Here is a 72089-nt window from a genome sequence, read left to right on the forward strand (position 1 = left end):
AAATAGAGTTATTATTTAATCAAGCTGTTATTGTTTTCAAGTATTTATATTTTACACATAATTTCTCTAAACGCGTTATTGAAAATGAAAATATGTACAACTATTTATATTTTATACATAATTTTCCTAAACGCGATATTGAAAATAAAAATATGAATATTGAAAAATCTTAAAAAAAATTTGGAGATACCCGATATAAGACTAAAAAAATATTTAAATTGGTAAATCAGAAAAAATATTTAAATTGTTAAAATAAATTAAAGGATTGACTTTTTATATTTAAATTATTAAAAGTCATTATATAAAAAAATGTGATAGTTTAGCTGGTTGGAGTTTGTAGTATGAGCAATTGGGTTTTCGATCGATGAAAACTAATTTTAAGAGTTATTTTTGTGAAGGAAAATTTAGATCTCGATTGATGGTATTTAGTATAATTGTAATGACATGTAAATATATGTTTGTTTAAAATTAGGAGTGACTCTCTGGGAGAGCAGTGAGAAGTGGTATGGAAACTCTTAAGAATAGTGATGAGAAGTGTCATCATATATATACTTCGTCGGAAAAACTTTCAAGGAAAATGATGGAAAGTGACATGTGTACTTTGTCAAGGAATACCTAAAGGAAAGTGATGGGAAGTGAAATTTGTGTACTTTAACGGGGAAGCTTTTGAGGAGAGTGATGGGAGGTGATACCTGTGTACATCGTCAGGGAAGCAATCAAGAAGACAAGAAGAGTGATGTGAGGTGGCACCTGTGTACTTCATCGGGAAATCTCTCGAGGAGAGTGATGGGATGTGATATTTGTGCATGTCGTTAGGGAAGCTCTCGAGGAGAGTGTTGAAAAATGGCACTTGTGTACTTCACCGCTAAGAGTCTTGGGGAGCAGCAGAAGTGGACCTTATCTGTACGACTTATGAGAAGCAAGATGGGTGGTTGGTGAGTGGTTCTTGGTAAGCTGCGTGTGAGAGTTATTGTGGAAACTTGGTTTGTAATGTTGTGTATTATTAATTGTGATTATATGTTTTGAATTGTTATGTGAAACAATAAACTTTGTGAATGGTTATGTGAGACAACCAATAAAATTGAATGATGTTGTGAGACACAGGAGATATGAAAGGTTTAGGTGAACTTTTATATCATTATTGATGTCTATTATTGTTTATGATGTTTTTGTTAGTCCACCCTAGCATGTGTACTTTTGACTATTATGATCGTATAAGTGTTGTCGATATACGAGATTAGATGTTGATATGGATGCACAACGGTGAAAAGCATAGTGTTTGTTTTGGCAAAGAACTTGTTTTGTATTTGAGCTTGTTTTAGATAAGGGTTATTTCAAAGTAATTTACACTTTGACTTAATTCTAGATTTTTTTTATCTTACTCTTGAATTATTTGGACGAATAAATGAAAGTTTCGATTTTCCATTTTGAATGGTGATATTAGGGTTTATATATATATATATATATATATATATATATATATATATATATATATTATGTTGAAATCAATTTATGTAATTTTAATTAATGAATTATGGTGTATGAATGATGAATTGTGAAAAACAAATGAATATGATTTATGGTTGATGATAATGTAGACATGTTTACCAAGAAAATACCATTATGTGTTGTGTACTACAATGTATTGAATTTGAGGATGATTATAAAGGGACTATTTGACTTTATTTATAACCGAACTCACATAAAAAAGTATCATCAAGTGGAAAGAGTCATTGGAAGTTTGTATGACTTAAATTGCGGTTTTAAATAGAGTATGATATTGTAAGTCAAAGAAATTTATCTTGTCAAAAGTGTGGGTAATGTTCAATTTCTTTATCTTTTGTTTGGTGTTAAAGAAGATGTTAGTGTAATAAGTGAAAAAAATTTTGTATCTAAATTCAATGCATTTGGATGTTTTCATAAATGCACGTGGATGAGATGACTGTATATTTCTGACAGGAGATTGTCAAGAAGTGGATTTTAATCCTAATTCAACCCTCACAAAATTAATTTGTAAGGTGAGGTTTGCATACACACTTATATATTATAAAATTGTGTTAACTTTAATTGAAGTGGGACTTCCAACACACTCCCCTCACATCGGGGCATATACTTCTCCAGCCTGAGACTCGATATTAATGTTGATCAAATAGACCTGATAGCGAGTGGAACAATTGATTAAAAAAAAAGTCAAAAGGATATGTTCTATCTCATGGCTTTGATACCATGTTAAGAAGTGAGCTTTAAGCCTAACTCAACTTCACAAAATTGATTTGTAAGGTGAAATTTACACCCACTTATATAATAAATTGGCTTTGTCTCTAGTTGATATATGACTTCCAAAAAAGATGATGTGATTGTGTGTGGAATGTGACAAAAAATATCTATAAATTTTGATGTGAGAGATGTAAACATTTGAGTTAGTTTGTATGAATAAATATATGTAGGGGTGACAAAACGGGTTGGACCCGACGGGCTAGCTTGTCAACTCGTGTTAAAAGAACGGGTCAAGTTAAAGATTTCAACCTGTCAGCTCATTTTGACCCGATCCTTTCAATTCGTCAATATGACGGGCCAAAATACAGGCTGATCCGGCTCAACCCATTGCCCCATTTTTTGTTTTTAAAAATTAAAATAGAAATAATTAAAAAGATTAATTTTTTTATATTATATTTTTTAAATGTGTAAATATATAATATTATTATAATTTAAATCATTAACACTTACAAATTAAATTTCAATTATTAGTTATAATAAAATAATTTAACATATATAAATGTAATGATTATTTTAACTTATCTAATTAAAAACATTAAATAATCAATTAAAAGTTTAGAAAATATTTTATATGATTAAATACTCTTTTAATATTCATTTATATATATATATATATATATATATATATATATATATATATATATATATAAATTTTAAAAATTAAAAATTAAAAAACAAATTAATTTTTTTTAATTAAGAAAAATTGAGTTCATCCTTTACGAGATAAGTTATCATTATTGACCCGTTTCTGTTTGATGGATTGAACCAACTTGTTTTTAGCGGACCATTGATGGACCAGATCAAAATAGGTCGAACTGATCCGTTTTGTCACTCCTATACATTTGTTTGTGAATTTGAAATATGTTTTATTATTAAATTTTCTTATCATTTTGTTACTAACTTACCTATATACGATTTATGTTGTTATGTGACTCTCATAAGAATATTTTTATACGATAACAAATGAATTTACAGTTAAAAAAAGTTAAACCAAAAAGAAATATACGAGGAGCATAGAAGAGAAAAAGTGCAATATATAGTTTATAGAATACAACTTACACTTGTTTTATTTGATTTTATTTGATGATGTATATATGAATTCCTATGAAAAAAAAGAAACTGAATGTTTTAATAAGACTATATAAATGTTTTGGCTGTGACAACTAAATTAATTTGGATCTACATTTTGATCAAGTAATTATTCATTATATATTACAATCTAAAACCAAAGAGAAGTACTTATACAGTATACTATTTAATGTTTAATAGGAAATTTTCAGGCATTTGCAATAGGGGCGAACTTATAAATACGGAATCTTTTAAGTATTTATTATATATAAGATCGTGATTTTACCCATAAATGCAGGTTAGGTTAATGATTTATGTTACATATATGAGTTATATCTTGAAATCAATACTTAACATTCTTACCAAAATAAATCTTCTTAAAAAATCAATTAAAGGATAAAAAATTATATTAAATAAAAAATAATTAATTATTACTTTTGAATTGAAGAATTGATTCAAACACATTTACGTATTTATGGTCAGCATAATAGTTTAAAAATAAGAGTTTAATACTAATATAATATTGGTCTAATAAATTATATAATTAATTACATAGGATTATTGTTAATCAAAATTTTAAGATGACTATTTAAAAATTGCCAAATTTATGAGATATGCTAATTGATCACAATCTAAAATCTACTTTATATTTATAATTGCATATAGTATTTTCTCTTTAAAAATTGGTCTAGTAATTAGTATCATCGAGTAATAAGTATGTATCTGTGCTTTATATTATAATGGAATAATTTAAAATACGGTTTAATTAAATATTTATTTGATAAATTTTAGTAGATATTTTATTATAAGTTAAATTATAATTAATATAAATTATTAAATTAAAAAATGTTTATAGAAGATGACGTGGCTGCAATTAATTAATACTACAGTAGTATTAACTGAGCTATGATTTTACCACCTCTCTTTGTGTAAAGTCATCTGTTTCTGCCTTTTCATGGATATTTTAAAATCTTCTAATGGCTGTACATTTCTTACACCGCAAACAGCATGAGAATAATGACCATGAATCTTATTTTCCCCATTTTACAAGGAATGGTTTTATACAGTAAATTTATAGTTTTTTCGAGTCAAATAAAGCCTTTTCACATTAGTAAAAAATAAAGCAAAATTTCATTTTAACTTGTTTAAAACATCTATCATTTTTAAATATATATGAAGATGGTTCTGAATAAGTTTACACAATACTATATATACATCAAACAATTGATGAAGCTATAATGAAAATATATTAATTTATTTATATTAGTAATATATAGTGTGTATTGTCAAACATTCTTTTAATAGACTTTGATGAATCAATCCAAACAGGTTTTCATTTTCCATCTATATATATATTTTATATTTTCATAAATTTATACCTGAAAATTATTTTATCGAATAAATGAAAACCAATATGCAACGAAAACACGAAATTAGAATACGTCATAAAAAATAAATTCAATTAAATTATTTTTTTCCTAAATATAATTAATTAAATAAATCTACTTAAATGTGAAAAATCTTTGAGCGTACAGCTTGAAAAATTCAAACAAACCAAACTAGCACATTTTCATAATCAAATAAATAAAAAAATGTTAAGTTCTTGATCATTATAGAAAAATAATTTTAATATTTTCAACAACATTTATAGTAAAAAATTGTGAAGTTGTGATTATTAATTTTAAATAAAAAATTTAGGCACCGATCATTAAAGTTAAAAAAATTATTCACCAAATCAATAATATGAAACACGTAAACTTCAGATATAAACTTATTTATTTAATTAGAAAATAGAAATAAATATTTGGGAAATTGAACTAGAAAGGCTATGAATACTACTCTACTGTTGCATGTAGTGGAGGAGTTACTATTTTTATGCAACAAATAAAATTGCAGTCTCCACGCGAGAAACAGTATGAGAAAGGAAAGTTAACATGACATAAGGTGATTACTCCTGTACTTCAGCTTGAGTAGAAGAGTTTGTTAAAAGAGTGTAGCAATCTATTTTATCGCTCAATTGCACATGCGCTTCCTTCCCCCAAACCTAAAATGAAACCCAAATGCACACTACATAAATATCAAATCCAAATCCAACCAATTCATTACCCTTATCTTTCTCACACATACCACTCCTAGACACACTAAAAATACACTTCACTCTCACACCCAAACAACCCGTGAATGGAATGACAGAGTACCGCTCGCCGCCGACGATGAATCTCTGGACCGACGATAACTCTTCCGTCATGGAGGCCTTCATGAGCTCCTCCGACTTCTCATCCCTCTGGCTGCCCACGCCTCAATCCGCTGCCTCTACCACCACTCCGGGAGCCGACGCCGCCAGAGCCCCGCCGCCACCTCCGCCGTCCCAGTCTCAGTCCCTGCTTAACCAGGAGACCTTACAGCAACGGCTGCAAACTCTGATCGAAGGTGCCAGAGAGAGCTGGACCTACGCCATTTTCTGGCAATCTTCTTATGACTACTCCTCCGGCGCTTCCCTTCTCGGTTGGGGCGACGGATACTACAAGGGGGAGGAGGACAAAGGAAAAGGAAAAGCCCCCAAGGAGACGTCGTCCGCGGAGCAGGACCACCGTAAGAAGGTTCTCCGCGAGCTCAATTCCTTGATTTCCGGCCCTTCCGCTTCCGCTGATGACGTCGACGAAGAGGTATCTGACACCGAGTGGTTCTTTCTAGTGTCCATGACTCAGTCCTTTGTCAACGGCAGCGGCCTACCGGGCCAGGCTTTTTTTAATTCCAGCCCCGTTTGGGTCGCGGGGGGCGACCGGTTATCCGAATCGGCGTGCGAGCGGGCCCGCCAGGGGCAGGTCTTTGGGCTTCAGACTCTGGTCTGCATACCGTCCGCAAACGGCGTCGTTGAGCTGGCGTCTACGGAGGTGATTTTCCAGAACCCTGATCTCATGAACAAAGTGCGGGATTTGTTCAACTTCAGCAACCCCGACGCGGGTTCCTGGCCGTTGAATTGCGTTGCCACCGATCAGGGCGAAAACGACCCTTCCTCACTCTGGCTCAACCCTTCTTCCTCTATCGAAATCAAGGACACCTCTAACGCCGTTGCACCCGCTTCAGCAAATGCAACAGCGAAAACGATGCCGTTCGAAACCCCTGGTTCCAGCACTCTAACAGAAACCCCTAGTGCCGCAGCCGTCGCAGCAGCTCACGTCCCAAATCCCAAGAACCAGGGTTTCTTCCCGAGGGAATTGAACTTCTCCAACTCCTTAAAACCCGAATCCGGTGAAATTCTGAGCTTCGGAGAGAGCAAGAAGAGCTCTTACAATGGGAGTTACTTCCCCGCTGTTGCAGCTGAGGAGACCAACAAGAAGCGAAGGTCTCCTGTTTCTCGCAGCAGCATTGACGATGGAATGCTGTCCTTCACCTCCGGCGTCATTCTTCCGGCTTCGAATGTAAAATCGGGTGCTGGTGGTGGTGGTGGTGCCGGGGGCGGTGATTCCGAAAACTCGGATCTGGAGGCTTCCGTGGTGAAAGAGGCGGACAGCAGGGTGGTGGAACCGGAGAAAAGGCCCCGGAAGAGGGGTCGAAAGCCGGCGAACGGCAGAGAGGAGCCGCTGAATCACGTGGAAGCGGAGAGGCAGAGGAGGGAAAAGCTGAATCAAAGGTTCTATGCGCTTCGTGCGGTGGTTCCCAACGTGTCGAAGATGGACAAGGCGTCGCTCTTGGGCGATGCCATATCCTACATAAACGAGCTGAAGTCAAAGCTGAGTGAGCTTGAATCGGAGAAAGGGGAATTGGAGAAGCAATTGGATTCGGTGAAGAAGGAGCTTGAGCTGTCAACTAAAAACCCTTCTCCTCCTTCTCCCCCGCGTGGACCATCTCCATCTAACAAAGAAGCGAAGGAAACGACGACCAAGCTGATTGATTTGGAGGTAGAGGTGAAGATCATAGGGTGGGACGCTATGATAAGAATCCAATGCAGCAAGAAGAACCACCCTGCAGCAAGGTTGATGGCAGCGTTGAAGGACCTCGACCTGGACGTGCATCACGCCAGCGTCTCCGTGGTCAATGATTTGATGATCCAACAGGCCACCGTCAACATGGGAAACCGGTTTTACACGCAGGAACAGCTCCTGTCGGCGCTATCCTCCAAAATTGGCCATGCACTATAGTCTGCACTACCATTTCTGGCTGTAGCTGTAGCTGTCCATGTAAAATACTGTTCTTTTTTTTGGGTAGCTTAGACTAAATTAAATTCTTGAGGTAATTGGATTTGGGAAGGGAAACGGAGCTCTGATGAAGTAGAGGTGAACTATTTTTGTGTTAATATTATCTGTTTATTTAGATTGTATATATGTTTATGAATTATCATAAATGTGAACCGAACTTGTTAAATTTATGGGTATTTTTCCTAAATCCGTGATGCCTTGCAAGTTCTGTGAGATCATGTTATTATTTGTTGGTGTGTATAGTTTGTTTAGTATATTTGTGGTACTGGTGGCATATCTGCTGCTACAGAATGGGCGTTTTGAAGTGTGAATGTTGTGATTGAGTTCTTCTAGATCTGTATTGGTTGTCTGATCTATGATGGGAAGAGTTTGATTTTTGTGTGGTGAAATGGAGCCAACGCAAAACGACATTGGAAACGTGCTGGGAAACAGTGCAGCATTTTATCTTCTGTCCTTGCTTGCAACGGAATCATGTATGTACCTGGTGAATTAGGTGTGGCCCATTTTCAGCCATGTGAAAAATGCGCACCTTTACCAAATTCTTGGCCCTCATACCTCCTTTTTGGTGGTTGACACACTGTTTAGTTATTATTTAATACCAATAATTATTCTTATTTTATTAATATCTCTACTGTTGAACCATGAACAAATTCAAGAGCAATGTTTTTTTTACCATTTTGGTGTTGTTAAAAACGTTGTTTGAATGTCTGCTTTCTTGTCACGTTGAAGTGTTTGACTTCATTGTTTTTGGCCAAGTTTTTTACTCATTCACACGAACAAACCTCTGGTTTAATTTTCGCAGCAGCTAAAGGCAGATCCTGCTATCGCATAATAATAAAGTTTTGACCTTTTTAACCTACCGACTTTAACACTGAAAATACGGTGGACATGCATGGAGAAATTTAAGGTAAAAGAGAGATGTTGAATTCTCCTCTGTTCCAAAGAGGGGTATGTACTAGGGTCTTGGCATGTGCGTGTTGTGCAATAAGAATCACTTCAAATGTACCAACATGAATAACTGTGGCAAACATGTCCACCGTTAGAAAAGGAACTAAAAGCGATCTGCTTTCTCTTTTAAGCTGTATTGGAAAAGGAACACGGGACCCCGAGCTGGTTTTGAGCTCCAACAACTTTTGCCATCTATCCTGTGAGCGTTTTTAAATTGATATCAAGTTGTTGAATCACTTTTACTATTTGAATTTCCAAATTCAATCATTTTTTCATCATTTGAAAACATATAAATTAGTCATTATTTACATTTAAATCTAATATCTACCGACCGTTTTTTTTTACCTCAATAATGTCCTAATTAAATTTTTTTAAAAGTTTGAAACTAATTTATTAATTTCAAAAATAAAAAACCAAACCTATGTTTGTCTAAGAATAGTGTATTAAAAACACATTTCTTCCTAAAATTAATTTTGAACTAAACTGATTTTGGCTAATTAATTTTAAATAAGGAAATTATGCTGGGTTACTATATTATGATTAAGTTAATGATGAACAATATATTTGATCTGCTGCAAAATGACTTAAATTTTCTTTAACCTCAATTAATTTTGGACTCAATTAAATTCTCACACATATTAATATTTATCTAACATCACTTTAGTCGTTTTTAATGAGATCTTAAATGATCCAAAATAATATAAACGTGTATATTTAATGTTATAACTTTGTGTTTTGATAGATGTTTGTACACTTCATTTCAAATAAAAATTATTATATATATATATATATATATATATATATATATATATATATATATATATATATATATATATATATATATATATATATATATATATATATATATATATAAATTGTTGAAGAAATTTTTGGAGTGAACTTAAGTACATCATACCAAGTGACAACTTATGTACTTGATTATTTTAGTGGCATAATTAGTTAAACAATTATGGACACATGCACCTTGTTAGTCGAAGAATGATATGACACATAAGATAAATCTCTACTTGAAATGATTTTACCACAATATTAATTTAGGCTCATTAGTAATATCTAGACTATCGATATAAATATTTACTTAAAATCACATTTCTAATATTTCATTGTGTTTTTAAATAACCTTACGTTAATCAATTTCACGAATTATTATATATCTAATGACTTCAAAGTTGCATTCATTGATACATATGAATCTAAACTTATACTACTAAATTAACTTTGAAAATTAAATAAGATAAAATTAATTACGCCATACCTTCATCACACAAGGCTGAAGATAAAATCTTCAAAGAAAGGCCTAAGCACTATACTACCTGTCTTCACTGATCGACCTCTTACAGAACAAATAAGCTGGTTATATTTTTGATTAATTAAAATATAACAAAAAAAAATATATCGACTATAATAATACATCAATTCAGAGATTTCAAATAAAAAAAATTCATAATCGAGAAAAATATTTTAGTGAAATAATATCTTATTTATTATAATTAATTATGTTATCTATGATGGGAAGGTTATAGATATATATTTTTTTTTATCTTTACAAGGTCTAGAATTTGTATTTTGTTTATGCTTAGTTAATTTTATATTTTTTTTATTAACTTAAGCATCAAAATTGTCCTACTTGTTATTTAAGAAAGAAACTTAATATTTTATTTTAAGGTTAAATATATTTTTGTTTTCAAAATATAGACGTGAAATTTCAAGTGAAAAACGGAGATGGAAATTAAACGATGTTACTTAGTGTTCAACCAAATATAAATTAAAAAAAAAAATCTTTACAAAATAACTTTTACATATAAGTTAGTTTTAACGGATGAATAATTTCATTTCATTTATTTTCCTCCTCTTGTAATTCTTATAGAAAAAAATGATAAACAGTTAATTCAGTACAATAAATATTACAAATTTTGATTTTAGTATAATAAGATAAAAAGTTATAGAATTAGTATAATAATTTTAATTTTATTTGTAGTATCCCAAAAATAATAGCCTAAAATTACCTGATAATGATTAATGTCCAAAAAGCATACATAAAGTATATAAATAATTTTATTTACGGTCATCCATATAACTGGCACCGTAACAAAAATAAATTTAAATTTAGTCCAAGAACATAGGCTAAAAAAGTGATAACTATATAGTTTTTTAAAGGATAATAAGTACCAAAAAGTTAACTATAATCTAAACAATTACATTGTCATCACCATTGTCAGGGGAGTCAACACCTAAATTCTCATATACTAACACCAAATATTAGGGGTCATTGTAAAAGAAAAACAACATCACAGTAAACACAGTCACACAAGAAAGAGTAAGCTAATATAAAAAATAATATTCAATTAATCATAAATTAAATCATATTAGGAACCTGAGTAATTCACAGCTTCATACATAATTATATTCCAAAAGTTCATATCACTCATACATTTTAATAATCACCAAGTATATTACACAATAACTTCAACACATATACAAATTGGTTGGGGGTTTTAAAAATAAAACTTCAACTTGTAAAAGCTCCAAAAATTATGTTCTTACATTCAAACTAAACATAATTGAATCAAACTTAATGCAAAACGAATGAACCAAATTTGATACCTATAGAAAAAAGTTAGGCTTTTCTGTAATCGGGGGTCCATTGTAATTCAAATTTGTAAAAAAGGGTCCCTCGTTTTTTTTTTTTTTTTTGCAAAACATGGTCAAGTCGTCATGGGGAGGACGACATTAAAGGTGAAGTCGTCCTCCCCCCAGCCAGTTTCATTTTTTTTTTTGAAAAAATGATGTTGTCAGAGACAAGTCTGGTTTCTGGTGATGTCCATAGTGAAGTCGTTTTCATGGTTGACGACTTCACTTTTAGGTTTTTGTTTTTGTTTTAATTTTTTTTGGAACAATAAATGGTAAAAAATAATAATAAATTGGAATAAAAATAAAAAAATAGATTAATATATTTTAACTGATTAAAATAAATGCGTCAGTGATTTAGGGAAGGCGAAACACTCAATTGATGTAGCTAGGCCACCTGACGGTTTCAATTAATTGAAACCAACTGATGTCGTTAGGCTACCTGACAGTTTCATTTAATTGCCAACTGACATGCACCGATTTCAGTTAATTGAAGTCGCTTGCATTAAATACGACTTCATTGAAGATTTTATGACAAAGCCGTTGGCATTAATAAAAAATAAAAATAAAACTGCAACGTTACAAAAAAAAAAAAACTAAAAGTGAAATCGACTTCCACCCAGATGACATTGCTTTTTCAAAAAAAAATGAAACCCGCTAGGGGGAAGACAACTTCACCTTTAATGTCGCCCTTCCCATGACGACTTGACCCTGTTTTGCAAAAAAAAAAAATCAACATACCCTATTTTACAAATTGATGGTCAAAAGGACCAGAAATACAAAAAAGCCAAAATGGGCTATGCACTAAACAAGTGATGTAGAAGCTGAAAATCTGCAGTTTTGCCATTACCAAACATACTAGAACAATCAAACTCAATTATACCAAGTTAGAACAATCCCAAACTAGTTACAACCTCTAAATAATGCAAATGCATCTCAATTAACATGCACTCAACAAAATTCCCAAATTTTCATAACACATAAAACATCAAGACATGCAAAAATTAGGGATTTCTCCCCTAAGGAATAAAATCAACAACTCTTGGATCAAAACACACATTATACATCATAACAACAGTACCCATAACACAGATTCAACACACAAACAACAAATTTGGCAAAAACATCATCATGCAATTTGTGAAAACCTAGCTTCCTTCACCTCCAAAAATAGACTCAAATTCTAAGAACTCCCAAAGAACTTTCGAACTCGCGAAAGTTCAACTGTGACCTGAGACAATAAAAAATAATCGATCATGCACACACATCCACCGATTAAAAGAGATACAGGGTAAAAACTAAAAAAGAAAATGTAAGCAGGATGTATGGTAGAAAAATAGCAAATACTCTCTTAAAAATATTGTATATTAATGTAATTTTTTTATTACACGACATTTTCTTTGAACAAATTAAACAAAATTATTGAAATTAATTTATTTTACTAAAGTTGTAATTTTTTATTGTATTGAAAATAAAATATATCAATAATTATTATAATAAAAACTTAACAAAATTTACCTGAACATGTGGAATATAATGTGACCAACACAATCAATCTAAACCAGTGATGTCTTAACTAAATTTTTAATGGGTTTAACTAACATTTTATATATCTAGTAATATTTAAAACAGTAGACTATGCATTTGTCAACTTTCAAGATTTTAGTACTTTTCTCTTAATCATCTATGAGATATGTTGGATTGTCTAATTCAACATATAGCATTAAATTTTACCACGTGAATGATTTGAATTACATTTAAGATCAATAGTACTGATCTGTTGTAGTAAGATTTTCGAGTTTCTTTTAACAGGAGTAGAGATGCTAATGAGGTAGAGTGGATGCCCATTTTATTATCCCATTTTTATCTTGCAATAAAAAATTATTTATTTTTCTTATTTTTAAATTAGCGGGTATATAATTTGTTTCTCATCCAAAATTGACAAATAACAAGTATATCGGTCCAGTCATACTTGTAATTAGAGATCTTAAAATGAGTTTCAACTCTTGGGTCACTTTGGTTCATGATGAGTTCGAGCCGGGTTTGCTCATGATGAGTTTGAGCCGAGTTGAGTTGAGAAAAATTTAATTTATTCAAAAGTAGGTTGAATTGAACCCAACCTACTTAATCCACCAATATTTTTTTACATCTTTTTTTAATAATTATTTACTACCTAATTATATAGGTTCACAATTTTATATTTTTAAATGCTAATATTTGAATAGTTTGAATGTTTAATTAATTTGATTGTCAAGTTATATACGTTGATACTTTACTTTTTGACTATAATCTTTATAATAAATTACTCAAGCAACTGTCTTATAAGCAATTTTTTCTAAATTAGCATGACAACAAAAAATGTGTAGTTTTTTTATTATTTATATTTTGTTGAATAGCAGGACAGAAAATGTGTAATACTAGTCATGTTTTTTTGGACTATGTGGATGCTTTTTTGAAAACAATTCATCATATATTGGTGGTGAGCATGATGAAGACATTGGTTCTAAATTTTCATCTGATTTCCATGTCATGGGTTACTTAAAAAATTATTTAAATATTCAAATACTTAAAAATAAATACATAAATAATTTTTTTATGTGGGTTGGTGAGTCAACCCACTTAACCCACCAACCCGTGGTGGATCGAACCAGGTTGCAAAATTTCTGGCTTACCATAAAGTGATCTGGGTTGGGTTCACTCATTTTCAACCTCGCTCATAGTGAACCAACCCGTGTGAGCCAGATTGACTCACTTTGACATGTCTACTTGTAATCATATTTTTATTATTCCAATTATCAATTAAATAATTTTTATAAAGAAATAAAATTACAGAAGAAACAACAATATTTTCAAAATGTTCAATATTAATAGAACATATATTCTTTTATTTCGGATATAAAGTATTACGAAACATATTTTAATTACATAAATATCAAATTAGGATATCAATAAAAGCTAAAAAGAATTCAAAGAATTATATAAATATAAAAAAAATATACAAAACTAAAATTTCATAATGGTAAAAAACATTTATGAATTTTGCAAACGATCAAGAATTTCACTTGCATTCAATCACTTACACATAGAACAAAAGTAGAAAAGTTTGAAATGATACTATAAATGAACTTGAATATTTTAGTTTCTTGAATATAATATATTTTCAATGTCACATATTTTAACAAGTTATGGATATTTTAGATTATTAATAAATTATGGATATTTTAGTAATTTAAATAAATATGAGAATAAGATTTCATTTTTAAAAAGTATCAATTGCGTTCTAATTTTTGAAAAGTGTCTCAATTAGGTATTTTTTAGAAAAAAAAAATTATTAACGATGAGCCAAGTGCGGGTACCAAATTGACACACCTCTATCAAAGTGGGTACCATCCGAGTAATTAAACCATTAATTAAATTGATTATTATAAAAACCTTAAATTAAACAATTAAATGAGAGTAAAAATTTAATTAATCCTTTATTTAAAAAGAGAGCCGAGATTAAGCTAGATATATTAGTGTTTTGATAGGTAATTAGATGCCGGATTAGTAAGTTAACAAGTTTTAATTTTTGGATTTGGGCTTGCATAAACCGCAAGACTGTGGATTTCCTGGGCTTGGATCCATTTGATCAATTTTTCTTTCTTAATATAAGTATAGCTATTGTTAAACGCATCTCAAAATTATTAACTACTTTCACAACATTAGAAAAAGATTTAAATACCCTTTATCACACCACATTACCACTGTCACAGTTCACACCATCATCACTGCCACACCGTTGCGGCAAAAGAAGAAGATAGAGAGAGGACGTTGCAAAGGATGAAAAGAGAAAATCTAGAAGAAAAATCGTTTCAGAAAGTTTTTTGTGTGACATATTTTATGTATTTTCGAAAGCATTTTCCAAAACAAATTTCACTTACAGATATTCCAAAAAAACGCATATCAGAAAGCAGTTTATGAGTTTTATTTAGGAAAGTTTTTGCAATAACATATTCCATACATTCTGAAAATTCTATTCCGAAAATCATACTTTTGAAAATTTTATTTCGAAAACTTTGTTTCATTAATATTATTTCAGAAATTTCGAAAAGTTTGTTTCAGAAAGATTTCGAAATATGTAATCCGGGAGTTGCTTTCCCAGAAGATAAAATAGTAATTTAAAAAATATGAGGGGTGTGTAAAGAAATTGCGGGGTGCAGGAAGTAAGGCTAGAATTATACATTGATGTATCTGTGATCTATCATAATTGGGAGCCCAAATTTTGATAAATTGCAATACCATCCATGAATGCATTTCTAAATAATAATAATAATAATAATAATGTGTGGTATTTCTTAAACTAAACCAAAGTATAGATTTAAATTACATATAATTTTTTTTTTAAATTCTATCTTGCAAATTTATGATTTCTAAAAAATATTTATTTATTTTTTCTTAAAATTATTTGTACACCCAAAGAAATATTTTATCACATTTCTAAATTTGACTTCAGATAATTGGGAGTCAAGTTTTTTGATTGGGTGTGATAAAATATTTATTTTGATAAAAAAAGTGAATCTGTAGTAATAATATATCTCAGTTTGTGTCATTGTGGCATTGGAGAGAGAAACTTATGCAAACATCATCTTCTATTTCCTTTTGGTTCTGTCACACTTGTCACAAAACACGGTTTAGAAATTTGCAATTCTTTTTTATAGAAAACTTATGAAGAAGGAAAGAGAACGTGCAAGAAACTTGTAAAAACAGAACTCTGGAGTATATTCTAGCATGCCATAACATTAAGTGATGTAATTGGTTTTATAATTGGAACAATAAATGAATGTATTACAAAATTTCTAACAGCAATCACATCAGCATCATCAGAAAACAAAATTAAACAATAATTTACAATCATTTTATAACTAAAATAAAGATTTGTGATAAGATGAATCATCCAAAGTCAAAATTACCAACCAAAATTGGACTTTGTCTAAAGTTCAGCTCAGGCTGCTAATTGCGCCGTGTTTGGACGAAACTTCACTCTTAAACGGACGTTTCACTTACGCTGGCATTAGATTCTTCTATAGTCATGTGCTATAATTGTAATAAATTTAAAATGATAACAATTCTATAACTATTATATACACATTTTTTATGTTTTATATTTATCTATTAATTCTTAGGCTATTATATTATTGATGCAAAGGAATCCTTTTAATGTGATGTTTTAATCTGTCGACGTGATTTTTATTTTCATTTAAAAAAGTTTAAATGAGATGCTTTATTTAAAAAGGTTAACTGTACTTTTGACCAGCAAAAAAGTACTGTGTAGTTTAACAGTTAAATGTACAATTTAAAATTTTGGATAATGGATTATATTTTAAGGTTTAAAATTGATTTAGTATTTATTTGAAATATTGAGAAATATATATTTGTTAGGATAAAAGAATTTATCTCCCTGAATGAACCCACTACTGATAGTCAAAATTGAACCGAACGCCAAAGCCAGCGTTGATTCCGCGGTCTGACCCAGTCTTTCTTGCCTACCCTACTTCCCCATTCACACGTTACTGTTTTCATTTTCAAACCTCACCTTTAACTAATTAATTATAAACTTCACTTTTATAGGATTTAAATACTATTTTTTCCCTTTCTTTTAAGCAATCATTTTTTTCCGATCACCTCAACACAATTATGATATACAAAATTAAGTATCAATATACTATGGTCAAATAAATTATTTATATCAACTGAATTATCTTCATAGTATAATGTATTATGAACATCGATCGGATATATGTATGACTATAAATAATAATTAATTTTATAAATTAGATATAAAGATAACAATGAGCATATATTTCTCCTCTATATACTCATTTCAATAATCTCTTTTAGTTTTGTATCTATTTTAAGTTATACAATACTTTTAATTTATTAGACAAAACTTTAATTTTTTTTATTTTCAAACTTATTTTCAAAATACATAGTTAATAATTTTTACTCTTTTATATAATTATTTGATAAATTTTTTAATTATTATTTATTATTCTTATTTCATATTTATATGATTATAATTCTTGATATTTGATATTAAATAAAAGAAAATGTGTGTCCATTTTAATATTAAATAGTTGTAATATTATGTTTTTAATGTAATTTGAAGTTTTTATAAAAAAATTATTTAAATTATATTTGATATAGAATAGGGATAGTGACCAAGAATACCGGTATATTTTATGGGATGAGATGATATCAAAATTTTATATCCATTATGTATGAAGGTCTAATGCGAATGATAATAAATATTTTACTTCAAGATGAGATAGAACTAATATCTTTATTATTATTTTTACTTTCATCATTCTTGCAATCGTCTTGTTTTGTTTGTTTTGTTATATCCCAAATATAAATTTAATAACTTTTGTATAAAAAATTAAAAATTATAACAAAATAAATAAGATATTATCAATTTAATGTTAATATAAATAATTTATAATGTTAAAATTGAGTATAAAATAATAATGAAATGAATATGAAAGATTTATAATTATATTAAACAGAAAATTATAAAGAACTAAAAATTCAACAAAAATGTTTAGAGAAGGAATGAAATAATGACTCGGATGATAGATGAAAGGTATGACCAACTATAATATAATATTAAAAGAAATATTTTAATTATAATAAATTAAAAATATCTTTAAAACTTAAAATAGAAACTAAGTGATGGAAATGTTAGAATTTAAAATAAAAATGAATATAAAGAGAGATACAGAACGTAGATATTCCTCGGACCAAAAAATTAAGTATTACTTATACCATCTAAATGCAAATATTAAATTGACACAATACTAAAAAAAACAAGTTTATTCCCAATTACATCAAAACATAAATTCTAGAATAGTAGCGCACGTTATATAACGTCTTAAAAGAGACATTGACTATTATTCATTCCTATAACATTTTGTTAACTCAATCTGCATTCTTTTTTATCTTAATTATTATTCTATGTCCATATTCTATACACATATTAATCCACTGTGATAACTTGACTTCATACCAATGCATGTAAACGTGACCAACATATCCAATGGAATCTAAGACTTCTCATCTCACTACTACTAATTAACACATCAATAACACTCTGTGTTGAATTTTTGCACTTGTGAAACAGGGAAATGGTCATTATCGCTTTAATTCTTAATTAATCCACGTTAATGACATATTTTCACATTAATCTGGTTCCCTAATCGTTTTTTTGTTCATGACCGAAAAAACCATTCAATGTCAATTCCATATTCTACTGCTGACTCATCACGAAACTCCTATCAAATAAAATAACATTTTCTGTCTTTCTCTGTCTTCGTATTTCTTACAGGCTTCCCATTCTTCAAAGTCTCATCATTACTATTACACCCTCACGACAAGTTCCGATCTTTTTCGACGCTTTTCTTTTCTCCATCGCTCTGAAATCCCTCTTCTTCCGATCCGTGAGAGGATCCTCTTTGGTTGTGTGAATCTTCCCGAAAGGGTACGTTCTCTGTTCTCTCTGGGGTTCAGTTTGACTTTGAGGTTGATTATCTGATTGGTGTTTCTGTTTATAGCTCTCAAGTTCCAGGTTGTCCTCGCAAGAGTTTCTGAACTTGAGTCTGTGTTTATCTATAGCGAAATGGATAACTCAAAAACCAGGCATAATGATAGTTTGGGAGTGAACAAAACGGGAAAAAACATTAGAAAGAGTCCTTTACACCAGCCCAATTATGGCAGCAACAACAACAACAACAACGTTAATGGGGTTAGACAGCAACAACAACAACCTCAGCCTCACGTTTACAACATAAGCAAGAACGAGTTCAGAGATATTGTTCAGCAGCTTACCGGGTCACCCTCTCAGGATCCTTCATCAAAACCTCCTCAGAGCAATTCCCCAAAACCTCAAAGCATGAGGTTGCAGAAGATTAGGCCTCCCCCTTTACCTTATGTGAGGCCTCCATTGCCTGCTTCTTACAGTAACAACAACTTGGCACCAAGGCCTGCTCAGTTTAGACAACCATCACCCAACCCTTTTCCACAACCCAATACAGCTGAATCTCCGATCTCTGCATACGTCAGATACCTTGAACATTCAATAACAGATCCTGGTTCAAAGGGAGCCCAACTTCAACCTCTCCGACCTTCTTCTGCTTTGCTTCCAAATAATCCTATGCTCCATTCTCCGAGGTTAAATGCTACTGTTGTTGTTCCTGTCAATGGAATGAACCCTCTTCCTCCTCCTCCTCATCCTCACGTGTCTGGTGTTCCTTCCCCACAAACAAATGGACCTCCTATTTTACCTTCTCCAACATCACAGTTTCCCTTACCTTCACCAAATGGTTACGTGAATTTCCTGTCTCCTCAATCTGCTTATCCTCCATTACTGTCTCCTGGCATTCAGTTTCCATCTCCTTTTACTCCCAATTTTCCTTTCTCGCCCTTCGGGCAGTCAGGGAGTTTTGGCCCCGGGCAGCAACCTCCTCTTTCTCCCGGGATGTTTCCTTTGTCTCCTTCAGGCTTTTTCCCCATCACAAGTCCAAGGTGGTGAGATCAATAAATACCCTTCTCATTTTTACCCTCTTTTTTCATTGGAGATGCTGCTCTCGCTAACTGAACTGATCTTTATTCTCAAAAAAATAAATCTTTTTTCTTTGGCATGTAAAGTGCAGGCAAGTCGTTAGATTGTAAGGTGTAGTTTTTGGCTGCTTTCCTTTCCCTTTGTTTTTTTTTTTTTTTCTTCTTTTGCTGATGACCGTAATGGCTGCAATCCTTTTACTTTTACAAGTTTTAAACATTAGGCATTCTATTGAAGATCAGGAACACAATTGGATGGTTGGACAGGAGCTGTAAGATGGAAGATTGGGGTGTAACATGAAAGGAAGTAGGTTTACAGACAATATTTGTTGTGTAGGTTAGGTCATGTTCTTTTGTAATATAACGGATTGCATGTTAAAATTTCATGTTATCTATACTGTGCAACATATCTTTAAGTACTCATCTTATACTTGTTTCCAAGTGCTTCTTCAGCATTTATTCTTCATTTCTTATGTTAAGTACTGTTGTTAATGGCTGTTCTGGAAGATTTCGTTTGCTGGCGAAAAATTACTACTCAGTCATCTTGAGTAAATTGATTATTCTTACGTTACACATGTGTTCTTTAGGCCATTTGCAAGTGTTTTTCTAAGCTGAAAGATGTTCTGTAATACATTGAAAATAAAGGTTTGGCATTCAAATAGTTTTGAGATTTTGATTCTGATAATCTTGGTAGTGATCGATGTGAAAAGATTCAGTTCTTGTATTTACACCTTGCTTTATTCTGCATTTTGTGACCATAAAGTTTAGTTTGAGGGGAAGGTAAATGAGCTTGGCCAATGAGAATTGAAGTGGAAAATGAAGTGATGGATGAAGTTACATGGAAAAACATTACATGGATTCTGTCATTCTGTGAAGAAGGTGGAATTATTGATGAAGATCACGACACCCCTGAGGTGAGTCTGGCTTAGTTGTGATCAGAGGGATCCATAATCCAAATTTTCAAATGTCTTTATGTTTGTCTCACAAATATGTTGGATATTAAACAAAAACAGAGTTTAAAACAAATTAGATTACATCCACTTAATTAAGGTGAGTTTAATTCTCAAATGACTCTCAACTCTAGAAGGGAATAAAGTTCAAACTTTGATGAAGATCTGACATGGGAACGACTTAAGAGTGAGCATAGGGGGACACATTTTTGTGTAGTCAGCCTTTAGAATTGTCAAACAGAAGCGTGGGGAATTTGCTTCGAATTATTAGAACATAATAAAAATAAAATTAATATGAAAAAAAAGAAAAAAAGAGAGGTAAGCAATTAAATTAAATTGGAATAGACCAATTATCCACTCAACTATCAATCTTTAATTGATTCTAAACTGACTAATTAAGCATTGATCAATCAAAGCAAATTTCTTACAATGAATAATTTGGCGAGTTTTGATTGAATTAAGTTTAATTAAAGATGTTTCCTGAATATAGTTCAATTATAAGATTTGAATTTTACCAATTAAAGCACGAATTCAAATGGACCGTACTTAATGTTTAATCAGTCATGGAACTATAGTGAATAAATTATCGAAGATATTCAAGCTTCCGTAGCATAATGCATGAAAAATTATGCAAGACGAAGATTGCACGAATTTAGAGAAAAGCAACAAAATGTGAAAAGGTAAAGAGAAGAAGAAGACAAGTGATAGAAGAGAAAGTGAGAGAAAATATGAAAAACTGTAGAAAAAAAGGCTCAAATGTTCGTAACATTAATATAGGGGCCCCTTAATATAGTGATGCATATTGGGCCTTATTCATGGGCCTTGAGTAAATTAAAAAGTTCAATTGTAAGGCAATTATTTGGGACTTCTTCTTACACCTCCAAAGAGTTCTACTGCACCTCCAAACAAATTTAAATTTCCTATAGTACCCTCTGAGCCTTTTGACTTTTAAGCGGTAAAATTGTCTCATATTTTGAAATCCGGTAAAATCCTTAACCGGCTTTCGAACTCCGGTAAAATCCTTAACCAGCTTTCGAAATCTGGTGAATAATGTCAACCGGCATTTGAAGTCCGGTTAAGTGATTTAACGGAATTCGAAATCCGTTTTCTTTGTATACCGACATTCGAAATTCGGTTAAGTCCATTTAATTTTTTTAATTTATTTTGCATATAAGATTTATTTTCAATTACATTAATATTATTAAGTTGCTGTTTTATTATAATATATTTTATTAATATTTATTATTTTTTTAGTTCTGAACTTGAGTTTTTATTTATTTATCTTTATTATTTTTGTTTTAATTTGTTACTTTTTTTATTCATTTTATTGCTTTATTGTTTTATAATTTTTGTTATTTGTGATATTTTGTATTAATTATTTTCTACACTTTTTTAAAGTTTTATTTATTTGATGAATGAGTTTTTATTTGTTTAATAAATTAAAAAATAAACTTTTAATCTTATTTGTTTTCTACAATTTTTTGTATTCATTTTTTTTAATTTTATATGTAAAATAAATTAAAAAAAAGTTAAACTAACGAAATTCGAATGCTATATAAATATAAACTTTAAATAAAAAAATAATTCACTGAACCCTACTTCCATTACCGGTATATAATTTTATTTAATGTAGTTATATATAATGTAAACAATCTAAAATTAAAATTAAATAATTAATATATAAATATAAACAAATTAAAATTAAATCTTATAAATAAATAAAATAAATAAATAAAAACATTAAAAGCTAACAAATAATAAATAAATAAAAATAATTTGAAAATAATTAAATAAAATTAATCTAGATATTGTAACGGCAAATATTTTAAATAAAAATTTATCACTATTAATTAAAAATTAATAAAGTAAAAATAACTACAAAAATTAAATTAATAAAAATTTATTTAATGTACTTATATAAAATATAAATAATCTAAAATTAAATAATGAATACATAAATTATAAAACAATTGAAGTTAAATCTTATAAAAAATCAAATAAGAAAATAAGAAAATTAAAATCACCAACTGTACTACGAATGTTGTTTTAAAAAAAAATTGATTTAGAATTTCGTTAAAGGCTCAACCGGACTTCGAATGCCGGTAGACAATTCAATAACCGGACTTTGAATGTCGGTATACAATGAAAATGAAATTTGAATTATGTTAAATCACTTAACCGGACTTCAAATGCCGGTTCACAATTTCAAATTTTTTTGACACTATTCACCGGATTTTCAAATTTTTTTGACACTATTCATGGATTTCGAAAGCCGATTAAGGATTTTACCGGATTTCGAAAGCCGGTTAAGAATTTTACCGAATTTTAAAATATGAGAAAATTTTATCGTTTAAAAGTCAAAAGGTTCGGAGGGGTATTATAGGAAATTTAAATTCTTTTTGGAGGTGCAGTAGAATTCTTTGAAGGTGTAGGAAGAAACTCCCCAATTATTTCCTGCAACCAATTATTTTCTTCCTATACCTTGTCACTTCTTCTACCACTTCCCAGGAATTTATTTTACGGAACACAATAAATAATTCAGAAATTTTATTCTGAAAATCAATCACCCCCTCGGAAAACATTTCGGAAGTTTTTGATGACGTGGGAGTGAATTTCGATGGGGTGCAGGAAGCTTTAGTCCTATTATAAATGTTCTAACATTAATCTTGCATAAGAAATTCAATAAATTTCACTTAAATTTAAAAAATCATAAAAATAGTGGAGATATTCAAATGTAGGAAAGCATAAGTCCATTTTAAATTCTCATATGTCAACAATATGATAGAATAAAAAATCAACAAAAAAAGAATCATGTGGCTCAAGTTATAGCAAAAGAGTAGGCAATGGTTAAAACAGCTAAAAAAGCTAAATTAAAATATTTACTGAGAAAGAGTAAGGAAATGATGGCTGGACTGCTATGGTTAAGGATGTGGAACTAACCAAGATGTGTGAGGAAAAAAAAAACTATATAGCCCATGAAGGGGAATGGGTAAGAAAATATGGGATCCATCAAACTTTTAATACTAATGATTTTTAACCATAAAAAACAGTATCTCCCTTTGTAGGTTATCTTCAAATGATCAAGTACATATTCAACCAGTTGGATCACAAAAATTAATCAAGATCACATGAACACAAGAATGAGTTAAAACTTATATTTGCACCAATTATAAATTCAATAAAGGAAGCCATACAAATGATAGAATAAATGATACCTCGGTTCATTTTTATTAAGATCACAAAAGGAACTAAGAATGAAAGAACTCATGGATCAAATCACATGAGTGGTTATGAAACTTGTTTTCTTGTCTCTCTTAACCTTGGCCAACATATGGAGTATTATGAACAACTCAACAATGTAAATGAATCCTTTAAATGAATAGAAACAATACTTTGATAGGTGCAAGAAGCACAATATTTCAATTGAATCTTATGGATCAAATGCAGTGTTAAAGTAGGTCAATCTGGTTCCCATAAATTGGTTCACCACAACTTAAATTAAAAACAAGACAACTCAACTTAACTCACATTTTGGTGAGTTATAAGTTTTGTAATTTAGCTAAACATGTTAGTGGGTTAGGTGAATTGACTCATTTAAGAAGGTCTTGTTCTTTCAATTTATATTATATATTTATTATAGTTCAATCAAAGTGGATTAATTATACTCATTTTTTTTATAATAATATGATCAAAATATTAACATATTTAAATATATATTGTTATGAAGATACTAGTTTATAGTGTCAACCTACATAACTTGACAAACAGATAACTTAAATATATATATATATATATATATATATATATATATATTTAAATATTATTGAATAACATTTTAGTATTTAAAAAGATCAAATTGTCAACCTAAATATTTATAATAAAAAAATTATGAAAAAAAATGATAAACTCGCCTTCAACTCATAAGCTGGATTGGTTCACAAGTTTCAACTCATTTTGACATTTCTAATTAAATTTTTTAAATAGGTATCAAATCTATTTTTTATGGTCAATGATTCTCCACACATGTAAAAACAACTATCAAAGGGATAGAAAACATGAATGAGGTTAAAAAATGAAAAATACATACGCTTAATGAACCAGATAAGTACAAAAGGAGAATCATCACTTGAAGGTAAGAAATTAAAAATAAGATTATAAAGAGATTCATACCTCTCTTGAAGCTTTTGACAATTTAAGAAGAGAAAATCTAAATTCAACTTCTATTGATATCAATGAATGAGATATAATGAAGTAAAGACACACATATAATCTAAAATTTGAATAAATGTGAAATACTAGAAAACAAAAATAAAAATAACAATCAATTATTTCAAGTTTATGAATAAAATGTACAAAATTTAAAGATAAAACAAATTGTGAGTGATCCTAAATTTTAATACTTTCGGTCCCTACAAGTAGTAATCCAATATAGGATTATTTAGTGTCAAATCATACTATAAAAAGTTAAACATTAGCAAACAATATCAATTTGTATTCACATTGTAAACAAATTGAAAAAGAAAAAGAAAATAAGATAATAGTAGTTTCCATACTTCAAAATTTTTTATTTGTTTCATGTAATTTAGTTTACAAATGTTTAACACATTAATTATTAGTTTTGAGCCAATTTTGGGTACAAATAAAAACTTCAACTATTGTGAGACTTAGAAAACTATGAAAGACATAAAGTACATCTCTCTTCTACTAAAGTCAAAACTTAAAGGACGTAATGGATACATGAATAACCAATATATCTCTGAAAAGAATATCATAATATTTTGTTGCTCTCATCCTCCACCATGTCAAAAGGTCAAATCCAAAATTATCATTTTCAAATCATCTTTCGAGTATCGACACTACTCGTTCCTTTGTTCATCTCCTTCTTCTTTTTCTTCATTTTCATTCTAAATTGACTATCCAATCCTCCTCCTCCTCATCATTATTTTCATAATTTGCTAGATTAGAGACAATGTTCGAATTCATAATACTATTTTAAATAACAATAAGATGTTTCATTGCATATTTAATAAACACTCTATCTATTCATTTTGAGCTAATAACATAATTAACCCAACAGACACTTATTAGTAGTGGTTAGTTTGGACTTAGAACAAAGATCATTTCTTAATAATTACGAAATACTTTGAATTAATAACACAATTAATTATCTTAGTTTATTTTTAAATATTTAACACTAAAAAGGTGATTTTTTATGAATAAAATTTGAATACAATAGACTTCACCTAATATTTAGTTATTCACAATAAAACTAATTTTTAGATAAAGACATTTGAAGAAAAAAGTATTATTGCAATCTAGTAATTATTTTAAGGTCGAAGGGAATATATTTTAGCAAGATTGGCCAAATGTGAAAGGACAGATTTTTCAGGTACAATGTTTTTGTTGTTTCCTTGGAAAGATTAAAGAGCAGTAGAATTTTGACACGTAGATTACCATAGGTGGATGCTCTCATTCTAGTATTGACTAGGATCAATCGTCGTACTCATATGAAAATGATAAGAAACACAAAATTGCTTAATCAAAACCAGAAAAAAAAACCCAGTTTAAATTAAAATTAAAATCTCGCTAATATTAAAATTGAAACAGAAATTTTTTTCATGAGATGTGATTACCTCGTCAACTTTAGGTTTATTACATCAATAGAAGCTTTGGTGGTAAAAGCTAAGAAAGAAAGAGACATGGATAAAAATTGTAACTGAATTTCATGAAAAAGATATCATAAAAAAATGGGTTTAAGAATGGCAGAGAGCATAGTTGATGATGATGAGACTGACAAGGTTGTTCTGTCCCACAATGTGCGGTGGGGAGAAAAGAGAAGGCAGAGTGAGTGAAATAATGATTAGAATCAATACTTTTCCTTCAAATTTGACATTTTATCTTTCACCCACATATGTAACCAAGATTTTCGTACCATATTTGTTGTGATTTCTGAATTTTTCTGCCATTAACTTTCTTCCTTCTTTTATTTTCCCTTTTCCCAGGTAGTACACCTCAAAAATTTCTTTTTACAGAACCTGTTGACGGTGGTAAATGGCTTCTTAAGTCCAATTCTGATCATTATTTTCTGCGTTTTGGGTCAGTAAATTAATAAAAGATTAGTTTTTCATAAATTGAGTTATGGTATGGAATTCTTTTCTAAATATAAAAATTTAAAAAAAAAAATTGTTGAGTTAAAATATTTAATATTGTACTATTTAGAAAATTGATTATGGTAAAATATAGTTTATTTTCGAGTCGAGATAACTTATTAAGATTTGGGCCGATCATAAGGTAGATAGAAGGTCGACCCTAAAATGGATAGAAGGCCAACTTAAGATAAAAAGAAGACTGACTTTAAGGTATATAAGGCCGACTTAAGGTAAGTAGAAGGTTGATTTTAAAAAAATATATAAACCAATAGAAATTAGTAGCAGATCTTTGAAATGACAATCCTCCCAATTTTTTTATATCTATATAACTTTTATGTTATTTTAAATAATTTTTTTAAAAATTTAATTTTTTTAATATATTTTGATAATTTTTTATATATTCCTATCTATATAAAGGAAAAGTTATTTTTTTATTGTCCATATTTATTTTTTCATTTTACTTTTTAAATATATATATTTTAAAATAAAAATAATTATTTTATTAGTATTATCTTTTAAGTAATTATTTATTTAATTTAATCATTATTTATTTATTTTATTTTTAAATTTAATCATTATGAATGAAAAATAATTATAGTAAATTATAAAATTATTTATATTTAATTTTATAATTATAATAACAACAAGAATTATAATTTTATTTTTTTATCACAAAAAAGAGTAAATGTAATGTTTTTACTAGTTTGTGTAAATATTTTGGAATTACTCTTTTGGTCCATATCTTCGCTCAAAAATATCAAATTGGTCTTTCAGTCATTTTTAGTCTCAATTTGATCCCGATTTTTGTAAAAATAATGCAATTTAGTAATTTTTCGTTAAATTTTTTGAATCAGATCAAGGTTTTTTCATCAAAAATTGAAGTTTTGAATAAGGATGGTTTGATTTATTGGTGTAATTGACATAATCCTAATGTCAATTTTGAGGAAAAATCATTGCTCTGCGCTTCAAGAAATTTAATGAAAGAACTAAATTACATCAATTTTTAAAACACCGAGACCAAATTAAGACTAAAAAAATTAAAGAACCAACTTGACATTTTTAGATGAAAAAAAGAATAAAAAGATTAATTCAACCAAAATTTTGACACCCCAATTTGGGTAAAAATCCGCTACCGACAGAAATCCACTTATTCCTGAGTTTTAAAGGGAGGTGGGAATCAGTGATTTAAATGACCTCTTTCCTGCTTATAAATATGAAGGTCCATACCAAAGGGGGGATTAACTGATTTTGGACTAATGTTCCACTTAGTTGTTACAATCAAAATTTATTTTATGCTCCTCGAGTTGATGAGCTCCCTAGTTGACGAGTTGTTTTAGTTGCAGAAACAAATATCAATATTAATCTATTCATAATTAAAAACAAAAAATAAAGAAAAGTTAGAAATTAATACAATAATTAAAATTAGTTAAATATTAATGATATTTAACTTTTTTTATTAAATAATGGAATTAATTTTATGCTTAAAGATAAATGAAAAAGTTATTTAATAACAAAGTTAATTTTATTTGTATTGGAGTCATACAAAAATGTTTCATAGACTTATAACAATGGTTCTAGAATCAAAATATATGAATGCCATTTGAAAGTCCAAAATAAAAATAATCTTTGAAATATACCTAATCTTACACTAACTCCTTGTCATATGTGTAGATTCCCAGTCTGTAACGCCTTATTTAATTTAAAGCGCAAAATTAAAGGAAACGTCACACAGAGATAACAATGTAGCGTAGTCTTAGGGTCCTTAATACAATCCCTACAAACCGGGCACACCACGATGCTAAGGGAACACCAAATAAAGTCTACAAAAGAGAAATGGGTAGCAAGGCGTAAACAATACATGGACCATAGCCCTAACGAAAATCATGAAGGAAAGAAATATAAAATCCAACCCCGATGGCTAAGCAGCGGAATCACCATTTCCTTGTTGACCGCGGGAACCTCGCCCATCTGCTCCCATCAATTAGATTGATGATCATCGCAAGAAAGAACAACCACATACAATACAACCATACAACAAAACGGGTAAGCTAGAGCCAACAATATTTTCATCATACAGTCAAATATACTTTCACCATCCAATGTCCATACCACAACCAAGCATGTTATGACTCTTCAATCAATACACTACGACTCGACTCGACTCATCCGGATACGTATAACTTGGTCGGATTCAGCGGATGCTTGCACTTGTGGTGGATACCTCTGCTCACCCCCGAGCTATGTGTTACAAATGTTATAATGAATCAAATTTCCCTCACCACAAGGTTATCCCTTAATAGATTTCAGGCCTCCTACTACTCTCACCACAGAGGTTAGTCCGCTCTAAGTGAGACTAACTGATCCCTTAGAGTGTCAGGATGCAATCCTTACCTTGAATCCTTATCCAGTTATACAGATGAGGCACCACCATGGACACCCACTAATAGGAGCCATGGAATTACGTCCTGACCACTAAAGCGCGACCCTGAAAGTCTCACCTAGAGACCCCAAGGAATTATGCACTGACACAGATCAACCACATTCACATAACCAACATAATAATTACCACGCATAGATATACATCACTCGTACCAACCTTTGAAGCCAACGCCTTTCATGATCCAGACCCAACTCATTCCAACACATCATAGTTTATCCATGTAAGTAAGATCCAACTCATCATGTTATCATGCCACTTTAATAATCCCCATCTCATTTAATTCACATGCCAATTCTCATACCAAACCCAACATCTACAATTCATGAATCATGCCAAACTTACTTAATGCTCCAGTGTATATATATACATATTTCTCATCATAACGTTCATACTCAAACCAATATCAATCATTCAAGAACAAAAAAGCATCCAAACAACACCTGGTCTCGCCTAGCCCCTCGCTCAGGCTGAAGAGTCTTGCTTAGGCGAGGGCTCGAAAGAGCATCCAGAAACCAATGCGGGATCTCGCTTAGGCGAGACCTCTCTCGCCCGGGCGAGATGTTTGCTCGCTCAAAATTTTGAGCGGGTCGCTTGGGCGACCCTTCGCGCAAACTGGTTTGGGCAAATCCCTGTTTGTCTCACCTAGGCGAGACTGGCTCGCTTGGGCGAGATTAACAGGTCTCGCCACTGTTTCACCTGTAGCAGCCATGTTTTTCAAACCAACCAAACACACAAAGTATTCTCACGCATCAAATCGAAGGATTAAACCATACAATCAGTAACCAACCCAAGAACAAGCCAAAACAACACCAAAAACTGGAACCCTAACTTCCCGTACCTGGAAAAAGACTAACAAAACTTCGACGTAGAACCTCGGAGCACAGCAGCTCGAGTGATGGACTTGAAGAACTGGCGAAACAACGGAACAGTGGAAGAAAACGAGATTAGTTCGAACCTAAACGGTGAAATGCGAAGAACAACTCAAGAAGTAGATACAGTAGGGTCAGAATCACTTACATGGAGTAGGAATCACTACTTGAGCTTTTAGGCGGACTGGTTCGAGGTGGGAGACAAACCCTAGCAGAGCTCTAGCGGTACAGTGGAGAGGAAACGACTGAAGGTTCTGTGAATGCAAGGAAAAGTGGAGCGTAAGGGTAACTGAAACAGGTTTTATCAGTTGGGCCAACTCTAGGCCCAAGCGCAAGGGGCAGCCCTTTACTCTAGGACAGGAAAATAGTAAGCCAAAATTAATGGGCCTTACACAGTCAATGTTTTACTACCAATACTTAGCATGTAGTTCTTCATCGAGGGTCAATTATACTCGCATGTATTGGAATTCAACTTCCGATAGTCCAATTTTAGGTAGCTTTTTTCCATTTTTTTTTAATTTTAAGAAACCGAAGTATTTAAAAGGAATTATTTTTTTAATAAATTTTTGAACTATGTATTTGTTTATTTAGTAATAATGATTGATTATAAATTTAAAATTTTGATAATGTGATGTAAATTTAAACTCGAAAATATATTTAATTTAATATTTAAAAATAAGTTAGGAGTATAAAATTAGAAGAATAAAAATAATAAATAAGATAATTTGAATATATTGTAATTATGATAATAGAAAAGTTATGATAATAATATGTTGTAATTATTGTTGGTTTTTGTAAAATTAAATTTGAGAAATGTATATTTTTTAGTTAAATTAATTTATTTAATAAAAATTTTGGTGTAATATGTTAGAAAAATAAAATTAAATAATAAGATGATTATGTGGGAAATTATTTGAAAAGAAGTTTAATGTAAATTTAAAAATTAGGAATATGATTTTATGTAGTTCTAATTTTTCATTTAAATAAGTTAGTAGTAGATGTTTAGTAAAAATAAGAATGAAGAATAGGATGATTTAAGGGAATTATTTAAAAATAATGAATTATTTGGGAAATATTATTATTTATTTGTATGATTAATTGTAATTTTTATACAAATATGTTAAATCTTGAAAAATATCTTCTTATATTTAAATATTTAAATACAATAAAAATGATCATTTTTTTTTTCAAAAATCTAATTTACAAAAATTACCTTATGAAAAGAATTTCAACTTATAACCTATAGTAAATTAAGATACCAAATATAACCTTTTTGTATTTACTAAATCAAAACAGTCAATTTATCTCCGTAATGATTACGTCCGAAAAATATAAGAAACTCAAAATTACACATTTTTACTAAAGTATAAGCATTTCCTTTATCTTTCTCTTAGCACTCAAAGCACAACTAAAATAGAAGAGAAAGGCAAACACACCAAATAAGAATCACATTCAATCCAAAAACTTTTTGAAATTAACATTCTATGTATACTCTATTGTTAAAATTACCTCCATCACCTTTGCACGAATAGAATTATGTCCATCCAAAACAAAAAAAGAGGGAAAAGTATCAATAATATATTGTTCTTTGTTACCTCTAAAAAAATACATGCATATGCTGCATACCCAGGACGACTTTTTGCAACACCATCTATATTTACTTTGATCCATTTAGTCATAGTAGGCTGTCGAAGAACTTAAATATTGGAAGAAGATTTATCAGACCGATTATCAACACCCACAGATTTCAACATCATAAAATCTGCCATATTGTTAAGCATAGATTTTTATATAAATTTTGCAACAAAGTGAACATAATTCTTTACCATTAGAATAACAAAGTCAATCTGTAAAGGTTTCTCAAAAGCTTGATTAGTAATTTGTCCCTATATTTAGTCATATGGTTCACTTTGATTCCTATATTTTTTTTATTCAATTGAGTTTTTATATGTTTTAAATAGAGTAAATTTGCTCATTTGTTAGATTGGCACTATCACCATCTAAAAGGTGTTACATGTCAAGATCTCAGTAAACTTTTACCTTAAGGCTTCTCTTTTTTGACGTGTGGCACCTTCCAAATTTTGATATGTGACAACTTACAAATATTTAACACCTTTTAGATTTTGACATGTGATACTTTCCAAATGTCATCAATATCAATTTAACATAAGAGACCAAATTGACTCTATTTAAAAAATATTAGATTTCAATAGAGTAAAAAGAATATATAGAGACAAAAATAAATTATAAATCTAAATATAAGGACCAAATTATAAATGATGACGTTTTTGAAAATTTTCATAATTACAAATGTGACATATCACCCAAATAGAAAAAAAATATCGAAACATAACTTTGAATAAAATGCACTAGCATCATTAACTATTTTATATGATTATCACATAAAATACGTTTAGAACATAAAAACTTTGATATACCTTTTTTTTTTTTCACTTTCTTTACTTATTAAAAAATAAAAGTAATTTGTTTTTGTTTTTGTTTTCTTTCAAATCGCATTTTTCCACCTTATTTATATAAAATCTGTTGAGAAATTTATTCTTTATTTTATAAGACTTTTTTCAATTAATTATTTTTCTTATCCAAATACCTTTGACAATTTTATAGCTTTTTTTAGCCAATAAAATGTAAATGTTATGACTTCATAATAAGTTACATCAACTCATTTTTCTTAGGAGTTGTACTGTATGCACGATCATGTGAGATTACTTTGAAGAAGGTGTTCAAAGATGTGATCAACGCTCGAGTATCGCTTGTGCGAGATTACTTCGAAGAAGGTGTCCATAGATATGATCAAAGCTCGGACACCGCTCGTGTGAGATTACTTTGAAGGTGTCCAGAGATGTGATCAACGTTCGACCACTACTGGTGTGAAATTACTTTGAAGAAGATGTCCAGAGATGTGATCAACGCTTGGACACTGCTCATGTGAGATTACTTCGAAGAAGATGTCTAGAGATGTGATCGACTATTGGTCGCCGCTTGGTCACAAATGTCACCGGGTGGTGCCACCAACTGGATTATCCATAAGATTTCATCCTAGTCCTGTATACAAGTTATGCATCGAGTCGTTCGGTTGTCTATATCGAATGACACCCGTATTAATCATTTAAACATCTAATTAGGGTAAACATGTCAGTAATCCGGATTAAAAGCAATTGGACCGTGATTAGGTCGATCCTAAACTATAAATACAGGTTGAAGGTATGGTTGTTGAAACTTTTTTTCTCACATTAATTACAACATTTATTGCTTTGACTAATCAATCCTCCACTGACTTTAGCATTAGAATGTCGAACGAACAACGAGAGTGAAGATTTATAGAGTTTAAAAATCGTTTAAGTGGACATTCGATCCTACGTCAAAAACATGAGTATTAAGAAAGATGGGTAACATATATTAATTAATTAATTAGGTTGAAAGTAATTAAGTGAAAAGAGTGAGATAATGGGCTCAAACAATTATAAGATATTATTTAAAAAAAAATGTTTTATCAACCATTATCCAAAGATGCAAGCTAAGGAACATAGAATAATATTTTATTGAAATTGGAAATGATATAAACTGAAAAAGTAGTGCTTATATATAAATTTTTATTTTGTTAGTTACCATTGTATTGTATAGACTAAAAATTTAAGAAATGATATGTAAAACGAATAAAATGAATGATTGTTTAAGTATAAAATAGTAAAATATAACAAGTATATTGTACTATTTTTAAACGATTTTTGTTCCTTAATATTTGTGATAGAAGGAGAGGTATGATGAGAACAAAATGAGCAGAAAGTTGTTGGATGCTAGGGTGGCATATCATAGAAGGATAAAGCACAATAATTGGTTGGGTTAGGTAGAGGAAGTTGTAGGGAAGTGACTATCATGATATGGCCATGCTCTTTTATCCTTTTTACCATTTTTAGCTTATTCTACAGATCAGCACACCCCTCTCTTTTTAATATATTGTTTGGACGTGCATAAAGAATAATTAAAAAAAAAAAGTTTCATCTTGTTTGATGGAGAAAAGAAAAGTATTTTACTTTTGGGGTTAAATATGTTTTTGTTACTTAATTTTCAATGAATTTTAGAATTAGTTTATTTCAAAACTTTGAACAAATTTAGTCATTTATCTTTCGAAATACGTGAATTTAGTCATTTTAATCAAATTTTGTTAAGTTTATTAGATGTTTCGTATACATTTCAGGATTGTATTTGAGTTATTTATAATGTTTGACACATTTTTGCTTTAATGTTAAGTCAAATAGTATTATGAAACGTGCTTGAAATGTCAAATAAACTTAACAATATTTGATTAAAAGGACTAAATCAATATATTTCGAAAGATGAAAGACTAAATTGGTCCAAAGTTTTGAAATAGACTAATTCCAAAATTTACCGAAAGTTAAGAGACCAAAATCATATTTAACCTTTTACTTTTGGTTAATTTAGTCCTGTTAATAAGAAACCAATAATCAAATCATCAAAACCAATAAAAGCATAAGCTTAGTTAATTTTAAGTACTATTCCAAAATATATAGTTAAAAAGAGTTGACAGGGCAATAACAAATGGTTATATTTAAAAAATAATGATTTATGTAACTATATTAATTTTGATCTAGATTATTGAAAAAATCAATTTCAAGTAAATGGTACACCTAAATTACTAAATCTGTAAGAATGTTCTCACCATTTTCATGCAAAGTAAACTTTTTTCTTTAAATTAAACAAAATATAAAGTTTTTTCTTTAAGATTGTGTTTATTTTTGTTTTTGTGGATTCATTGTTAAAAGAGAATGGTGAGAAAGAATTAGCTATGATTGTATGTGTTTGTTTGGATGGATTTGGTCTAAAGAGGAAGCGCGGATTAGTGGAAAAAGTCACTTATTTCATCTTGCTTCATGTGATGAGATTTATAGATGAATGATGTTATTTTACAAAACTAACCTCGCAAAAACATCATGCGGGAGTTGTTCCTTGTTCATGGTGAAGAATCCACGAGGGACCAAAGGGTGGGTTGGGTTGGACAATAAACACGGTGATAATGGAGGTTGAGAATGGCGAGAATGATGAATTGGAACAACATGGATGGAGGCCACCGTCACATTGAACAACTAGGGAATCTATTCTGGTGTTTTTTTGAACTTATTCTATGAGTTTTGAGGCACGATGGAATCAATTATAGATTTGTTGGAACCAATTTCACGATATCATGTTGGGCGATGAGAATCAATTCTCTTACAGCCTGGATTCGGTTCACTAATCCAAAAATCATTTCATATTTCTTTTATCGTCAATTTGGTAATATTTATTTACTACCTATTAAACCCTTTTTTTATCTATTGCATCAATCAAATTATTTACAAACTTTTATAAACTTCATTCCCAAATCTACTTACTATCACCTCCAAACCTCTTAAAAAAATAACACAAACTTCATGTTCAAATCCATTCAAATCCATCTTCACAAAAAATACATCCTAAGTAATAATAATAATAATAATAATAATAATAATAATAATAATAATAATAATAATAATAATAATAATAATAATAATGAAAACACAAGACTAATGCATGTCCTTACTTAAACAAGTTTCTAAGTAGAACAAATCTTGGTTATATTATTTAATAATTTATTAAAAACATTTGGATAATATTTTAGAGATTCTCTCGTAGATTGTGATTATATTTCTTCTTGAATTGAGATATACCTCTAAATCATTTTTGGTGTGTCATATTGATATTTATGATTAGTTAGGCAATACAATTATTATGGAATGGTCTTAATTTCAATGATGATTTCTATAATGATTTGTGTGTACCTCCTTTACACTAAAGAAAATATTTGCATAAGTTTTATTTAATGTTTGTTATATATCTCTTTGTCAACTTTCAACTTTTTTATCAAGATACGAGTTATAAATCTTAAAATTCCAAAAGATTAATACACAGTGTATCTTAAACTTTGCAAATAGGGAAGCATTATTATTTTGTATGAAAGCATGTAAAATAGGAAAAATATATGTATTTATAAATATTTTTAAAATGATTTTGCAAGTCTTGGGAGACATTATAGTTTTCAATAGGTAAAGAATAAATTAGGTCAAGATTCAATTAGAATGATAAAATAACAACATACAATAATGTTTACCATTACAACGAGTATTCTTCAAACCACTTATGTCTTAGAATACAAGTATTTTTAATTAGTTTTTTCAAACTAACCATACAAGTACTTTTATTTAGCTTCTTCAAATTTTTAAATTAGTTGTTTTCTCAATACAAGAAAAAATTGAATTTTTTGAACACTTATTATAACGGTTATAATCCACCGGCCACAATATGTGAAATAGTGGCAAAATTGTAAATATAATGAGACTTTCTATGTCGATTATCATTAGAACGATTATAGTAAGTGGAAGCGATAATAATTTCATAATAAGGTATAAAATTTCTATGTTGATTATAATTAGAATCGCCAAAGTAAGTGGGAACGATGACAATTTTTTAATAAAGTATACGACTTTCTATGCAGCTTATCACAAGAACCACCATAGCAAGTGAGAGCGGCGTCAATTTTATAATAAAATACAAGTTTATTATATTATTTTAAATTTAAAATACAAATACTATGTCGATTCTTCACTATAATTGACATAATATTTTTAATTTCCTTTTCCCTCCCGACCTTCTCTTGCTTGGTTGCTCTCACTCTCGCAACTCGCTCATTTGGTAAGTGGGTATTTTTGTCTCATTTAGGGTTTTTTTCATTCCTATTGCACAAATATGAGAATCTTTTCCTGTGACTTTCCAGAACCCATATTTGGTTGCATGTTCTTGATACATTTTGGTATTTTCTATCTTCTCCATGTGTAAAGGCTTCCCTTTTCTCCTTCCACTAGTGCATCTTCCACCTCCGCGTATGACTACGCACCTCGCTGCCACCACCACAACATTTCCTATCGACACTATTGTCGGTGCGTCCAACATCCTTCTTCACATGAGGTCTCCCTTCCAAATCCACGATGTCATTAATCACAAGCCCTTCACCAACAAACCATGTGACTCCAAGCCATTGTTGTGCCATGGACGTCACACGAGCAAACGTCACCACTGGAGCTTCGACTCACATTCAAGATTCAGAGTCGTTGAATGTCCACACCTCTCTCCTTTGTTCTTTTGTAACTACACGAGGTTTTTCTCCCTTCCATATTATTGTTTCATATACTAATTTTCTTCTTTATATCTCTATGTGAGTATTGGATGATTTTGCTAGTAGCACGATTAGGTATGGAATATGATGGTGACATCGTTGTTCTATTTTTTGTGCAAGGTGCGAAGGTTCATATGTTAGTTTGAAAATGGTAAAGAAAAATGGTTGGGTGCAGGCAAAGATTGATAGGATTATGAGCATGTATGAAATCTATGAATGAGGGTAGAAAAATGAAAAATTATAGAGTGTAGAACTTTCCATGTCAATTATAATAATATCTGAAACAAAATATGAATTTTCTATGACAGATACAAAACTAGCATAAAAGGTGAAAACTTTATGAGTTGTATCTATGTCAAATTTAGAGTCAACATATATAAATCCTTTTGTAACCGACATTGAAAATGATAACTACATTTTTTATTTTTTACACGTCTTAATAAATGTTTGACTACTTGATGCTGTACATTTATTAATGTATTTAATGTTTTGTGTGAAACTTGAATATGAGAATTTAATGTTTCTTAACTATTACTCCCTCTTTTCTATAATCCAATTGTATTATCTATCTCAAGCAATTCGAACAAAGAATAAATAAATGTAGAGTAACTTATCGTGCAATGAATGATGCTTTTTATAAGTTATAATTATAATCCTTAAAAGAGGCAACATTTGGTTAAAATGACATACAAAAGTGACAATTCAAGCAAATCATGTAACTCTGCACTATATATGCATGCATGAAATATGAAAACTGTGTAAATACAAATGAGATATGATACTTAAGATAAAAACTAAATTTCAACTTATAATCAATTTATTTTTACATTAATACAAGTTATTTATTTTAATTATTTTATACTGAAAATGATAGTTGTGGTGGAATAAGTTAATTTAATTCTTTTTTAAATGTTAAATTAAATTGAATCATAAAAAATAGATTAAAAATATAATAAATTGTTTGTATTATAATCAAAAGGGTAAATTTAAGCTGAATATTATTATTGTATATAATGTTAGTCTTTATTTTAATAAAAATTGTACTTCAATACATGTTTATATACTTTATTTAAACAAAAATCATTTAATTTTATCAATTGTTTTAGGTATGTAAAAAATAATTAACTCTTTTCAAATTGAAATGATACCAAACTCCGCTCTCTTTTATACAAGAAGGTACACTCTGTTTCAGAACTTATCACTTGATATCATTTATAATAAAATAATGTACAAAGTAACAAAATAACTCTTATGCAGCATCTTACATTCTTATTATAGAGTTTTTCTTTTCGGTAAGATTCTTAATATAGAGATTTCACTTGAGTGAAAAAAAAAAAAGAATCACACTGCAGTGCCACGATTTAATTACGTAATTAAGAACATCCCAATAGATTTATCTATTTAAAAGTAATAAGATAAACTATTTTAATATGAAAACTACCATAACGATAAAGAATAAAAACGAAAATGGGACTTGAATTGACAAGAAAGGACAAGAATGAAATAAAAATCACACCGTAGATAATGGAGCGAAACTAACATCCAAGATAGCATTACAAATTAAGGGATCAATCACTACTTTATTTCACACGTGAAACTAGTTCCAGTCCCAAAGTAACAAAAGGTAAACTCGTAATTTCAACAGTGAAAAATAGAAATGAAGATAACAAGTTCGCCAGAAAAGAAAATAAAAAGGTTCGGAATGAAATATATTTTCTTTTTTTTTTCATAATTTGAACCCATTTTTCTTCGGGTCTGGGTGGCTGAAGCTATGACTTACCGTTCCGGTTACCGTGACCGTCACCGCTCATCCCTTCGGTGACAGACGCGAGCTTCTGCAGGTTGAGCTTCACGACGGTGTCAGCGAAGAGACGCGTGTCCTCCTCGGTGTTCCCCTCGGGCACATCCACTACGTAAGATTCCAGAACAACGGTCCAGATCTTGCCATCGCGCTCGAAGCCGTGCACGGAGGTCACGGAGTGGTAGTTCCTGAGGCGGTGCTCGCCGCCAACGATGGTGAAACCGATGACGTGGCGTTCGTCGTCGAGGAGGTCGAGGCGCTCGGTGCTGGTGGCTGCCGGCAACCCGGAGATGACGTTGACGTCGCGAGTGGAGCCGACGACGAGCTGGAAATCCTCCTTGACATGGCAGCTCTTGATGAAGTGCTTGTAGGCCTGGGGGTTGTCGAAGCAGCGGACGACGGACCAGACAGTTTGCGGCGGCGCGTGGATTCGTTGGGCGAGGAGGGAGGAGCATTGGCGCGTGGTCATGGAGTAGGTGTGGTGCTCCAAGATAGAGGGTATGAGGTCTGCGAACTCCTCAGGAGTCAACCCGGATGGGGGCTCCAGGTGGTGGTGGGTCGGGTGCGTCTGAGTCGGATCCTGCTCTGCGCTGGAGGTGTTGGTTCGGTCCATAGCGAGCGCAGAGAGGGAGAGAGAGTTGCGAAGTGAAAAGGGTAATTTTGAAAATAAAAAAGGGTTTTTGTTTTTGTGCAGGTGTTGTGTGTAGCCGTATCACTGAATATGAATACAAATGGAATGGTCTGACACCTAATTGAGTATGGTTTTGTCGTTTTATTTTATCTTTTATGATAAAGAATGCAAAATATTTTGCAATTTGGAGAAATGAAATATGGGAATTTTCTTGATTTGAGCGTCCCTGGACTAACCTCATCCACGTTCACCCAATTATAGCATACGGTTATACAGCCTCCATTCATTTTAAAGTATCTGTCGGGTTACAATATAAAGCTCTATGAAATTTTAAATTTACAAAAATATAAAATTAAATTCACCTCTTCTCGAACTTTTACTTATTTTAAAAACAAAAAAATTATACTTTTTGAATAAAAATGAGGGTGGGGTTATGAAAATTTAATTTTTTTAATATAATAAAAAACTATATCAAGATTCTGTAATTGATAATAATCCCACTTTGAATAACGGGCATGAGTTTTAAATAATAATATTTTAAGTTTCTGATGTATCATTATGAAATACAATAGTTTGTAAGAAATCATAAGCTGTTATGAAAAAACATGTAGTAATTCTTAAAATTTGGAATAGATGGTAATGGTTTTGTGTCCAAAAAATTTGGAGTAGGCGTATGTGATTATTTAATTGTACATCTTTTGTTATGTTAATATTTATATAATTCATGAGAAAAATGGGTACAAAAACGTCTACAAAAAGTAGATGTTTGGTGAAAACAACTCAAAGAGGATTTGTTTTATTTATTATAACTTTATTCAATTATAGAGTATAATGTTCTATCATACGAAGAAAAAAAATAAAACCTAATAAAATAAAATATTTGATAATAATAAAATAAAATCAAATATATGATATATCTATCAATATAAATAAAAACATAAGATATATAATATTTTTATCATCCCCTCTCAAGGTGGGCTTGAAAATTGTAAAGTCCCAACCAACTTGGAAGTAGCAATCAAAAAAGTAGAAGGATGTAATGACTTAGTAAACTTATCAGCAAGTTGTCTTGTAGAAGGAACATGGACAAGGTGGATAAGGTCATTGATAAGCTTTCTCCGAATAATGAGACAATCAAGTTTTATATGCTTGGCTCTCTAATAAAAGTGGGATTCTTGACAATGTGAATAGCGGAATTGTTGTCATAAAAGGCAGTGTAGGAAGTGGGAACAGAAAAATGCAAATCCTGAAAAAGGTATTGAATCTATTGTAATTCACATATCAGGGATGTCAATGCGCGATACTTAGCCTCAGAAGAAAACCGTGAAACAATGATTTGTTTCTTAGACTTCCAAGTAACCAAAGAGGTGCCTAAGAAAATACAATATCTAGAAATAGAGCGTCAAGTAGTGGCACATGTTCCCAATCAAAATCAGAAAATGTCTGAATTTTGATAGAGGTGTAGGATTTATACGAAAGGCCATAGCTGGGAGCATGTTTTAAGTACCAAATGATCCGTAAAGTTTGCTACATATGTGGTTCACATGGAGAAGAAACAAACTGGCTGAGTTGTTGGACAACAAAACCAATATCAGGCCTGATGTTAGTCACTAAAGTAATCGTCCAATCAAACGTCGAAAGGAAGAAGGATCTAGTAGAAGAGTTCCCCGTCGGCATGAAGTTTGATAGAACGATCAGATAATGTTGGTGCAGGTTTAGATCCAAGCATCCTGTCTCTGAAATGAGGTCCAAACAATATTTCATTTGGTTCAAAACTAATCCATCAAGAGAACAAGTAACTTCAAGGCCCAAAAAATATTTGAGGGGCCAAAATCTTTAATATGAAATCTAGAATGAAGATGAGCTTGTACAGTATTAATTTCAGCAATGCTATTATCAATGAGAACCACATCATCGACATAAACCAATCAAAACAGTAATAATAGAAGAAAATTTCTTCACAAAGAGAGAGTGATCAACAAAATTTTGTGTGTAGTCAAGAAGAAGTAGCTCTGAAGTTAATTTTTTATTCCAATTACGTCTGACTTGTTTTAAATCATATAGAGACTCGTTAAGCTTACAAACAAGATTTGGATTTGGTTGGAAAAGAGAAAGACCAGGTAGAGACTTCATATAGATCTCTTCATGTAAATCTCCATGGAGGAAAGCATTGTCAACATCCAACTGATGAATAAATTAATCACTAGTAGTGGCCAAGGCTAAAAGAATGCATACAATAGTAAGTTTGACAACATGGGAGAAGGTTTCAAAATAATCAAGCTCCTCGATTTGAGTAAAATCCTTAGTCACCAACAATGCTTTGAACCTATCAATTGTGTCATCTGATGGTTTATGTTTGAGTTTGTAAACCGAACGACAACCAATTGACTTGATGCAAAAGGAGGAGGAACTAAAGTCCACTTAAATAATTTTAGATTTATAAACACAAACCACAAGCAAACTATTTTCTACAACAAAGATTTTATAATTATCTCAAGCATAAATTACTTTTTTTTAATCATCCTTTGAGGCCTATTAGTTGCTTCTTCTTCTTTGTTTTTTATCTTAATTGGCTACGCTTCAAATTCAATAATGTTGAGTGTCATTATCTTCTATCACATAATTACTTACTTCAAAATATATCATAAAATATTTATTTAACTAAATTAAATATACTCTCTAATAATCACATTTCATACATTATAAGCATTTGTCTTATATTTTCTTTTCTCAAGTCACCTCATTCTAAGTAAGGTAGTGAAGAACAGTGTTGTAAAGGTTTATCATTATTCATGTTTCTCCATAATATTTTTGACAAATTATTTCATATTCTCAACCACATTAAGTCAATTTTTTTCTAAAACGTAATTTCTCCACATTTGATAATATACCAAATAATCCAACTAAACAAAATGCTTCCACAAATTTTCATTATACGAGTATGTAAGCTAAACTAATGAAACATTACACTTATTTAAAATTACTCAATTTATAAGTATCAAAATTTTTAATTTGAAAATATTTTAGTCATTTCTGTTAAGAGTAATCCACCTATAAATCTAAATCTTACATTAGATAAAAATAACAAAATTTAACATCATATAATAAAAACTTCATTAACTCATTACCTTAAGGTAATAAGTATAAGCAACAACACAATCACACAATTATAACAAACAAAAACGTATTGGCTTAAAGTTTTGAATTAAAAACGATGTCAATTTCTTATATAAATTTGGCTAAAATCACATGTGTAATCCCTTTTCATGATTAACCCCTTAACAAAACTCATCATTAACAAATAAATTGAACAATTAACTTTTGAAATTTAACGGATTATACACGTATTATAAAATTTAACAATATATACAGTTTTAACTATTACAAAATTTAAAAATTAACTAATTCTTTTAGAAAAGAATATTTAAAATTTAAATATATGAAATTTATTTTTATCATAAATTAAATTATCAATTAAACAATCAATTCAATTTCTTATGACACCTTTTACACTTAAAATTCTAATAATTAATTCAAATTGTTTATATTATAAACTTAAAATTAGTTATTATTTTTTAAAAATTTCCAACATTTATGTTAATAATTTATTATTGAATAAAATATTTATAATCATTAACTTTATGCTGTAATAAATCGTTTCTTAAAATGTACATCCTGACATTTTATTTTTACCAACACCCACGATTTTCTTACCATATTGTTTATTTTAATTAAATTTTAAAAATTTATAAATATATACAAATATTATAAATTATCTTCGTACCTATTGGAAAGATTGTTCGATTATTTAAAACTATTTTAATTTTACAACACATATATTAAAAAGCTATAACTCAATAGAAAAAAAAAACAGTTTTTTAAAAATGGTTTGAATGATTCTCGAATGGAGATTAAAAACAAAAAAGAAAAAAACCAAAACCACATTGAGAACTTGATTCACGTAAACCAATTTAACATGCGCGGTAAAATGTGTTAGGTAAATAGAAAAAGAATTTGTTATTTACAGTTCTACTTTTAATTTTACCTTTTAATGAATAATTGGTTTTTTTAAATTAAATAATTATTTTATTATTAGTATTTTTTAAATAACTGTTTATCAGATTTAACTATTTTTATCATTTATTCTTTAAAATTAGTCATTTTTTAAATTAAAATAAGTATTTGTAATAATTTTTTTTAAAATGATTTATATTTATTTTTAATATCTAAAAAAGTGAAACGTGTGAGTATGTGTTTTCACTAGTTACAATAATATTTTTTTATTAAAAAAATTCACTGTAGAATCTTTTACAATAAAATATTAATAACATTTTTTTTTTCTTTTTACTATCTATCATTTACGTTATACGTGAAAGAAGATAATATCATATTAAATTTTTTTAGTAGTATTCAATTTTATATTTGTTTTTAATTATTGCATGGTATTTATTGTGAAACGAGAAAATGTATTGTATAATTAATAGTTAATATATCATTTTGGAGATTATAGACTACGAATAATTTCTCTTTTAAAAGAAATAATCGTTGAACATTCATTTAAAGAAAGAAGGATAAAATTAGAAGTAGGTAATAAATACATTTTACCACTATAGGACAAGAAAATTATTCAGAATATTACTCAAACAACAAACGGTGCTTATATATTCAAACTAACTTTTAAAATATTCTTACTTTTACATTTTATAATGATTATAAACCTTTAAAGGGACAATTAGCTAATTATACTCTTAATTTGGTTAGAGGTGTTAATTTTGTCTTAACTTGTAATAGAAAATTATTATTCTTTTTTTGGAATTTTTATTTCCGTTGGTGTTTATAAGATCTAGATTGACTTCTTGGAAGGATAAAATTCTTAATATGAGAGGAAGAATATAACTATTATTTCTAATTTTCTTTCTTACGGTTTTTATGTTTGTAAATGGTCTAAGGAGATGAAAGCATAAACGCAGAATATAATTTTAATATTGATTCTAACAATCAATCATAAATAATATCCCATACTGATAATCATGCTGTAACAAAAGTAAATGAAAGCGTACCTGAATTGGCCATAACAATAATATTAGAGCACTAATGATATAGTGATCTTCCTCCTATAGAGCACCTTTATTTCCCTTTGGTTTTCTCTCTTGATGGGGATAGGGAGAAAGGAACAGGAAGAGTGTGTTATGACTCTGTGTATGTTCTCAGAAGGGGACCACGACCATTTATAAATTGAATTACTTAAGTTTTAGTATTTCTAATTTGGCCCCTCATCATATTAGAAATTACTAACTGGTCTCTACACAATATTTATTTTCATGACATATGTCTTTATCCAAATCTTTAATTTAGTCAGATCACTTTATTATTTGGCTTTATAAATAATGGCCCTAACATATTTAATTATGTATCATATATATGCATGACCCAAAATTACTAACAATCTCCCACTGGTCACAAATATATATGTCCTTACAACCTTATAAATGTGTTAGACTTTATGAGCTCAAAATTGCCATTATATTACTCGAGCATACTCCAAAAGTCCTGTCCATTGATTATATGAGTATGTAGAACCAAACCAGTTTTTCATTGCATCAATCGCAACTAAAACCAACAATGATCAATAATCCCGACACAACCAAATGACATGAATTCATCATGAAATGTGTAGCATGAAAAAGTATGTGAAGGTGATATGTATATACACATTTATTTTCAACTGGTCCAAACTTTAACTTAATGAGATCAATATAAAAACTTAATGTACAAAGTGTAAAATTAAAACCACATATATAAATAACTAAATATGTCTGAAAGTTTAATGTATGCATACAAGAAATTAAACATAGAACATAAAACATATAAAAAAAAAACTATCTCCCACTAAACCTCAGATTCCTTAAACTGTAAAACACCCATGTGAGCAACATGCTCATGAAAGACCTTGGGTGGAAGTCCTTTAGTTAGAGGATCTACAATCATGAAGTTTGTCCCTAAATGTTCTATGGAAATCTGTCCACTCTGTACTCTTTCTTTAACAACTAGGAACTTAATGTCGATGTGCTTCGACTTAGTCGAGCTCCTATTGTTGTTGGAATACAATACAGGTGATTTATTGTCACAATATAACTTAAGTGGTCTTTCAATGCTTTCCACAATTTTCAGCCCTGTGACAAAATTTCTCAGCCATATCCAGAGATTAGATGCCTCATAGCATGTTACAAATTTTGCTGCCATGGTGGATGAAGTTGTAAGGGTTTGTTTAACACTGCGCCAAGAAACCGCACCACCTGCCAACATAAAAATGTAACCTGAAGTAGATTTTAAGCTATCTTGACATCCTACAAAATCTGAGTCAGAAAACCCAGTGATCTCCAACTGGTCTAACCTCCTGTATGTGAGCATATAACCTCTTGTTCTCTTTAAATATCTCATGACCCTCTTTGATGCTTTCCAATGGTCCAGTACTGGATTGCTTAAGTATCTGCCAAGAACCCCAACTATGTATGCTATGTCTGGACGCGTACATACTTGGGCATACATCAAACTCCCTACAGCTGACGCATAAGGAATCTTCTGCATTTTCTCAATTACCAAATTTCCCTTTGGGCACTGATTGAGACTGAACTTGTCTCCCTTAGCAACTGGAGTATCCCCGGATTTACATTCATGCATGTTAAACCTTTTAAGAACTTTATCGATATAGTTCCTTTATGATAATCCTAGAATACCCCGAGATCGGTCTCGGTGTATTTGAATTCCTAATACAAAGGAGACGTCACCAAGATCTTTCATTTCAAAAATCTTTGACAAAAATTTCTTAGTTTCGTGCAATATGCCTATATCATTAGTGGCAAGCAGAATGTCATCAACATACAAGATCAGGAAAATAAACTTACTCCCCTTAAACTTGTGATACACACAATCATCAACAAGATTCATCTCGAAGCCAAATGAGAGAATTACTTGATGAAATTTATGGTACCATTGACGGGATGCTTGTTTTAGTCCATAAATGGATTTAGTCAATTTGCAAACCATATTCTTTGAGTCTCCCGACACAAAATTTTCTGGTTGCACCATATACATCATCTCGTCAATGTCACCATTGAGAAATGCCGTTTTGACATCTATTTGATGAAGCTCCAAATCATAATGTGCAACAAGAGCCATAATTGTCCTAAAAGAGTCTTTTGATGAAACTGGAGAAAAAGTCTCTTTAAAGTCAATCCCTTCTTTTTGAGTAAATCCCTTAGCTACAAGACGAGCCTTATACCTCTCCACATTACCGTTAGAATCCCGTTTGGTCTTAAATAACCATTTACAACCAATGGGTTTCACACCTTCTGGTAATGGGACAAGTTCCCAAACCTTATTGTCTTGCATGGATTTATACTCTTCCCTCATTGCTTCAATCCATTTTTTCTGAATTAGGATCTTGTATGGCTTGACGAACGGTGATTGGATCATCTTCCATCACATCATTGTTAGGATCTTCATTTTCTTGGGGAAATACAACATAATCATCTAAAATGACACTTCTCCTTTCTCTCATGGATCTCCGCAAAGGTGCTGGCTCATGAAGCATAGGTTGTTGAGGATCTTGAGTTTGTTCTTCACGAACAACCAAATCATCTTGAGTATGGGGTTCATCAGCAATGTTTTGTGGAGGTTCCGAACTTACTTCATCAAAAGTAATTGTTTGAATCGGTTCTGGAATTATTACCGATTCTTCCTCCAAAACAAATTTCCTAATCTGATTCTTCCCCCCAAACTCAATATCCTCAAAGAATGTAGCAGTCCCTGTCGCAAAAATTGTCTTTAATATGGGATCATAAAATTTATATCCCCTGGATCTCTCAGAATAACCAATAAAGTAACTATTTATTGTTCGGGAGTCCAATTTCTTTTCATTTGGCTTATAAGGCCTTGCCTCAGCTGGACAACCCCACACATGGAAATGCTTTAGACTAGGCTTTCTCCCACTCCAAAGCTCATAAGGTGTTTTGGTAGTTGCTTTAGTTGTTACTCTGTTTAGAATATAAGTTGTCGTCTTTAGTGACTCTGGTAAGGTGGAATGACAAATCATACTCCTTATCATATCCTTAAGAGTCCGATTTCGTCTCTTAGCTACACCATTCATACTGGGTGATCCCGGCATGGTGTATTGTGGGACAATTCCACACTTCTCTAGGTACCTGGTAAAAGGTCCTAGATGTTGTTCACCTGATCCATCATATCGGCCATAATACTCACTACCACGGTCAGATCTAACAGACTTAATTCTTTTGTTGAATTGATTTTCAACTTCAGCTTTAAAAGATTTGAACACATCCAAAGACTATGACTTTTCATGTATAAGAAATAAGTATGCATATCTTGAGTAATCGTCTATGAATGATATAAAGTATTGTTGACTATTCCAAGAAGGTGTAGGAAATGGCCCACAAATATCCGTATGAATCAACTCTAAGACGTCTGAAGCTCTATATGCACCTAATCTCTTCGCTTTGGTCTGTTTGCTCTTAATGCATTCAACACAAACATCAAAGTTTGTGAAGTCAATGGACTCTAAGATTCCATTTGACCCAAGTCGTTCAACTCTATTTTTAAAGATGTGACCTAAGCGCTTGTGTCATAATGCTCCTGATTGAGTATTGTCAATTTTACGTTTAGTACATTGAGATTCTGTATTGAGGGTTTCATTATAGGTGGTCACAGTATCAAGCAAATATAGATTATCATAAGCCAAAAGTGAACCAGTTCCAACAATATTTGAATTAAAAGACAAACTAAATTCATTGTTTCCAAATGAACAAGAATAACCGGATTTGTCCAAATAAGAAACTGAAATTAAATTCCGTCTAAATGACGGCACAACAAAAGTGTCTTTCAAATCCAAATAAAAACCAATACATAACAATAATCTAAAATGCCCAATAGCCTCCACCTCCACCGATTTGCCATCTCCAACATATATCCATCTTTCAGAATTAGTTGGCTTCCGGTAGTTTAGACAACCCTTCATAGAAACACTTATGTTAGTAGTAGCACCTGAGTCTAACCACCAAGTGTTACTAGGTACTGACGCTAAATTGACCTCAGAACAGACCATAGCAAGACTATGCTTTAGACTTATGCAGTTGAGAACAATTTCCATGTTCCTTTTCCAGTCCTTAAAACTTGTTCCGTTGAGGATCGGAACAGAATTCACATTGGTAGATATAGAAGCAACTGAAGCTATATATATAAAACTAGAGGAATAACTTATTATGCTCACATAATAAAATAAATCATTATAAAAAATATTCAAATAATGGTTTAACCCATCCCAAAACAACCAATGCACCATTAATATCAAGTCTTTGGACAGTAATACTAATTGTTAGGGGTATCTTGTTGTAATGATCAAACATTGATAATAAAGATGTCCAACAACAAACTAATCTTTGGATTAATTTATTATCGACAAAGCAAATCCTTATATCCTTATAATTATCACATGTTTATCATCACAAGTGTGTATGCAATCCGGCCAAATATTAATCTTCTTTTGGACCGATCAATACTCGCATGAACGTACATAAACATCAACATTTAACATTTTTTCACGAACTATCTACTCAAGAGAGGTCACTTTGGTGACTTCTTGATTCAATTAATTCATTTAAAATATTAAACAAAACCAAAATTTGATTATATATTTATTCCAAAACCAAATATATTTATTTTATATATTAAACAACCAAAAAAAATATATAAAATAAATAAAATTATTTATATTCTAAAATATAAATCCTTATGTTCAAATGTCTTGAACCCAAAATTCAAAATTAATTAAAATAATTTACTTCAATTAGGGTTTTAAGAAACCCTATGATTCTCAATTTGGGGTTTTTTTCTCCCAAAAACAAAATTGGGATTAAGGGTTTCAGAATTAGGGATTTCGGGATTTAGGGTTCTGAATAGAAATTAATTAAATTAACCAAAGACAAACATGAATCAAGTATGGGTGGCTCTGATACCACATGTACGCATAAACGCAGAATATGATCATAATATTGATTCTAACAATCAATCATAAGCAATATCCCATACTGATAATCATGCTGTAAAAAAGTAAACGGAAGCGTACCTGAATTGGCCATAATGATACAGTGATTTTTCTCCTGTAGAACACCTTTATTTCCCTTTGCCTTTGGTTTTCTCTCTTGATGGGAATAGGGAGAAAGGAACAGGAAGAGGTTATGACTCTGTGTGTGTTCTCAGAAGGGGACCACGACCATTTTTAAACTGAATTACTTAAGTTTTAGTATTTCTAATTTGGCCCCTCATCATATTAGAAATTACTAATTGGTCTCTACACAATATTTATTTTCATGACATATGCTTTTAGCCAAATCTTTAATTTAGTCAGATCACTTTATTATTTGGCTTTATAAATAATGGCCCTAACACATTTAATTATGTATCATATATATGCATGACCCAAAATTACTAACAAGATATTGATAAATGAGTGAGAAATTTATTTGGATTAAAGATACATGCAAACAAGGGTTGGTCGGTGTTAATTGGTCTAAAATTTGCTCTTCGAAAGTTGGGAGAGGTTTGAATGTGAAAAATATTTAGGTAGAAAATAAAACATATATTCTAATGTATGCTTATGAATTCACTTATAGTTCCAAGCCTTGGACAAAGTTGATGCAGTCACGATCTTTAAACGATAAATATACAAAACTATCTTATTTTCAATTTTTCTTTGTTTAGCCTAGAGTAAGAGACTTTTATGATACTATCTGGAGAATATTGAGTGGATTGTTGGTGGTGGTGTTAGGATTAATTTTGGAATGATTTATGGTGTTATGCTAAATGGATCTCTCTCCTTGCAAATGTTCCTTATGTTGTGTGATTACATTTTTCTACCATTGTTTTTCAAGCGTGGTCTAATTTTGTTTGCATTTTGTCTTCTTTTTTAAATGAGATTTTTGAGTTGCAATTCTTACACAATCTTCGAGTGACTTCTTCTAAAGATATTTCTAATTGGATTTTTGATAATTTTGGGATTTTTATATAAAAGGCAGTTTGAAATTTTTTTTTCTCTGTTGTTATTGCTACTTCATAGGATCGAGTGAAACTAAATTGGTTCGTTTCTATTCCTACCTAAAATCGCTTGTTTTATGGTTGACGGGTAATTCTTCTATGAAACATATGGGAAATGATATGCATGATTTTCTGATTTTAAAATCTTTTGATATAACCACTATACCAGAAAGAAATACTTCTCTTATACAAGTATTTCTTTTGAATTAAGACAAACTTTAATGGTAAAAATTGTGGAAGTCTTGGTCTTACGATTTGTACCTACTTTTTCAGAGACAATATGGATGAATATATTTGTAGTTTCTCAACTTTTTTGGGATGCTTAATCCTTTTTATGATGAAATTATGTGAGTTATTCGTGATATTGAGCATTCTTAGGAACAGTGGCGGATCTTGACCAATAATTATGGGGAGCCTGTTGACAAAAAGAAGAAGATGAACATCTTCCTCCAATAAGGAGTTTTGATGATGATGATGACTTATGAAGAAGTATGGAAGACTTGATGATGATGCATGGAAAAATGTTGAAGACTTAAAAGAATGCTTCAATTCAAGAGATACATTGAAGACTTATGGGTTTAGTTATTTAGGTTTTGTAATATGTGTATATTATTTGAAATAGTTAAATTAGTATGTCAAGAGTCAAAAGGCAAAACCCATGTAGTAGAACACTAAGAGAATTTTATATATTTGCAAAACTCACTGGAATAATCGATTATTCTTAGTGATAATCGATTATCTCAATTAAAACTGATTTTTGAGAAATGCCTCTGGAATAATCGATTATCACTGCTGATAATCGATTATCACCTGCTGATAATAGATTATCCTGACTGATAATAGATTATCACAGCAAGAAAAATATTTTCATAAAAGTTTCTGTGATAATCGATTATCACTTATGATAATCGATTATTTATGGCAGTTGCGACTTAACTTTTCATATTCTTAACCTAATTTCTAAATAGGCTTATATAAATAGAGTGGTAGGCTTTCATTATAAAACACAGAAGTTAGAGAAGTCTGAGTACTTGAGAACTCTCTGTTGGAAGGCTTTGAAAAACCTAGTGTGGGTAGAGCGATAACTTTCATCAAGTGGGATCTTGAGGGATTGAGTGCTGTTGCTGTTGCTAGGAGAAGTCGATCATCCTTTGTGGGATTCAAAGGAGGTGTTCATTCCTTGTGTGATTCAAGGAAGGTGTTTTCATCCCTTGTGGATTTCAAGGGAGGTGTCTTAATCTCTTGTGTGATTCAAGAGAGGTGTTTTCTAAACCCTAATCTTTCTTATCATTGATTGTAACTTTGGTTTATTTTAGTGATTTAGTTAATCTCGTTTTTGAGAGATTAACAACTGGACGTAGGGTCTTTTGATCCGAACCAGTATAAATATCAGTGTGCTCCTCTTCCCTTAAACTCCTTATTTATCTGCACTTGCATTTAAAGTAACTTTTACTTTAAGTTAATTAATTTTTAAGAAAAATTTTAAAAACTGTTAAGATTTTTAAAAATCCAATTCACCCCCCCTCTTGATTTTTGACCATTGTTTAGTCATTCTGCTGCGCGATATCAACAGAGCCAAATTAATGTATTTAAAATTTTGAAGTTGTATTTGATATGAACACCATTTTAGATACGCTATCCTAATTTCATCATTTTTACTTACTGGATATTCTCATATTTGACTATGTTTTCCTATATAATATTGTTCCAATGAATTAATATCAAATTCATCATTACCTGTAATTTTTTTAACCTTAAGAAATGACTCCTCCAATTGAACAATTGGATTACAAGTACGATATTCTGGTTTGTGTAAAGAATTTGAATTTGTTTTCATTTTCATCTTCGTGAGTAGTTTTCCTTTTATTATTTTTGAAAAATAAATATAAATTCTTTTACTCTTCATCAATTGACCTATGTTTTATAAGTTTGAAATTCAAAAATAGTTTATCATAATCTAGAAAAGTTCAAAGATATAACTAATAAAAGAAAACTCTAATAATCAAGTCACAATTGAAAACTCGTTATGAAAAAACACGTAGTACATTATTTTTTCTTCTATCTTAATAAAAAATGAACATACAAAGGCTCATAAGACAAAAAAAAAGATAATGCTAACTATAATAAATTATAAAATTTTAAATTACAAAATTTTAAAATAATAAAATAATAAAATGATATAGGTCACAAGTCAATAAAGTGACATGGAAAGATAATAATTACGTCAACCCCTTAAGAGCTACATCATCCATTAAGAAAAAAAGTTAACATCAAAAACTTAATTAGTACTCAATAGATCACAAAATTTATCACGACCCTGCCCTATAAAAGCTCCGCCACTGCTTACGAAGTTTACTTTAAACATGTTTGGTTGGAAAATAATTCTAATTGTTATGTAAGACTTTTTATATTTCTCGATTTGTTTGTTAGTCTCCTAGAGGGAGATGAAGAAAATGTTTGAAAATATGTCAAAGTACGGAGCTGAAATACTATTTAAAATTAGATAATAAAATTAGATAAGAAAAAATATTGTGCAAGTTAACTTCTTTAAAATTTGATAATAAAATTCATTATAAATGGTAGGCTATTATGAAATTTATAGGATTGGTTTTAATTTTTTTTTTATAATAGATATAAACTTCTTATGTCTAGAGTTGTTTAATTTCTTTCGAAAGAACTTTGCTATACATATTTTTTGTGCATAGATTTGATTTCATCTCCATAATTTTCTTGTTACTTTTTTTAATAATATCTATTATATAATAATAAATGATTGATCTGCTTTAAAATGTGAAAATAATTGAAAAGAAAAAGAACAATTATTACAACCTAATTTTTAAAGGAAATTATTATAACCATATTATATGTTAATTTAATTATATTTTTTATCACATAGTTAATGTGTTTCCCCGAGTTTGGTCCTATTGAGTTTTTCTCGTTCGTTCTAATTTTTATATTATAATGTTTTAAGTTTGTAAATGCGATCCATCATTAAGTTTGCATTCAACTATGAAAATTGATGTTGACACGAGTCATGCTTAATGACATAGTTGACATTTTTAAATAGAAAAAGGGGAATTAATTACTTGGGTTGGTTGTTTATGTATTTTAGATCGAAGGAGTGTTCGTAAGTATTTAAACTAGTATTATATATGTTCTTATCTAAATTTTTCATAATTATTATAAATTTATAACTTCTCATCCCATGTTTAAGTTTTCATTGAATTATTAACATATAACACTCACTTGGGTCATGTTTAATGACATATGGTTGACTTTGTTGGATAGAAAAGTAGATTTAATTTGGTATTTTTATTCCTTCTAACTCAATAGTGTATGATTTGAGTTCTTTCAACTTTTTTTTTTCCCAATCAAATTGATGAATTTTGAAAATTTGGCAAATTTTGTCGTACCACTATCTCTACCCCACCGTCCAAACACTACAAGGCTTACCCTTTTACACACCGACCTATCACTCTTATCCAACTCCTCAAACCATCATTAACTTGTCACCAACATTATCTATGGTTGCTTAAGAACCACCATTATCCTTTAACAAAGTCAAACCCTAAGATAAGATATGGATCATTTTATTACATCTTTCGAAGGATATACCATAAACATTTCACATCAATTAATTATGCATTAATTTATACAAGAGATTATTACATTATTTTAAATTTTAAATTTTAAAAACTATAAACTTTGATAATAATATTGAATCTTTAAAAAAAAATACATAAAAAATGAATCAATACCAATGAATTATGAATTGGTCTATTATAAAATATTAAAACACCATAATTAATTCAAAATCTTATTTTTATATATTATTTCTTTTTATTCTGAATATGATCATATCACAAAAAATCATTATTGTCACCTATCTTAATGATGGTGACGATAACAATCCATTACTCAGTTGTAGGTGGTGATTTGAAAGTCATTAAGAAATATGACATCCTTATTATTTAATAATTTTTTAATGAAAATAATAAATTTTATTTCTCATTTTATATTAATCATAATATTATTTTGTATTAATCACAAAACTTTATATTTTTTAAAACTTGAGAAGAAGTAAGCAAAATGTTAGAGAAAGACAAAAGTGACAATATCCAATTAACAGAAAAATTAAACGATAAAAACTTAATTGGAAAGTATAAAAATTTTAAGTACTCAATAGAATAAAAAATATATAATAGGAACTCAATTAAAAATGTTCAAAGAAGGAATTGAAATTTAATTAAGCCAAATTTTTAACTTTTTAAAAATATAAGTTAATCATAAGAGGTAAGTAAAATTTTAAAAAATGTACAGGAAAGATGAACATGTGAATCGACAATAAGATAACAGATAAAGACAAAGACATTAGTGTAAATGGATTTATTATTGTTTATAATGACAGGTTAATCTTACATGCTAGGAGTGTAAATGGATTTTTTTATTCTACTACGTTATTTCATGGTACACCACACTTTTAGTACATTATTTTTTCAACTACGAGAGATTTTGACCGAATCAATCAATAACAAAATTAGATGCAATCAATAACAAGCGCTTGGGACATGAAAAGAAGATGGTTAAAGATTGAGACACTAAAGCATTATTTCTAACATAAAAATAATGACAAGAAAGAAAAACCAAAGCAAATTGTTTGTGGAGTACATTGATGTTAAGCAGTAACTTACTATCATTGTTGGTAATAATAGGGGAGATATAAATGCAAATGTAGAGAATACAGTTAATATGTTTAAGTGAATTCCTCTTGAACCATTTTAAGAGGCTTGGTTCAGAAGAAAACGAAAGGTGGTATAAATAAAGCCATGCAACTCATGGGTGCTCTCTTTGGCACGTGAACATGTAAAATTGATGAAAATGTTCACTCCTCAGTCCAAACACAATCTTAAAGACTATTGATGAAAATTTCACATATTTATCTAGAGGGCAATCATTGTATGGATAAACTAACTACTATTAGAAAGTCAAACTTTATATAAATGGTATGGCAGGATGTCATCTAGGTTACAACTTTATCTTTTTCATAATAAGTTTCAGTTGCCCATATTTAAATATCATATTCAAATACAATAAGTGTTTCTATTTTATTTTTTATTTTTTATTTTCAATCTGAATTTTGAACCAAACGATTAAGGAAAAAGTACGTAAAAAAAAATTCCAAAACAATATTCGATTTTGATCAATTTTCAATTTCTTAGATGAATTTGGGTTTCGCTTTTGGATCCACTTGATTTTCAATGTCGAAAAATTGAGATCCTAAAAAATAATGCATGATACTATTGAAGCTTCACATTTTGTTGAAGGTGGAAGTAGATTAAGCTTTGACAGCATTTAATGCATGACACACTATATACATGAAACAATTATCTTTAAAAAAAAAATCATGCAGACTAGTAATAGAATGAAGACGAGAAGGAGGAGCACGAACCTTCGAGTCTTAAGCCCATTTACTTTTAACAAGCTAATCAATGAGGCATCAAGGGTGGTGTCTTTTTTATTCCATTCTCTGTTTGATGCATCCAATTATTTGCCTTAAATAATTATACGTTGCTTGAGATATTTCTGGAGTCTGTTATTTTACAAAGGGAAAAAGAGATAGAGTTTTGCTTCCGTTTATTTATTTATTTTTTCTGTTTTTGTTTTCTTTCCATAATACCTGGAGTATTTTTTTATTACAATGCACCGCCAAGCATGTTATCGCCGTTAAAAACTGAAAACATCAGTTTAGCGGATATGACGTCTCATTATTCTGTGCAAAACAAAACCAAATAAAATATAAAGAACTACCAATATCCTGACTCTACAGAAATGTTATTGAATTTGACATGTGCTATATCGTGACTCAACAACTATAGAGGTTGATTCAGTTCTGGTTTGGTGATGAGTATCACACACCTCTTGTATAATTAGTTCTGCATAAAACATTAACATTGTTACATTATTTCTTCTTTCAAAGCGATCTTGAGCCTTTTTACATTGTTACCACTAACCGAGTCGACGAATTAAAAAAACAACAAATGCATATAACCACTTCCAAGCTCCAAGTATCTTACAATTTTAAAGTGGTACAGGTCAATCCACAGAGATGACAATTTGTTTCCTCGGACAATTTTCCCTTTAAAGTGATGTAGTTAATATGTTATGCAGAGTGTATAACGTGGCACCTGAAACTGAAAAGTATTTACTTTACTAGTGGTGAAAGAATCGGTCGTTGATTGAAGCAAATAACAGAAGACGCGCTTGTGCGGTTTTATGTCAATGGATGGAATAAAATATGTTCAGTGAACAAAAAGAAAAAAAAAAAAAAAAGAACATGAGAATAGATTGATATTAAACCTGATATAAGAATTAATCATGCCAGAGCTGATCTTGTCATCTCATATGCCAAGAAGCATGCTGCATTTGCAGGAATACTTCGGGCCATAGCAGGACCAAAACCCTTATACAAGCCTTTGAAGCCCTGTGAAGCTTGAATCTTTCTGAATGCATCAAATGAACCAGAAAATTTTGGGTTTCTGTAATCATCTACTTGAATCACACTCTTAATAACATCAGTTGGGTAAACAATGAACCAGAAAGAAGCTCCAGCCAAGCCTCCAGCAACAATCAGAGAACCTCTACTTAGGCCAGAAGTATCAGTGCCTCCTGCAAACTTTTGCTTTAATGCTTCGTATACACCAAACATTATAGCATTTCCTGGTATCTCTCGAGCCATAGTGGGAACCAAGCCCTTGAAAAGACCTCTTATGCCCCCTTCTGATCTGAGAACATGCCTGACCACATCCATGGGCCCTCCATATTTAACAGCCACAGTAGCTGTTTCAGAGCCGGCAAGCGCACTTTGTGCTTGCAACCTGATGATATTCACCATGGATGGAAAAAGTTAAGCATAAGATCACTACATATTTGGAGTACCTATGGTGATGTCTAAGTAACAAGAAAAGTTAATAAAGACACCAATCTGTAGCTAGTATTCATTTGGTTTTTCCGAAATGACAAAACCACTAAAAACTATAGAAGCTGATAGAAAGAAAAGGAAAAAGAAACTGATATTAAAGAGGATCATGACAAGAAGAACACCATCAGACCTGCATTTGATCAATTCAGTTGGGCATGCAAGAATGGAAACAGCAACTCCAGCTCCAGCACCACAGACAAATTGCTGATTCACTGTGAGGGGGACACCAGGATTGGACCTCACTAATGTTTCCATTTGTCCCCTCACTGAGAACAGGACAGCATTGAAAGCTGCTACTGTAGCAAGAGGAACACCCATACCTTTGTATAAACCCCTTGGCCCTTCTGATGCTATTGTCTGCTTGACAGCATCAAATGCACCTGAATACTTGGGAAGCTGACCGGGGGGTGGTACAGGCTGGCTTTGGAGCTTGACCTTGATAGTGTCAAAGGGGTGTCCACATATCAACTGTGCTGCCCCTCCAATAGTTCCAGCTGTAAGGTCCTTAGCCACATCTCCCATCTGCAAAACATAAATTCCAAAGAGGGAAAGAGAGAAACAAAGGATTTAGACTATGAAATATCAACACAATAAATGGTTTAATACAAAGAATCCAACGAAAAGTATGATCCTTGAGAAAACAGCCCATTTAAGCAATAAGCTATTGTTTTGCAGCAGATCAAATAGGATTGTTGTTTAAACAAACGGAATTGCGGTGCAAATTCATGAGATTATAACTTATCAATTCATACAAAACCTCTATTTTCAAAGAATAAAATCCTTGAAGTTAAGTATAGAGACGACAGAAATATGATGGATAGAAATAAAAAGGAGGAGCAGAAATAGTGGAAAATAAAGCAGAAATTGAAAATATTTGGTTGAAAATAAATAGAGAAGATGTGAGGAGAGAGATGAACGCAAGTATGTAAACAATAGTACAGTAGCATACTAATTTCAAATCAATTCTTCTCTAAATCTCTTAAACCAGCAACACCAACTTATTTCTGTCTGCTCAAAATTATTTATATCCCTAAACCAAACATGGCATTAAGTGTAGGATGGGAACTCAGAGTAGAAACATACACCATATTTTGCCTTTTGAATAGGACTAGCTAAGGGAAAAGTAAAAAATTGAGTTCTTTCCATACTATGTACCTTATTGATTAATTATGTGTGCTATTTCATCAATGCAAGTTTATCACACTAGAAATGCAAAGGCAAAGTGATTTAAGATATCCCGAGAGATACATTTCATATATGCAACACCAGGGTCTCAGGTTCGTGTTCAATGATATACATGGAAAACCAAATGAGTTGAAAGTTTTCAGAGCTCTCACCTTCATTAATATAAAAGAATTGGCAGGAGAAAATCCACTCACATTTGACAGATAATAAATTACGAGGGCTAGTTAGACAGAAAAAACAATCATTTTCTTCCACCAGCTTTATTTAAGGCCATATACAATAGCTCATATCACCTCAACATACAATCTATACATGTCCATGCCCTTTTCCGACTTGATGCCCCGAAGTATTAAAGGAGAAGAGAATCTGAAAGCTCACAAGAGTAATTTGGTTCAGATACTAAAAGGTGAAAGATGACACCTTCCACTCTCTTCTGGCTTTAAATTGCAGTCGCAATTTTTGTTACTTAGGATTGCATTGTCACCATACCAAAATTACAAAACAAAAGTAGATGGCGTGGTAATTGCTCTTGCGGAATTCTACCAAACCCAATTAGCGTATTTCAAAAGCATGAATAAAAATACAATACGTGTCAGCAATCATGTAACTACAGATAAATAAACATAAAGAAGGACAAAAGGCAGAAAGAAACGACACTCACATACACTAGTTTTCAATCAAACAACATGAAGCCAGAGCATACATGTACTATCAGGGACGACAATTACAATTACCATTCATTGATTCAATAAACAAACTTCTGAATTTGTCCTAAATCTTGAATCTTACCGTACTCTAGAAGTGCCCAGAGACTCCGATGAAACGCAGGGTGAAAAGGGAATAAAACCCAACTCCTTTGATTGACAGAAAGTTAGTTCGTTAGTTAAAAGAATCTGAAAGGATCAGCAAAAGCAGGATCGTGTGTGCAGAAGAATTTGCATCGTGTGGTTAATTGAAAAGTGGAGTACGGGAGTGAGGCATGAAATGGGTAATGTTCAGGTGGCGGAGAATCTCGGGAGTTAAAAACAAAAATGGGTAATTGAATCTGAGAGGAGAGAGCCACAAGAAAGTTTGGGATAGGAATAGGACAAAGTAACAAAGCCAGCGAAACAAAGTGTGGCTCAAACGTTGATTTGTGGAATCACCAAAATCCAACCTCACCCACTTCCCTGACTCAGCAATTAATCACTCACTTCATAAATAAATGCATATATTGAAAGAGAGAGATTGCGGCCAACATGAACGCACTTTGAGTATAAGATTATGGGAAATAGGAACACTCGCGTGAGTGGTTCGCTCTCATTCTATGACTCCCAACTTTTGTGGACTCAGACGATGCGACTTGCAAAAAGTGTTTGACATGATACCATATTTGGTGATAAAACTATCCATCTGCTACTTTATTTAAAAATTTTAAAACTCGATACCATATTTGGATTTTATATTTACAATGATTCAATATTTTTTATATTTATTTTTAATTCAACATGATTTTTATATTCTTTTATAAAGATTCAAAGCCGTTTTTTTATGTTTGATTAATGTTAATGTGGTTTATGTAGTCCTGATTTAGAATGCTAGAATGGACACATAAGGCATTATTTATGATTGCACTTGAATTGCAAAGGAACATGTGGCAAAGTTGTTCCTTTCATGGAGATTGTTGTATTTATTCTTTTTTCATTTCTCCTATTATGTTATTTGCATCTTATTTTTTCTTCTTTTTCTAGTTGTTCTATTTTGCTTCTTGTCCTATGTTGTTTCTATGTTTTTTTATATATGTCTCAATTCCTAACGTCTTTCTCATGTGGTTATAATAGTGTTAATGGTGTTGAGGATGCAAAATCAATGTAGTTCCTTTCACGGTGGTGGGAAGAGAGGTTTAGGGGTAACACTCATTTGTAATTGTGATCATGTCGCAATTTTGAGAATAATTAGAATTGTTATGGTAAGAAACAATTTTAGGATTGTCCTAATTATAACATTAGAGTTATAAACTTCTTTTTGTGATGATTAGGGATGGCAACGGGGCGGGGCGGGGACGAGTTTCGCTATCCCATACCCATCCCCGCATAAAAAATTCATCCCCATCCCCATACCCAAACTCAACGGGTATCAAACTTTTTTCCCATCCCCATCCCCACCGGGTAACGGGTATAATCTCGTACCCATACCCGTACCCGTGTTCTAACTACTTCAATATTAATTTTTATAAAAGAAAAAAAATTACGGTAAAGAAAACATAATATTATGAAATATTCAATATTAGGAGGATTTTCTTCGATGCCAAATACCTTAAAATAAATTATAATTGTTTACATTTTATATTAGAATACCAAATAAAATTTCATGTGAACCAAAACATTTGTTAAATTTGCAAACTACAATATTGATGAACTTAGTTGATAAAATTAAAAAATATTTCAAAAAAATATAAAAGGAAAACAAATATTTAAATTAAAATATATTTTAAATGTTTGTTTACTTCAATTTTTTAAATTCTAATGAATATCTTTTTTATACACTAATAAAAGTTATAATATATCACTTGATCAAAATGACACAAAGAATAAATAATAAACATAATAATAAAAGGAAAACAAATATTCAAATTAAAATATATTTTAAATGTTTGTTTACTTCAATTTTTTAAATTATAATGAATCTCTTTTTTATACACTAATAAAAGTTATAATACATCACTTGATCAAAATGACACAAAGAACAAATAATAAACATAATAATAAAATTTTGACATAGATTTTGTATCTTTTGAACTTCAATATATGTTGGATAGTGACAAAAAAATATTCATAGCAATTACATTAAATTTTTATATTGTAATAAATAAAAGTTATTTATACAATTAAAGTGGAAAAAATTACAGTATGATTAATAGTGAGTTATAAAATAACAAATAATTAGATAGAATATATCGAAATATTATTCTACATGATGAAAATAAACAATAAATAAAAATATTAAAAGACTAACAAATGTGTGTTTTAGAAATAATTTGAGAGACTATCGAAAGAAATCGCACAAAGGAAATCAAATGTATAATTAAGGTATGATAAAATGAAAAATACCTTACAGAACTAATTATTAAATTATGTTTGAAGTGGTTAAAATTAAATAGAAATATCATTAGTGACCAAAAAATTTGTCATTAAATTACATATAAATTAGTAATTAAATTGGTCACTAAATCAAGTACAGATTCGATCATTGAATCGGTCACTAATTTAGTCATCGATTCAGACAATAAATCAACTACTACCACCAATGACGAAAAATAGTGACTGATATGGGTTACTGACTAAATCAGTCACCATTTCATGTTTTTCTTGTAGTGAATTATCATATACTATTCCTAAATATCATATATATATATATATATATATATATATATATATATATATATATAAAATTTTAACCACTTCAAACAGAATTTAAAGTGAAAAAATTACATTATGATTAATAATGAGTTATAAAATAAAAAATAATTAGATAGAATATATCGAAATATTATTCTACATGATGAAAATAAAAAAAATAAATAAAAATATTAAAAAACTAACAAATGTGTGTTTTAGAAATAATTTGAGAGACTATCGAAAAAAATCACACAAAGGAAATCAAATGTATAACTAAGGTATGATAAGACGAAAAATATCTTAGAGAATTAAGAAAACTTTTCAAATATTAACATATAATTAATGGTTGAAAAATAACGAAAATTATTTTAATGAAACAAAAGAGTTCTTCAAATTAAACAAAAATTAATAATAATAATAAGTAAAGAATTTTTTTTATATTATCTTAAATTGAGAGTATAAACATTCTCATGTGAAAGAAAAATTTATAATAAATAAAAATATTAAAAAATAATATAAATATTCAAATGTGAGGCATAATTTTTTTTTAATTAACATACATCATTTTAACATAATTACATAAAGGTTATGATAAGATAAAAAATATATTGGAGATGAGAATGAGTTTCATGACAAATGAAATAATTAAAAGAAATAAAAAATAGAAAAAAAAAATATATATATATATAGGGGTTACTTGATTAATTGTGAATATTTTAATAATTTAAACGAGAATGGAGATATGGCGGGGACGGGTATTATGGCGGGTATATGTACATCCCCATACTCATCCCCATACCCAACTGAAAAAGTCGGGGATTCCCCATACCCATACCCATACCCAGTCAATGCGGGGATTCCCCGTCAAAACGGGGACGGGTTCGGGCAATACCCACGGGGACGGGTTTATTTGCCATCTCTAGTGATGATAAATATATCATATATATTTTGGTTTTAATTCTATTAATAGATATATCATTTATTTTATTCTCTTTTATTATTATCAGATATTCTATTTTATGATGATACATAATAGGTCTTATATTTTTTTCCCTTATATCAAGGACATTGTACTCTATATATTGGACAAGTTTCTAATAAATTGGTATGCAAACTCTCATTCACACATTTTCACTAAAGTATTTCTCTTCTAACTTTCTCTCACTTGTGTTTTATCAAACACTAACATGGTATTAGATGGAAAACACCTTCCTCCATCACCTTCTTTTCATTGTTTCACCCATGGCGAATTTTGCTTCTCCTCACCCTTTATTTCTTTATCTTGGAGAAAACGATGCATTTGTTTGCATATTTCTTTTTTGTTGATAACACTTATCAGCAATGAAAAAAAATATCTCAAAGTTCTCGAATTTCTCAATGTTTTTGACTTTTTCAAGCTTCTCAAGGTTCTCAAACTTCTCAAGGTTCTCAAGGTTCTCAAACTTCTCAAGGTTCTAAGACTTTTCAAGGTTCTCAAACTTCTCAAGGTTTTCAAGTTTCTCAAGCTCCTCAAGGTTCTCAAGATCTCAAGATTCCCTTCATCTCACTGCTTTCCAAAAGTGCTACTTCCAAGTTGGGCCTTCCTAATCTTCATGTCCACCTTGAGAGGAGGTGATAAAAATATCATATATCTTCTGGTTTTAATTCTATTGACAAAGATATAATTTATTTTATTCTATTTTATTATTATCAGATATTTTGTTTTATGATAATACATATTAGATTTTATTTTTTCTCTTATATCATGAGATATTGTACTCTATATATTGGATAAGTTTCTAATAAATCGATGTGCAAACTCTCATTCTCATACTTTCAATAAAGTATTTCTCTTCTATCTTTCTCTCACTTTTTTTATCAAACACTAACATGTGAAGATTTGTTAATAATAATTATTCGTTTTGTGTTATGGTGGGGTGGAATTATTTCAAATGGTGCATTAAAGATGTTAGTGATGAAATGATGCAATTATAATGAGACAAAGAAGATATATAATGCAGAGAAATCTGTAAAAGTTTCTAGAAAATGGGTGCAACAGTTATTAGTGATGGTTTGTTTTTTTGGTACAATTAACATAATTATGATGTCAAGTTGTTGAAATTTCCATAAGTTATAGATTTGATTGTGTTAAGTTTCATGAAGATATGGAGCATTTTGTAATGTAATCTTAAAATAGTATTTGTAATGTTGAGTACAAGCAATGATCATAAGGTTTCTGGTCAATTTGCATGTAGTATTTTATGAAGAAAATGATTGAAAAATTGGACTTATAAACACGATAAAGAAATCCAAATTGTCATAAATGTAGTCCATGTAATAATTATGAGCTAATAATATAATTGTACTTCAAAATCACAACATTGTACTTCAAAATACATATGAATAGCCAAATTTTACTTCAAAATACATTAGAATAATCAAATTGTACTTTAAAATACATATGAAATTTAACATAAAAAAGACAGTAAAATAAAGACAATCATAACTTTCATATATAAGTCTTCCTATTCATCATTTACAAGGCTTATATGGCTAAGAAGATTTTCTTATTGAGGGGCATGTGGAGGGAGTTGTGGACACAATTTTCTATTGTGGTCAATCCTTTGGCAAATGCCACACTTTTTTTTTTAATTAGGTGGCATCCTTCTTTTATTCACAAGGTTTCAACCTTGTTTTTTTGTCTTCTAAGCAATCTCTTTTTAATAAGTGATGGTATATTAGGGCATGAAGTTATCTCCCACACATGTTGACCATTTACTAGAAGATGATTGAGCTATATGTTTCGTCATATGTTGTTTTTCTGAACTAGTGAACGATGTAGTTAGCTCCATTCAAATTAAAAAACTTCATATTAGACACTACCACTAATCATACATTTTCTATAATTGCACTCCTTTTTTATCTTAGTTAACCACAAATTTATCCTCAATAATTGTAATGTGTCTGACCTCAAACAATTATTTTGCAAACCAATTGTTACACATATAAAAGCCACATATCAGTACATAGAGACAGTCCCAAATAAAATGTAAGCAAATATATAACCACCTTGTTATCCAAAACTTTATTTGCTCTGATTCCGTTTGCAATTTGTTTTCAAAATTTGGGCAGATGGATTCTTCAAAAGAAGTTATGTATTCAATATTTTGTTTGTCCATCTCTTAATGATGTAAACTATAATCTTCTCCAACATCGTTATTATGGGTTTAGCTCTTGCACTAAGAAGGGCATTGTTCAAAGTCTCATGCATATTGTTTACAAGTGTGCCAGACATAACGTTTGAGGTGAAACTATATCTTGACAAAAACTTATTTCAAAGACAATGAAACATGAGAAGTTGTCTAAATAGAATAAGAATGAAAAGAAGTTGTTTAATTTGCAAGACATGCCTTGGAAAAATTGTTATGAGGCTTTTGAATGCCTTAACATTAACCTCTTTAATGCCCCTCATCTCTCTCTCCCTTGCTTGTGGACGTGTATTTGTTTTTGCTTATCGCATCTAACTCTTAAGATATTTTCCTAAATTTTTTTCCCAAAATTTGAACACAAATGACAAACGCAAAGATCGTTGATTAGCTCCAAGTAAAAGTCCTTAATTGTAGGCAATAAACTTTTTCAAATTCAAAACAAAACATGTTAGATGCAACATATAACTATAGCATCATATTAGTCTATGTAAAATACACCAAAATTCAGTACATACCTTTTGATAGTCAGATATAAAAGAGCATGAGACAAAACTACAACACCTTCCAAATCTTCAATCAATAATTCCAAGAATTAGGGCCATGATTCCTTGTTAAAGTTAAGCAACTAGCAACATTTGGTCATTATCATCCCTCCCCACTACATTAACATTTCATCTCCATAATAGACTTTAAAAAAAAAAAAACATCCAATGATAAGCCGACATGACATAAAGCTATCTTTGCATGTCTTCAAACATATGTAAAATTTCTTGAATATTGTCATACCATCATTTTCTTCAACTTTGACTTTCTTTGTTGACTTAGGATTTGATCTCAACAACTTATGTATATAATCATACATTCTCTTATATTGCTCTTTAAATGAATCATGCACATGCTTTGATGCCAATGTTATTACCCTCTAACCATAAACTTTTTATTAATTGTGTTCCATTTCTTAAAAAATTTATTACATATGTTAAAAACATTTACATTTGAATTTTCTCGTATACAAAACTCCAACCTACCACTTAACCATTTAAAATTAAGTAAATGAACTTTAAATTATCTACTACAACTATCTTTGTCCTCAATTTTTCTTAGTTGCCAAAAATAGGTTGATGGCAATTGGCCATAGCACACATATCACTTATAACTTCCACTCAAACTTATTTACATGCCCAAATAGACTCAGTCTCAACCTTAACCTCAACCTCATTCACTATAACATCGTGATCCCCATTCTCATTTTGACCATGAACCTTAGTCTAATTCTTCTTCTCACTATCAATCCTAACCTCAGCCTCAAAATCACCTTCAGCTTTATTCTCACTCTCAACTTCAACCTCATTTCTTTCTCAACATCAACCTTAGCACAACTTTAAAGTAAATTTTAGTCTACAACTTCTATTTTAATGCATTAAGTGAGTTTTTCTAATGTATTGGAAGGTAATTGTCTTAAAAGGTACATGTCTTTCGATATTTTTCAATGTTGACTTTACATATTGACAATTTAACAACATAATAACAAGAAAAATATCTTTCTTTTTGTACATAAGAAATTGGTATTTTTATCTTGCTTCTATAATTACTTTTCATAACCTCCTTTATGTCAACATTTAAACTAGAGACTAGATGTATCAATGCATACTTGGACAAATTAACCCGTTTAAAACTTCAAACTGCTTTGCTAGCCCTCTTGCTAGCTTGTAAGAAAATGAAAAAAAAAAAAAAACTTCAATGAGACCATTGACAACTTTTTCATCTCAATTTTGATTCACAATTAAATGCGAAAGATTGTTAATGAAGTTAAACACTAAAAAAACTTAAAGATTAACGATTTTGTTTATTTATTGCAAAAAATAAAAGAAAATGTTATAAAAAAATAAAATACTAAAATAGAGTAAGAACTAATATTTAGACTTATACCGTAAGCATATAAGAATTAATAAATAGACATCGTTCTTAATTATACACATAACAACTTGATGACTTGTTTGTGAATTAAATATTTTAGTGTAACTAGTTTTAAACTATATGAAATAATATATGTGAATATTCAATTTTAATAATCTAATCCTGGTCCCACACCTATCAAGAATAGATAGATAAATAGATAGAATTTTGTGTATTACTAATCATAATGATATTTTAATTCATCTTTTTTAACTCACTTTCAATTCACCATTTCAATCATCCTTCAATTATTTATTTTTATTTTTTTGTAGTGTGATTTAATGATATAAGAGTGATTGGAATGGTACATTAAAAATTAATAAACAAAAACTGAACAAAATATCATTATCTTAATATTGATTATTCTTATAACTGACCATAAGAGCACCAAAGGTCAGCACATTTGGGGGCTCAATCCATTTATTTGAACGATAACAAACCAATTTTCAACCTCCAATCTCTTAACATGGTCACGAGACCTTTTTTTTTGTTGTTGAAACTCTGCCCTTCTTTACTCATCAACTAAGATCTTTTCTTTCATTTTCCACACCTTGTGAAGTCTAAAGTTTGCAATAATCCAGCAGAGAAGACTTCTTTTCTCGCGTTATTTCTTTTATTATTTATTTGAGGGTTTTCTAAAACAATCTAGGTTGGGCACAAAAGTATTCCACCATCTAAATCAAAGCTACTTTGGTCATTGCTTTTAAAATAAAAAACGTTAGTTACATTTAGAAAGGTCAAAATAATATTAGACAACAGAGAAGCATCAGATACGAAGTAAATCTTAAATAGACAATGTGTTTTGCTCAGTTATAATAAGATTCAGTGAAAAGTACTTCTTAGAAATTACCCAAACAATTCGAAATTTACACTAGACCACTTTCATAACTAAATCTCAGGGCGGTCTTCACCATTTTTTGTACACCTAAGATGCTCAAAATCACACCAAGACCTCCTCCGCATATACCAATAAGAAAGAAAAAGAAACGAAAGAATTCCTCAACAATTGTTTGCACTTCAAAAAAAATTATATATAATATAGTATTTTCTCATCTAAAATTAATTATTTTAAAAGTATTATAACTTTAAAAGTTGTACCATGAACGTTCCTCTCTATTTTTACAAAAAAAAAACTATGAAATTCAAACTTATACTTTTTTCCCTTTCTATTTCCTTATACTCTATTTCTATCCAAACAAATACAAAGTCCACAGGTTAAGACAGACCAAAAGCCTTGTTTGAATTTTAAAGAAGAAAACAAAGTCTTTAATTCCTCTAAAGTCGGTACAAAATCCAAACTTCAGACCTGATTGTGATATTTGTACAAAAAAAAAAACATGAAGATTATGAGCTTTGCGTAGCTACCAACACTCAGTAATTCAATCTAAATTGTTCAGAAGAAGTGCAACAGAATAATAAATGACGCACAATGTTGAACAATCTCTCACTTTCCAATCAATCCATTGGGTATAATGACGGTCAATCAATGTGTAAAGCTTACAATGCAACCCTACAAGCTGAATGTGAGGGCAAATATTTTTATATCTTCTCATTTGATGAATTGAATAATTTAATCCCATGATTCAACTACCCTTTGGAAAAAGGGAGTATTCATTATACCAAAAACAATGACATGTTTTGGAAGTCAAACGATAGTCTTGGTGGTAATACTGTAACTGCTACTCACCAAGCTTCCGTTTCTTTAACTTCGACATTCGTCTTCTTCTCTCTCTTTCCTCTTCCTCCTCAATTAACCTAAGTTGCTCCTCATCCTCCTTTCTAGCAATTTTGGCACTGCATGTGTATTACACAAAATCATCGACAACCCAAAAAACTACTTATTATGAAGAAACGTAATTCAGGAATCATATGAATAAATGACAACCGTAGGATTTGTAACACAGTTATGTAGTGAAATGAAAGGGAAACCAAAGTATTCGACGCATGCATTTAGTTCTATGGGAAGAAAAATATGTAAAGTGAGCATCATTAAATGTCATGTAAGGCCAACTTTTGAATGTACAATGAGGAAAAGAAAAACTATGCATTAGCTTGAGTTCAATTTAATGAACAACTAAATCAAGACTGAACATATTAAGAAATCACATAGTTCAATTTAAATCGGAAAGAAACAAACCTCCTCCTTTCTTCCCTCATGATTTCATCAAAGCCTGCCTCCATATCATCATCGTCATCGTCATCAACAAACTTCTTGGGATTGTAGCTGCAAATGGTCCAACAAATGATCATTAGAGGCTCAGAATAATCATTTGTAAAAACTCAACGTTATCTGCATGTCAATTAGGAAAACAAAAATCTCACTTAAACATTGATCTGATCATGTTACTGATATCCATTTCATCCTCCTCCTCTTCAAAGGGCCGTCTCCCAACCTTAGGCTTGGGACGATGATCTTGTGAAGCAGTATGCGTTGAATTATGTTTAAGTGGCCTATTTATCTGCAAAATGAGTGAGCACTTTAGATATATATAAGGTAAAAATCCACAATATAAGGGCCCGATGTGTAAGTAAAAAAAAGTATATAGCATCACACCTGTGGTTTTGATGATGTCACAGGTTGTTTGGGTATCATTTTAGGTCTATTTAGTTCTCGTATGTCTTTCCTTTGTTCCATACTCTGCCTTGAATTTCTTTGATCCAAACTCGGCCTTGGATTTCTTTGATCCAAACTCGGTCTTGGATTTCTTTGATCCATACTCTGTCTTGGGTTTCTTTGATCCATACTCTGTCTCGGAATTCTTTGTTCATTGCTCGGCCTTGGAATTCTTTGTTCCATGCTCTGCCTTGGAATTCTCTGTTCCATGTGCCTAGGATTTCTTTGTTCCATGCCCTGCCTAGGATTTCTGTGTTCCACATTCTGTCTTGGAATTTTTTGCTCCATACTCTGCCTTGAAACGGGTGGATGAGTCTTTAAAGGGAGTGATTTTGGCATACCATTGACATGGTTTTTTACACCAGGTGTTGAAGACTTGTTCCCAGTGCTACCAACAGACATCTTTGAAGACGTGCCATTTGACCCAACTGGCCGGCCTGGTCCATTACCACTGTTGTTGCCAAGCTGTTTTCTAGAATCAGCTGATGCCATACTAGGTTTACTGGCTGAACTAGTCTTATAACCAGATCCTGCTTTAGGAGGCAAACGGCCAGCCACAGAACTTAGGTTCCGTTCCTCATGACTTGCACGAGCATGCTTACTACCATTGTTTATTAGAGGCAGTTTACTCCGTGCTGGAACTTGAGCTGGTCGTCCCTCTTCAACATCAGCAAAAATCCTGTATAAGTTTCCTTAATTACAATAACATGTTTTAATCCAACATTCAACACCATATAAACACATAGCCAAGACCAATGTACCAGAATTTCGCATATGCATATTCTGAGGTGGGGGAGCTTTAGAAGCTGCTGGAGGCTCCGTATCATCAGATAAAAGAAATGAGTAATCTCTAGTATTCTTGAGTTTCTGGGCTTTAACTTGCACCTGTACATAAACAAGAAAAATCATCACCTAGAGCATAGAGGCTAAGCCACGAAGTTACGTGTAAATCTTAACAAAGATAGTGACAAGACCTCGCTAACTTTGGGTGGCAGATTATGAGACGAAGACTTTGATACCCCACTAGGTGCTTTATTCTGATGCTTCTTCTGCAAACAATATCATTAAGAGGAAGTAACACTCAATAAGATACTCCAGGGAGAAAAATAAACTAAAAAGCACCTAACTGCTGCATATTGGCAGTATTTGAGAAAAAGTCATTTTAATATTATGATAGCTAGCACAGCACTAACTATAATAACTAAATTATTGATTGGGAGTAATATGTTAGAATGCCCCAACCAAATACTTGTTCATACAAATTCATTAGGTCAAGTGCTAGTATAACTGGTACAAGCCTAAATCTACATACAATAAGAAAAACAACCTAATTAAATTAAGGAGAGAGAACAACAGAAGATATAATAGAATAAAGAAACAATTCACAAGGTTCTTCAATTAGATTACTGATACACTCCACAATAAGTTCTAATAATATTATAAGATAATCTAAATATATTCTAACACTCCCCCTCTTAAGCTTTAGGATTTAATGTTACCTATAATAAAATAATAATAATAAATAATAAATCAAGTTACAATCACAAGTATGAAACCAAAAAACAAAAAGAGGAAATAAGCTCGAAGAGGAAAAGCAATCCAATTTCCAAGAAGTGGCAAACCCTTCTCCAAGAGTAAATGTCAAAAATCTAACATATCATGTTAAAATTTAAAAGTTTAGATGTATTTAACACACTTCGGAGCAATTGGTTGGGTTTAAATGTGTAATTGACATGCCCAAAGCTAAAGGGTCGGAAGGTACATTAGATCTATGGTAAAGTTGGATGGGGGTGGGAGTTATAAGATTGATTTGGTGGGTTCCGAATGGAGGGTAGGTTCAACTCTCCCTACTAACAAATACTAACAACTAACATTTGCCTGACAAA

General features: G+C 30.6%; 5 protein-coding genes across 7 annotated transcripts in view; 2 read left to right on the forward strand and 3 right to left on the reverse strand.

Annotated features, from left to right (window-relative positions):
* Positions 1 to 5327: 5327 nt before the first annotated feature.
* LOC114178057 (transcription factor MYC2-like) lies at positions 5328 to 7733 on the forward strand. Its single transcript, XM_028063739.1, has one exon. It carries the CDS (start codon positions 5532 to 5534, stop codon positions 7485 to 7487), a length of 1956 nt encoding a protein of 651 aa, XP_027919540.1. The 5' UTR covers positions 5328 to 5531; the 3' UTR covers positions 7488 to 7733.
* A 10686-nt stretch (positions 7734 to 18419) lies between these two features.
* Positions 18420 to 20398, forward strand: LOC114179486 (protein HAIKU1-like). The gene is made up of 2 exons (XM_028065841.1): positions 18420 to 18654; positions 18728 to 20398. Exon 2 carries the CDS (start codon positions 18793 to 18795, stop codon positions 19702 to 19704), a length of 912 nt encoding a protein of 303 aa, XP_027921642.1. The 5' UTR covers positions 18420 to 18654; positions 18728 to 18792; the 3' UTR covers positions 19705 to 20398.
* Positions 20399 to 38862: 18464 nt separating this feature from the next.
* LOC114176346 (abscisic acid receptor PYR1-like) lies at positions 38863 to 39910 on the reverse strand. Its single transcript, XM_028061365.1, has one exon. It carries the CDS (start codon positions 39775 to 39777, stop codon positions 39133 to 39135), a length of 645 nt encoding a protein of 214 aa, XP_027917166.1. The 5' UTR covers positions 39778 to 39910; the 3' UTR covers positions 38863 to 39132.
* Positions 39911 to 56775: 16865 nt separating this feature from the next.
* On the reverse strand, positions 56776 to 60407 carry LOC114179796 (mitochondrial carnitine/acylcarnitine carrier-like protein). 2 transcript variants are annotated; one of them, XM_028066256.1, is made up of 4 exons: positions 59858 to 60407; positions 58014 to 58405; positions 57262 to 57779; positions 56776 to 57095 (listed from the first exon to the last, which is right to left on the reverse strand). In XM_028066256.1, the coding sequence occupies exons 2-3, from the start codon at positions 58403 to 58405 to the stop codon at positions 57278 to 57280; spliced, it is 894 nt and encodes a 297-aa protein (XP_027922057.1). In that variant the 5' UTR covers positions 59858 to 60407; the 3' UTR covers positions 56776 to 57095; positions 57262 to 57277. The 2 variants fall into 2 exon arrangements, with proteins under 2 accessions (XP_027922057.1, XP_027922055.1); XM_028066254.1 differs by lacking the exon at positions 59858 to 60407 and having other exon boundaries at positions 56776 to 57089.
* An 8595-nt stretch (positions 60408 to 69002) lies between these two features.
* LOC114178725 (protein spt2) overlaps positions 69003 to 72089 on the reverse strand; it is a 6808-nt gene continuing 3721 nt past the window's right edge. For both annotated transcript variants that reach the window (XM_028064783.1, XM_028064784.1), the window contains exons 5-10: positions 71178 to 71252; positions 70965 to 71088; positions 70144 to 70862; positions 69912 to 70048; positions 69727 to 69813; positions 69003 to 69383 (exon numbers count right to left, since the gene is read on the reverse strand). In XM_028064783.1, the coding sequence (XP_027920584.1) occupies positions 69269 to 69383; positions 69727 to 69813; positions 69912 to 70048; positions 70144 to 70862; positions 70965 to 71088; positions 71178 to 71252 (1257 nt within the window). In that variant the 3' untranslated portion in view covers positions 69003 to 69268. The remainder of the gene's footprint in view (positions 69384 to 69726; positions 69814 to 69911; positions 70049 to 70143; positions 70863 to 70964; positions 71089 to 71177; positions 71253 to 72089) is intronic.

The sequence above is a fragment of the Vigna unguiculata genome, chromosome 3 (assembly GCF_004118075.2).
Source record: "Vigna unguiculata cultivar IT97K-499-35 chromosome 3, ASM411807v1, whole genome shotgun sequence".
NCBI lineage: Eukaryota > Viridiplantae > Streptophyta > Magnoliopsida > Fabales > Fabaceae > Vigna > Vigna unguiculata.

What these genes read in the sequence shown, in the direction of transcription:
- LOC114179796 (XM_028066256.1), bottom strand. Translation starts at nt 58,405, where the DNA reads ATGGGAGATGTGGCTAAGGACCTTACAGCTGGAACTATTGGAGGGGCA. An exon ending in ACTGAATTGATCAAATGCAG is followed by an intron (nt 57,780 to 58,013) that starts GTCTGATGGTGT and finishes GAATATCATCAG; the next exon opens with GTTGCAAGCACAAAGTGCGC.
- LOC114176346 (XM_028061365.1), bottom strand. Translation starts at nt 39,777, where the DNA reads ATGGACCGAACCAACACCTCCAGCGCAGAGCAGGATCCGACTCAGACG.
- LOC114179486 (XM_028065841.1), top strand. Translation starts at nt 18,793, where the DNA reads ATGGATAACTCAAAAACCAGGCATAATGATAGTTTGGGAGTGAACAAA.
- LOC114178057 (XM_028063739.1), top strand. Translation starts at nt 5,532, where the DNA reads ATGACAGAGTACCGCTCGCCGCCGACGATGAATCTCTGGACCGACGAT.